This window comes from Peromyscus leucopus, chromosome X (assembly GCF_004664715.2).
Source record: "Peromyscus leucopus breed LL Stock chromosome X, UCI_PerLeu_2.1, whole genome shotgun sequence".
In the NCBI taxonomy this organism is placed as follows: domain Eukaryota; kingdom Metazoa; phylum Chordata; class Mammalia; order Rodentia; family Cricetidae; genus Peromyscus; species Peromyscus leucopus.
This window is the reverse complement of record NC_051083.1, coordinates 65,976,461-66,048,549: the sequence shown is the minus strand read 5'-3', so window position 1 is coordinate 66,048,549 and position 72,089 is coordinate 65,976,461. Positions and strand designations below refer to the sequence as shown.

The following is a 72,089-nucleotide window of genomic DNA, read 5'->3' as shown; positions in this document are numbered from 1 at the left end:
ATGACTGAAGTCAACATATTGTGGAGATATATGTACATATATGTTTATTTCTATTCATGATAGCTAAGACATATAACCACTCTAGATTTACATCAACAGATCATAGATAAAGAAAAACAGCACATGTACACAGAGAAATTTTTCAGCCATAAAGACAAAAGAATGACATTTACAGGAAAATGTATCCAACTAGAAATCACTACAAAATAATCCAGAAAGACAAATACTGCATGTTTTCTCACATACACAGAATCTAGATTTAAAGGTGTGTGTGTGGTTTTGTGTGTGTGTGTGTGTGTGTGTGTGTGTGTGTGTGTGAGAGAGAGAGAGAGAGAGAGAGAGAGAGAGAGAGAGAGAGAGAGAGAGAGAGATTAAAGTAGAAAGGAAAGCATGAGAGTAGAGGAAGAGATCTAAAAGGAAGAGAATATGAAAAAGAGAAGTTAATAGAAACCACGTGACATGAAAGCAGAAGGGAGTTCTACTGTGCAGAAAAAGATCAACAAAATCAGGGAAGAGGGGAATTGCAGAGCAGTGAGGAAAGGAGATGAGTAAGAACAAAGCAGGATATAAATAGTGATGTTTTGATGAATACCAATGCTTTGTATGCTAACTTAAAATGAATAGAAGATACCAATATTTACAACTACTAAGATGGCACATTTAATAAAAGAAAACCTCAGAATTGGTGGCCTCACTCATGAATTTCATCAGGTATTTAAATAACATAATCAACTTTCTCAATCTGTTCCAGATATTGGAAAGGAATAAATGCTTCCAACATCATTTTCACCACTAGAATTATTTCAATACCAAATTCAGACAAAGTCATATGTAATCAGGACTACAAATTAATCTCTCCAATGCACATACATGCAAAAATTCATAATAAAGTGCTAATAAACTGAATTCAGCACCAGATTAAAAGAATTACATACCATAATCAAGTAAGAATTAACACTTACATTCAAAAGAGTATACCATATACAAATTAACAAATGTGATTGTGGTGGATAATATTGTCAACTTGACAAGATGTAGGATCATCTATGAGACAACCCTCGGGGCATGACTGTGAGGTATTTCCTTAATTATCTTAATTAAGGTGGGAAGACCCAACCTAAGAGTGAGTGGTGCCATTCCTTGGGCTTAGTTCTTGACTTCAAAACAGAAGAAAACTGAATGAGCAGCACTGTTTATTTTTCTGTTTCCTGGCTGTGCACACAATGTGACTAGCTGTCTCATGCTGATGCTGTATGACATCCTTCCCATGATAGGCTGTAACCTCAAACTGTGAATCAAATCAAACTTTCCTTAAATTTCTTTCTCACAGTATTTTATCACAGCATCAGGAAAAGTAACTAACACAGTGATGCACCACAATAACAAAATAATGGACAAAACTTGCACAACCATCTTAGTCAGTAGTGGCCACCTGACAAAATTCAGTATCATATGGATAAAAATGCTCAACAAAACAGAATAAAATAGAAGCACTTGAACATAAAAGTATAATATGAAAAGGCTACACTGAACATCATTCTCAATGGTGAAACACAAAATTACCCTACTCAAGACCAAGAAGAAAGTGAAAGTACTCCATCTCACCACTTCCATGTGAAATATATGGGGAGGAGGCCTAGCCAGACAAATTGGGCTAATAAAATAAACAAACACCTCCCAAATTAGAAAGGGTGAAGAGATTATATTTGTTTGCAGATGATATCATATTATTTGTAGAAAATTGTAATTATTCTATAATAAAACAGCTAGAATAAAGTGGCTGTTGTCTCTTGGAGGCCTACTCTGTAACACAAATTTCTAAAGGTCTTATAATGAAAAAAACCCAGGGCCAGATATCGGGGTAAATGCTGAAAGATCAGAGAGACAAAGGAACAAGTCACTGCCACGTCTCACCTCAACTCCACAAATCCTCTGACTGAAATCCTCTGAGTTCTCACCCAAAAGGCTCCAGCCAAAAAAGCCTCTAGCCAAAAAGGACGCTTCTGCTGAAAAGCCTTTAGTTCCTGACTCCTCAAGCCTTATATACCTTTCTCCACCCAGCCATCACTTCCTGGGATTAAAGGTATGTTCTTCCTAGTACTGGGATCAAAAGTGTGTGCCACCACTGCCTGACTCTGTTTCTCTCCTAGACTGAATCCATCTCATACAATTCAGGGTGGCTTTCAACTCACAGAGACCCAGACAGATCTCTGCCTCCCAAGTGCCAGAAGTGCTAGGATTAAAGGTGTGTGCCACCACTGCCTGGCATCTATGTTTTTTTTAATAATTTATTTTATGTGCATTGGCATGAAGGTGTCAGATCCCCTGGAACTGGAGTTACAGACAGTTGTGAGCTGGGAATTGAACCCGGGTCCTCTGGACAAGCAGCCAATGCTCTTAACAACTGAGCCATCTCTCCAGCCCCTGGCATTTATGCTTAATCTAATGGCTTGTTCTGTTCTCTGATCTTCAGGCAAATTTATTAGGGTATACAATATATCACCACACTGTTCTTTTCTGAAGAGGAAATGGATGGGGAATGGATCTAGGAGAAGGGGAGATGTGAGGGAGCTGGGAGGAACGAAGGGAGGGGAAACTGTGGTCAGGGTGTACTGTATGAAAGAAATATCTATTTTCAATTAAAAAGAAAGAAAATCAGTAAAGTCACCTAGTACAAAAATCACTTTTTTCTAAAGTGACAACAATATGACAATATTTTTAAAAAATAAATTATTGTGACTAAGTTCAAACAAGGAAGAGGAATGGGTATATACTGAAAACCATCAAAGCTCTGCTAATGAAACTAAACAGAAATAAATAGAATGACATCTTACACTCAAGGATTTAAGGACTGAATACTGGTAACACATACGCAGTTCTCAAAGTAGTCTACATATTATGCTATTCTATCAAAATCCCCAAGAACTCATTCAGAAATATGAAATTCCACCCAAAATTGTATCCAGAACCACAAAAGGCCTGAAATATTCAAAACAATCTTGAAAAAGAAGAGACCTTGAGACATCACACTTTCTGACTTCCAAACAGGAATGTCCAGGTAAGATGGCAGACCAGAAGCTACCACCATATGATATAGTAAAGGAAAAAATCAGAAAGAGAAAAGGTAGACTCTATTCCAAAGACAGAAACAAAGTAAAAGCATCAGAGAGTCACCCAGAAAACTATAGAACATCTGAAATTTGCTGAGAAACGGAGTGGCAATGCAGAGAAAAATAAGTCACGTTAATCACAGTTCCACCTACACTTGTAGTCATGATAAGGAGTGGAAGAAGACTCATCTGTAAGGTAAGGCAGGTAGTTCTGGTAAGGAGACTGGCAGCCCATGCACAGAATAAACCTACAGCTCTTGAAAGCCTCATTCAGTTTCAGGTTCAAGGAAGACACTGATGTCTCTGTGGACAGTTCTGTATTGGATAAGTTCATATTCCCTTACTTGGAAAACTCTTGCAGAGTGCTGCTGTGGGATGGTCTGTATGTCAAATTGCTCTGATTGGTCAATAAATAAAACACTGATTGGCAGTGGCCAGGCAGGAAGTAGGTGGGACAAGGAGAGAGGAGAATTCTGGGAAGCAGAAGGCTGAGTCAGAGAGAAACTGACAGCTGCTGCCATGACAAGCCGCATGTGAAGACACCGGTAAGCCACCAGCCACGTGGCAAGGTATAGATTTATGGAAATGGATTAATTTAAGATATAAGAACAGTTAGCAAGAAGCCTGCCACGGCCATACAGTTTGTATGCAATATAATAAGTCTCTGTGTTTACTTGGTTGGGTCTGAGCGGCTGTGGGGCTGGCAGGTGACAAAGATTTGTCCTGACTGTGGGCAAGGCAGGAAAACTCTAGCTACAGAGCACCATCATGAAAAGCACCCTATTCATTAAAACTGAGCTACCTAGGGGGCTGGAGAGATGGCTCAGCAGAGGACCTGGGTTTGATTCCCAGCAATCACAATTTCTGTAACTCCAGTTCCAGGGGATCCAACACCCTCTTCTGGCCTCTGTGGTTCATAGGCATATATGCTGCAAAATACTCACAGACATAAAATAAGAATAAAGAAATCTTTTTATAAAAACCCTGAGAACAGGGAACAATCTCAAATCCTGGAGCAGAGATACTTGCACATTCAAGCTTTGTGCAGCACCATTGACCACAACCAAAATAGATGCCCAAAAGCAGATGAAGAATGAATAAAGGAAATGTAATAGGCACATGAAAAGAAAACGAACTGAGTTTTGTTCAGCCATAAAGAATGAAATCATGTCATTTTAAGAAAAATGGGTTGAACTGGAGATCCTCAGTTTAAGCAAAAATAAACCAGACTCAGAAAAGTAAATATTGCCCACTTCCTATCATATGCAGAATCAATAACAGAGGGTAACATTGGGGAAAGAAAGAAAAAAATTACATTTTCTCTCATACACAGAACATAGGGAGGAATGTTCCTCTATGTGTGCTTATGTAGGTGTGTACATATATGTAATATAAAAGCAGGGGAAGGAGACCAGCAGGAGGAGTAAGGGGGAACAGAAGATGATGAGGGGTGAATATATGTAAGATACAATGTTATATATAAGGAAATATCAAAATGAAACCCATTATCTTTTTCACATAGAGCATATATTACATGCATATGTATATGCACGTTCCCATGTATCGGGAAACATTTAAAAATGGAAAATGGGACTGGAAAGATGACTCAGTGGGTAAAGGCCCAACCTGAATTTGATCCCCAAGTATGTACAAGTGCAAGTGGAGGTTCAAGATTGAGGCCAGAATTCTCCCTTTTCCAACATATTCTTTGTGGCAAGGTCTCAATCAAACCCAGAGCTCAATGATAGGGGCTAGTATCCCTAGACAGGTTGCTCAGAGGATCCCGTGTCTCTGCCTTCTGAGGCTGGAATCATGGGTAGGCCAACCTCCCTCTCTATTTTCATGGGTTCTGGTGACCTGAATTATGGTCCTCTTATTTGTGCAGCAAGTGCTTTGACCACTGAACAATCTCCCTAGCCAGAAATCCATTATTTTTATGCTATCTAAACATGTAATTAAAACATGTAATAAAACTCTAGGAATCAAAATAATATTTTAATGATATGGACAATTGGAACATAACAAAAACAAAAAAAGAACCATGGGTATAATAGTTAATTGGTCTTCACTAAGAGAGTCAGACACACACAAGGGAAAAAATTAGCAACAACAAACTCGTTATAATAACTAGATATTCATATAAAAATGTGAAATTGAATCATCATTTTATATCACATGCAAAAATCAACAGAAATGTGTTAAAGACTTATATACAGGGTCTAGACTATGAAAATCCTGGTGGGCAAAACATAGAAAATTTGCATGGAATTGGCCTTGGTAATGATTTAATGATTATGACATCAAAATCTAGGCAATAAAAGATGTAAAAACTTTTTTACTATTTTTGAGTGCAAAAATAGTAAAACAGCAACTACTAAATGAGAGAAAATACTAGCAAACAATATATCTAATAGTAGGTTCATATTCAAAATACATGAAGAAATCCTAGAGCTCAGAAACAAAATAAACAGGGCTGCACAGATGGCTCAGCAGTCAAAAGCACTTGCTGCTCTTGCAGAGGACCTGGGTTCAGTTTTCAGCACCCCCTTTGTAGGTCACAACCATCTGTAACTCCAGTTCTGGGGGACGAAAAGATTTTAACAACACTAATTCAAAGTCAAAAAGAGATATCAACTCACACCTGTTCAAATGGCCATGGGGAGGGAGTAGAGAAGAATTTCTAAACCAAATCTTGAAGATTCCCAATTGCCAGCAGATGCTGCTAGAGCTGCATTTATTTATTTTGCATGATCACTAGAGAGGCTTCTGTTTGTCAAAATAGGAGTGGCCCTTTACTCTATTATGTAATTAAAATACATAATTCTCCCTTGCTCTACTTCCTCCTACCCCTCCTGCACCTGTTACCATGCCCAAATTCATAGTGTCTCTTCCTTTAATCATTGCTGTCACATATACATGTGCTAAGTCTGTACAGTGTTGCTTGCACGTACATATTTCTAGGGCTGACCACTGCATATCAGACAACTAATCAGACGGCTCATCCTTGAGGAAAACAAATTCTCCCTCTCTCAACAGTAGTTAATTGGATGTAGCTCTTCATCTAGGGGTGGGGCTCTATCAACTTTTATTTGAAAAATTGATCCACTGCTGCCCACTAAGTATTTTCTAAAAGACATGACAGCAATGGTATTAAAATGTGTCATGCTGACCTAAAGGACTTAGTTTGGGAAAAAATTTAATGGGATGACTAATGCTTTTGAAAGACAAGCTGCATTGCCATCTAAATTACAATTTCTGCAAGCCTAATATTGGAGGGTTCTGTTCCTTAGCCAAGGTCACACTTTTCTCTAGTATGTATGACCTCTTTTAAAAGACATAGATGGGGAATAAACACTTCCAAATACTTAGAATCAAAACAATAATCATTCATTTCTCTGGCTTTCACAGCTGAAGCTGGGTCATGGGAAATTCCCCAAAAGGAAAGCCCTCTGATGGCTCACATAGGATTGAGAAATCATTCAACTGGTTCTCAAACATCAGCTACTTCATGATGCTCCTATAGTCTCCAGTGGAGAATTTCCCTTGTGTGATGTGAAGAGTATGTTGATAAATCCTATTGGATTTATTCCAGAATCGTCTCAGTTTTGTAGCAATAACGAGAGCAGCATTTTTGAGAGCAATGGTAGTAACTAGTAACAGTAGAAGTGATGGAAGTGGGTAGAGCAGCACTAGTGCTAGAGTCTTGTGATTGCACACTCACTTTTCTATTAGCATCTGCTAATTTAATCTTCACATTTGCCTGTGCTGCATTTATTTAATTATATCAAGATGTGTTGCATTTGTTTCACCTTGCTTGCCTAAGGCACCTGATTGGTCTAAGAAAGAGGTGAATGGCCAATAGCTAGGCAGAAGAGGGCTAAGTGAAACTGGCAGGCAGAGAGAATAAATAGGAAGAGAAATCTAGGCTGAAGAGAAGATGAGAGGAGAAGATAGGAGGGGAGGGGAGGACAGGGTAGGAGAGGACAGTGGAGGGGAGGACAGGGGAAGGGAAGAGAGAAGAGAGAGGAGAGGAGAACAAAGAAAAGAGAAGAAAAAAGAAAAGAAGAGGGAGGAGAGAACGAGGGAGAAAGAGAGGGAGATGCCCAGGACCAGCTAGCCAGGCAGCTGCCAGCCAGCTAGACAAAGTAGGACATACAGAAAGAAAAAGTAAAAATCCCCAAGGCAAACCATAAAGAGAAACATATATATAGCTAGCAATAAAAGAGCACAAGATAAGGCTGAGCATTCATAACTAATAATAAGTCTCCATGTCGTGATTTGGGAGCTGGTTGGTGGCCCAAAAGAAAGCCTGGTACCCATGAGATTAGGGAAAATAATTCCCCAGCAGTAAAAAAGTTCAAAGGCAAAATTAGCTAACTATAAGAAGGGGAGTAAAAATTAAAATATGAATCCTTTAATAAGAAAGACAAACTAAGTCAGGTGTGGTGGTACGTGACTTTAATCCCAGCACCTGGGAGATAGAAGCAGGAAAATTTCTGAGTTTGAGGCCAGTATGGTCTGCATAGGCAAGTTCCAGACCAGCCAGGATACATAGTGAGACATTGTCTAAAACAATAAAACAAAGGAACAAATGGAACTGGAAAAAAATCATTCTGAGTGACGTAACTGAGACACAGAAAGACAAACATGGTACATAGTCATTCATAACTGATATTAGCTGTTAAGTAAAGGATAACCATGCTACAATCCACAGCTCCAGAGAGGCTAGGTAACAAATAGAGCTTAAGTGTCTGTGTGTGTGTGGGGGGGGGAACATATGAATCTCCCTGGGAAGGGAAAACCATCAACCAGGGAGCCTGAATGGGACTGACCTAGGCCCTCTACATATATGTTACACTTGTGTAGCTTGGTCTATTTGTGGGACTCCTAACAGTGGGAACAGGGGCTGTCCCTAATGCTTTGGCTGGCTTTGGGGAATCTAGTCCTCATACGGGATTCCCTTGCCCAGCCTTAACACAAGGGGAGGAGCTTAGTCCTTCCTCAACTTGATATGCAATGCTTTGTTGATATCCACGGGAGGTCTGCCCCTTTCTGAATAGAAACAGAGGAGTGCCTGAGCTCCACCAGGGCCCTAGCCGTGGATCTCTGCATCCAGTTCCCTCAGTCATTGGATGGGGTTTCTAGCATGACAATTAGGGTGTTTGGCCATCCCATCACCAGAGTAGGTCAGTTCGGGCTGTCTCTTGACCATTGCCAGCAGTCTATTGTGGGGGCATCTTTGTGGATTTCTGTGGGCCTCTCTACCACTTTGTTTCTTCCTTTTCTCGTGTGGTCTTCATTTACCATGGTCTCCTATTCCTTGTTCTCCCTCTCTGTTCTTGATCCAGCTGGGATCTCCCGCTCCCCCAAGCTCTCTTTCCCTCAACCCTTGCCCTTCATTACCCCACTCACATCCAGGCTGTTCATGTAGATCTCATGCATTTCTCCATCATTGGGCGATCCCCGTGTCTTTCTTGGGGACCTGTTTTCCAGGTAGCCTCCCTGGTAACGTGAGTAGCAGTCCAGTCATCCTTGTTCCACATCTAGTATCCTATGAGTGGGTACATACCATGTTTGTCTTTCTGAGTCTGGGTTACCTCACTCAGGACAATTTTTTCTAGATCCATCCATTTGCCTGCAAACCTCATGATGCCATTGTTTTTCTCTGCTAAGTAGTACTCCATTGTGTATATGTACCACATTTTATTTATCCATTCTTCAGTTGAAGGGCATCTAGGTTGTTTCCAGGTTCTGGCTATTACAAACAATGCTGATATGAACAAAGCTTAGCAAGTGCCCTTGTGGTATGATTGAGCATTCCTTGGGTTTATATGAGCGAGAATTGTTGAGACCAAGGCTGAATAAAGCACAGGGACAAATAGCCAAACGAATGGAAACACATGAACTATGAACCAAAGGCTGAAGGGCCCCCCAACTGGATCAGGCCCTCTGAATAGGTGAGACAGTTGATTGGCTTGATCTGTTTGGGAGGCATCCAGGCAGTGGTACCGGGTCCTGTGCTCATTGCATGAGTTGGCTGTTTGACACCTGGGGCTTATACAGGGACACTTGGCTCAGCCTGGGAGGAGGAGACTGGACATGCCTGGACTGAGTCTACCAGGTTGATCTCAATCCTCGGGGGAGTCTTTGCCCTGGAAGAGATGGAATGGGGGTAGGTTGGGGGAAAAAGGGAGGGGGGCAGGAGGGGGGAGAACAAGGGAATCCATGGCTGATATGTAGAATTAAATTATATTGTGAAATTAAATTAAATTTAATTTAAAAAAACTAAAGAAAAAGAAACAGAGGAGTGGATGTAGAGGAGGCAGGAGTGGAGGAGGGAATGGGAGGAGAAGAGGGAGGGAAACTGAGGTTGGGATGTAAAATTAATTAATTAATTAAAAAATAAGAAAATCCAAATGATGAAAGAGAGATGTTTTATGTTATTTCATTTATATAATATTCTCGTAAAAATATAAGTAGTCAAAATAAGGATTTCTGGGGACTTTGATGAGAAGTAGGGTTGATTTAAAAGGAGTAGCACATATTTTTCTATACAACACAATAACTATTGCTACTTATATTTCTTAAAGTTTCTAGAACCTTTGTATTTATTACTCTTAAAGTTTCTTTTTAATGTCTTGGGAAGTTGACATACCTCAAATTAATTTCATTAATCCAGTGTCACTGAAGAAAAAGCAAAGCATGACACATTGAAATTCTGAAGGACTATTTAATGGGTCTGAGAAGGTGAAATAGGTTCAAAATAGCTTCAGGATGATAAAATGTACTCTGGAAAGCTTATAGAAACATGTCAGTCCAATTCCTTTGCATCAAGTTGGTCAAACCCAAACCAGAAGCCATGAATTGAGATCATGATGGAATTGACTCAGAGTCAAACTGTGAGAGATACTGTCTAAGAATGAATCTAATAAAGGATGATCAATAAGTGGTCTTCAAGATAACTACAGTTTATTTGTGTTGATAAAAAAACATAAGTAGGATAAAATTCACAAATCAAAGAGAAAAATCTAAAAGCAAAGAGGAGCACTAATTACTAAATAAATTGAACTGGTCCCAGCCATTGTGGGCAGATGAACCGTGTATGCATCTCATTTGCAAAATTAGGATGAAGCATGCCTACTGAGGGGTTCAGAAGCTAGAATCTTAAGACTGTTTATTTCATTAAAGACTTTCAATGTCTTTGTTTTGGGATAGAACACTGTCCTCTGATTATCAAATACTAAATTGATTACGTGGGACAGAAGAAAATTGAATATGATTAAAAGACCTACATGAAAAAAAAAAACAGGTTTCAAAACTGTTCTGTGGGAATTACAGATAAAAATGTATTTTGCCAAAGGAGATTTATGTGAAAGAATTCATGAACTATATTTGCCACTTTATGTCAGAGGACTTCCTCTTTATGTCACTGCAAGTACCTTTGTCCTAATACATCCTTGGCAATGGGGTCTCCAAGGTACAGAAAGATCTGTGATTTCATAACAAAGAATGAACTTTCAGGAACACTGGGTAAGAGTAATAGACAGTTATCTAGCCAAGAGTAGCTCAGTAAACAGAAGTGTCAGAGCAGAAGACAAGGCAAATAACTTAGGAAAGTACTCTGAATCTACTTTGAAAATCATAGTGAACAACATTTATTTTATCATCTCTGCTTGATATAAAGAACAATGATTTCAGTAGAGAATTTCTCTCAGATAAAACCAGAAGCCTGTAATTACAGAGTTATAAATCCTATTACAACCTAATCCCATTCATAATACCACTGATAAAGCCAAAAGTCAAAGCAGAGGAAGAAACTTAACTCAGGTCCACATGACTAGTTACTGCCTTTTGGAAAATTAAAGTTATATTAAGCATATGGCCAATCTTAATTAGATAAAAGGTCAAAAATTATTTTCATTAAACGTTGAAAATATACCTAATCATAGAGATTTTCTGTCAAAAATAGACAGTTTCTCCAATGTTGAGAATAACTGGAGAGTCTTGGGCTCAAATCTAAAGCTTGAAACTCACCAGTGACAACTTGCTTAACTCTGATTTTCATCTAAGACCATGTTGTTCTTTTGCAGCTCTTTGTTGTCTTGTCTCTGAATTATTTCTAATTCTCAGTTAAGGTCCTATAGCACTTCTCTGCAACAGCTCAGTCTTCCTTAAGGTTAGAAAGAAATCATTTATGTCCAAATATGCTCTATAAACAGAGACGAAATTCCAAAGTGAGGTTCCTGCTCCATGTGGCTTCAGACTAGGGAAAAGATGCTATTTAAAGCTAACTCTTGGTGCTTCTGACTTATGCCCAGATATGTTTTACAACAAATAAAGCTTTGAGCAGAGGAACTGTGAGTCAGAAATCCAGTGTGAGTGAGTCACTTGGCTTAAAAAGTTTCCATTTGAAAACTAAAGCATAAGTAATCTCTAACACTCTTTTAATTTAACATATTCCTTTTCATTTATGTCTTTCTTCCATACCTTCCTCAGATGTCTACACAGTAAAATTCACCCTCGTAACTAAGCTACTCTATCTAAATATAAAGCATTCCTCCTTCAACATTACATATTCCATTTTCCTGCTTTATGTCTTCATAGGATACTCACAATCATTTCTATTTAGTCCACTGGAATATGGGCATGACAAACACAATTTTTTGTTTTGTTCTAATGGAATTAGCCTAGAACACACTGTTTCACATAGTAATAAATATTTGTTGAGTGAAAACTTGAAAGTTTTGAGCATCTTTGAATGTCAAAAATTGTAAAGGCTCCTAGCATATCATGTTTCTGACATCAAATAAAACTCCTGGCAATAGGTGTACATGCATCTTGTGGCCATTCAGTGTTGATATGTGAACTATATTTATATACACTATATTTTGAAAATCACAAGGTTCTGGATTTTACAAATGTATATATGTGCATGTGCATAACATGAAAGAAGAAAAGAGGCTACTTAGGAGAGGGCAAAAACAGGCAAGGGTAAAAGGAGGCTAGTGCAAGACGGGAAGGTGAGGAAAGGGGGGGTTACAGGAAGGAGACTATGGCCAAAGTACGTTATGTACTTTAAGAAAATGTCTATGAACCCTATCACTTTGCATTATGAATAATATGTGAATAAAAGATTTTTAGTATCATTTTCTAACACAGCCTTAGGCAAATATCAGCTTTATTTGATGCAAGCATTTTAACCATAAATTTCAACTTTCAAACATAACATGATACCAAAAGTAAACTCTTTATGATATTCAGCTTTATATTTAGTGTTCAAAAAATATTCTGCTAAAAGGAAAAGAGAAAATTGCTTCAGTTTACCTGTGAAAATCTTCCTGCTTGGCATTCACTATGATTGAACTTCCTAGTCTAATGTGGGGGCAGATAAGGGAAGGGGTAAGGTGATGGCAGTAAGCAGAATGGTATTTAAGGCCTGAGGACGAGGAAATGGAGCCTGGTTAAGCTTTTAGACTTTTGAGCAGCAGTTCAGCAAAGATCCATTCGGATGAGGACACAGAGGCTTCCAGTTTGAGGAAACGGAGATCAGCTGAGGAATTGTCAGGGTGAGGTAGCTGTGGCTTCTTCTGCTTCTCTGATCTTTCAGCATTCACCCCAATAACTGGCCTTGGGTTTGTTTTTATTAACAAGACCTTCTAACAATTCATGCAACAGTAAGGGGAGCTTCAGATCAGCATTTACCATGTAATCAAATTTCTGTTTTGTATCTGGGAAAAGCTACTAGTGCTTATTAAGGTAAAATTAACATATCCAACTATATATATTTAATACATACTAATGTATTTTAATTGAGTTCAGAAGAATAATGCTCTGTGTATCCACCTTAATCCTCTAACAAAACATTTTCCAATAATTAACTGTAATGTCAGGTTTTGAGAATTAGGCAGGAGAAAAGTAGAATTCAGAAACTAATTTGAAAGAAAATCTAGCATCTGCTACTAAATCTGTACTCAGATGAAATCAAGTTCAAATGAACAAGGGAAGCTAATTGAAAGAGAAAGGAGTTATAACTCATCATGCTTAGCTACCCTTCTTGTAAAAAGGGGACACTGAATGCTTAAATGATTGAGTTCAGGTAAAACAAATTCAAATCCATAACCAGTTTTATCAATGCTCAATATATAAATTTAAGTGGGAAATAAGTTTAAATGGAGCAACTGTTTGCCTTCAGTCTATCCCAAATTGGCACACCTATAAGTCTATGCTCACTCAGTATTACCAAAACGCTTCCTATGTTAAAATCACATACATTTGCTATTTTGCCTTTCTTTCCTACATCTTTTTCTCCAAATAATTCTTGGTGACCTCCCTTTCCATTGAAAAGAAAGAACCATTTAGCACTTGACTTTTTCTTGGCCCTACTTGTGATTCTTTTTAAGCTCTTAATTAAGCTTTCTCTGTGTCTAAGGTCTTTCTGACCTCTTGGCACTGGCCCCAACGTGGGGGCAAGCATTGAGTCATTTAGTATTCCTGGAAAAGTAGATTTCTTTGGTGGCCAAAGAATGGTAAGAGTCACCAGTAATCCTTAATTTTACCTCACAAGATTCAGTGAATGACACTTTTAAATTGGCTTTTCCATTTGGGGACAAAATACTCTAGCTCAGGGACTGCTTTAGCCAGGAAGCTATTCCAAAACTAGAGTAGTTTGCATTGACCAGAGTTCTTTTAAGATGCTGATGGAGCATTTCCAGTTCCTCTTTTTGATCTCTAAAGAGTGAAGTGCATAAAAGAGGAATCAATGTTGGTCTGCTGACTACAATTGATTCCTTTATTTCATCCCCATAGCCCCCACAACCACGACAATAATTAAAGAAAGAACAAGGCACAACAGGTTTTTCAGTCTTCACAGTCATGTTAGGGAAAGAACCAAGGAAGGAAATAAAGGTACTGGAAAAATCAGTGTCCAAGATGCCTGCTTTTATGCACCTTCTACTTTCAAATGAAATATGATCCTATTCCTCTTCCTAGAATTATTCCATGTTAAAACCTAGAGTACATATTCTATATAAATATATGTCTACCCTCTCACAGTCTTTTTCCTCCTTCCCAACCCCAAAATGTTCCTGTATTTAATTTCAAATCTAGTGATCCAAAGACAATTATAGAGATGTTTGTGCTTAAAACTTGGTCTTAGCTCTTTAATTTTTATGATGGGTCCTTTTATTTAAAACACAGATTAATCAACTACTCCGATTCACTCATAATGTATTGAAAACCAACAAAAGTGTATGCCTAGACAAAAAATGCCTATCAATAGATCTTGTTTAGTGTATCTGCTAAAGGCATCTGAAAAGTCAATCATCCAAGATAAGATTGATGTTAGGGAAACATAAATTCCCCTGAGCCATGCAAGAGATAGGTTAAAAAAATAAGTATTAGATCAAGGAGTTATAGTAAAAAGATTAATATCTCCAAAAAAAGCTAACATCAGACATACCTAGCTAGGGCATTAGTAACTTAGTAGAAAATGTATTTTTTCCTCTAATAAGCATTTATAGGTGTTTCTGGATATATATTAGCAAGTATCTGTTCAATTTAGATCAGGAACTGATGATAGACCAATTCTATGAGTTCAACTAAGTCTAACTTGGTGAATCAACGACTTTATTTGAATTACAGTCACATACAGGAGCACAGGTTGGGGTTACTTATGGGAGCCTAGGTGATGCAGGGGCATCACCACCACAAAATACACATCAGCATGTGTAATGACTCATGAAAGATGAATCCCAGGAACTCTCTGTCCAATTTGCACACAGTTCCTCCAGAAAGTCTCCTCTTCCTCTGTAATTCTTTACTATGCATGTCATTCAGGGAGGAGCTTTGTGAATCTTGTAAAGTCCTGAGCCCCTGGAGTCTTATGCATTTCATAAGCTTCCCGAGGTTTGCAAGTTCCTTTAGCTTCCTGAGGGAATATTTTAATTCAGAGGAACTAGCTACACAGTACTAGATTAAAGTATACGTACCCTATGTTGTTTAATTTTTTCATGTCCTACTACTTATATATACTTAGGATAGGTCCTAGATACAATTTACCTTGATCTCTGGCATTATTATTGTTCAAAAAATAAACCCAACAGCTGACAAATGGGATTGCCTACAATTAAAAAGTTTCTGCATAGCAAAGGAAACAATCACCAGAGTGAAGTGACAACCTACAGAATGGGAGAATAATCATCACCAATTATACATAAGATAGGAGATTAATATCTAGAATATATAAAGAAATACAAAAATTAAGTGTCAAGAAATACAAATCATCTAATCAGTAAATGGGTTCTCAAAAGAAGAAAAATAAATGGCCAATACATACATATTCAGAAAAAAATGTCCAAGATTTTGACCCATCATGGAAACTGTTTTGAGATTCTATCCCATACCTGTAGTGATATTTTATTTGTATGTTAATAAAGTTTGCCTGGAGATCAGAGGACATAGCCAACCATTTTTAAGTAAACATAGAAGTCAGGCAGTGGGAACACATGCCCTTAATCCAATTACGTGGCAGGTAGGGTGTCTGTGTGTTCAAGGACACACTAGGGAACAGCCAAGCGTGGTGACACATATCTTTAATACCAACCATAGAGACCTGGAGGTCTGTACAGACAGACAGTGACAAGGAAGTGAGGTAGCTGGGCTAAGAGCCAATGAGAGGGCAGAACAGCAAGGCAATAAAGGCATGGGTAAGACAGGAAGTAGCTCTCTTGGTGAGCTAGGGCTAGCTGGTATCTCACTGTTTCCTGATCTCTAAAGCTTTCACCCCTATATTTGGCTGTGTTTCTTATTTAATAAGACTGTCTACAAATTTGTCTACACATGCCAGTCAGAATGGCTAGGAAGAAAACAAAGGCTAGAAAATGGTGGCACTCACACCTTTAATCCTAGCATTCCAGAGATAGAAATCCCTCTGGATCTCTGTGAGTTCAAGGCCACATTGGAAATAGCCAAGCATGGTGACACACACCTTTAATCCCAGAAAGCCAGCCTTTAATCCCAGGGAGTGGTGGTAGAAAGCAGAAAGATATATAAGGCGTGAGGACCAGAAACTAGAAGTTTTTTGGCTGGTTAAGATTTTGGCTGGTTAAGCATTCAGGCTTTTGAGCAGTAATTCAGCTGAGACCCATTCCGGATGAGGACTCAGAGGCCTCCAGTCTGAGGAGACAAGACCAGCTGAGGATCCGGCGAGGTGAGATAGCTGTGGCTTGTTCTGTCTCTCTGATCTACCAGCATGGACCCCAATAACTCGCCTCAGGTTTGATTTTATTAATAAGTACCTTTAAGAATCCTGCAACATCTGGCGCCCAACGTTCGTGTTATGAATTCATGAAAAAGCTTTTTGCCTGTGGCCTTGTGAGTCCCAGCTCAGGCCCAAGCTACACTCAGCCGGTGGTGGTGGCTGTAGAACATTGGTTTAATGATGCAAAGATGTGTTGCATTTGTTTAACTCTGTGAAGCTGTGTTACTGTGCGTATCTAAAACACCTGATTGGTCTAATAAAGAACTGAATGGCCAATAGTGAGGCAGGATAGGCAGGGTTGGCAGGCAGAGAGAATAAATAGGAGGAGAAATTTGGGAGGAAAAGAAAGAGGAAAGAGCAAGAGAACAAGAGGAGGATGCTAGGGCTCAACCACATAGCCAGCTATGGAATAAGAGTGGTAGCACTCACCGGTAGGATTTGCTGAAGGAGACAGAGGCAGGAGGATCCCGAGTTTGAGGCCGGCCTAGGAGGCTTGGGAGAAGCTTTGGCCTGGACTGAGCCAAAAACAGTGGTGGGACCATGGAAGCAGTGGCTACTGCTCTACGTTGCCAGCTCCTTCTCATCATGTTGGTGACTGCAGTGATGCTGCTACCTGGAACAAAGGGTTTACCGCTGCTGATTCAGAGAAGAATTGCCAGGACCATCGTGTTACAAGAAAGCATCGGCAAAGGTCAGTTTGGAAAAGTTTGGCAAGACAAATGGTGGGGAAAAATTGCTGTGAAGATTTCCTGTACTAGGGAAGAATGTTCATGGTTCCGAGAGACAGACATTTATCAGACTATGATTGCTCCAAACCACAGAGGAGGCAAAAAAAAAAAAAAAAAAAAAAAAAAAAAAAAGTCTGCAGGAAACCATGGCCATGCCTAACAGTGACTTTGAAATCTTCAAAAAGATGACAGGATCCTACAACAATGATTCCACATGGACTATGATAAAGCCATTAAGCCGATTAACACCATGGAAAAATCGACTTTGGACTACAAACTGGTCAGGACAATTTCGAGAGGACTAGTTGAGATGATCCAGCCTGACAGACTACTCAAACAAGGACTTGAAACAAGCCCTGAACTTTCCTATTATCCAGAGACTGGACAAATGATACAGGACTTGATGATTAACCCCAAAATTTTCTTTTCAAGATTCCCTAAAGATATCTTCACCCCTAGAAAGCAAAAATAAAAAGAGAATATAGATATGAGATAGATCATCGAATCTACTCTGAGAAAAAAGATAAAGAAATAATAGGATAAATAGGTAGATCATTGAATCTACACTGAAGAAAAGGGGAAGATATAAAAATGACAAAAGGTAGACTACTGAGTGTATTATGAAAGAAAAAAGAATATGGATATGATAAGATAAAAAGGGAGATTATGGAATCTACTTTTAAAAAGGAACTACTTGTTTTAAATAAGATAAGTAATGAAAATTTTTTGGTCTGAGTTTATCAGATGTTACTGGACTGGACATTGTTAATATATATAATGGAGTTTTTTGTCTGGATCTGTCAAATGTTAATGGACTAGACACTGTTAATGTAATCTTGACTGTATATTGCATATACTTATTGAAGATAGTTTTTCTTATATTAGTTATAAGCTTTCTTTAATTTTAGACAAAAAGAGAGGAAATATGGTGGTATTGTGTTCCCCAAAATATTATGTACTCTAATAAATTTATCTGGGGTCAGAGAACAGACAGCCACTAGATACAAAGGCTAGAAAATGGTGGCACTCACACCTTTAATCCTAGCATTCCAGAGATAGAAATCCCTCTGGATCTCTATGAGTTCAAGGCCACATTGGAAATAGCCAAGCATGGTGACACACGCCTTTAATCCCAGAAAGCCAGCCTTTAATCCCAGGGAGTGGTGGTAGAAAGCAGAAAGATATATAAGGCGTGAGGACCAGAAACTAGAGGCATTTTGGCTGGTTAAGCATTTAGCTGGTTAACATTTTGGCCTGGTTAAGCCTCAGGCTTTTGAGCAGTAATTCAGCTGAGACCCATTCCGGATGAGGACTCAGAGGCCTCCAGTCTGAGGAGACAAGACCAGCTGAGGATCCGGCGAGGTAAGATAGCTGTGGCTTGTTCTGTCTCTCTGATCTACCAGCATGGACCCCAATAACTCGCATCAGGTTTGATTTTATTAATAAGAACTTTTAAGATTCATGCTACAGGTGCCCCCCAAACAGTTCGAGCCAAACAACCGTCTTCCGTGTCCAGAGGACCTAGTCCAGTTCCATGGGGGCTCCACAGCCACCAATCCACAGTTCATGGGTTTCCACTAGTGTGGTCCGTCATCTCTGCATATCCTCCCATCTTGATCTCAACACCTCTCACCTGCAGTATCTCTCCTCTCTCTCATCAATTGAATTCCTGGAACTCAGCCTGGTGCCTGGCCATGGATCTCTGTATCTGCCCCATCTGTCACTGGACAAAGGCTCTATGATGACAGCTAGGTTATTTGCTAGGCTGGTCACCAGAGTAGACTGGTCCAGTCACCCTCTGGACCACTGCCACAGACCAAGGTGGGGTCAACCTTGTGGATTCCTGAGAGCTTCCCCAACACCCTGCCTCTTCCTGTTCCCATGATGTCCTCATCTATCATGATATCTTCCTCCCTGCTCTCCCACTCTGTCCCTGTTCCAGCTTGATCCTCCCATTTCCCTATGTTCTCATCCCCCACTCCTCACCCTCTGCCACCCCCTACACCCAGTCCATTCATGTAGATCTCATCCACTTCTCCTTCACAGGGTCATCCATGTATCCCTCCTAGGGTCTTTTCCTGTTAGCTAGCCTCTCTGGAGTTGTGGGTTGCAGTCTGGCTATCCCTTCCCTCCCATTTAGTATCCACTTATGAGTGAGTACATACCATGTTTGTCCTTCTGAGTCTGGATTACCTCACTCAAGATGACATTTTCTAGATCCATCCATTTGCCTGCAAATGTCATGGTATTGTTTTTTACTGCTGAGTAGTACTCCATTGTGTATATGTGCCACATTTTCTTTTTCCATTCTTCAGTTGAGGGGCATCTAAGTTGTTTCCAGGTTCTTGCTATTACAAATAATGCTGATATGAACATAGTTGAGCATGTGTCCTTGTGGTAAGATTGAGCATTCCTTGGGTATATGCCCAAGAGTGTTATAACTGGGTCTTGAGGAAGAATTATTCCCAACTTTCTGAGAAACTGCCATACTGTTTTCCAAAGTGGCTGTACAAGTTTGCATTCCCACCAAAAGTGAAGGAGTGTTCCCCTTGTTCCACATCCTCTCCAGCATAAGCTGTCTTCAGTGTTTTTGATCTTAGCCATTCTGACAGGTGTAAGATGATATCTCAGAGTTGTTTTGATTTGCATTTCCTGATGACTAAGGATGTTGAGCAATTCCTTAAAATTCTTTCAGCCATTTGAGATTCTTCTGTTGAGAATTCTCTGTTAAGCTCTGTAGCCCATTTTTTTTCTGATTGAATTTCTTTTTTTAATTATTATTATTTTATTTTATTTTACAATATAATTTAATTCTACATATCAACCACTCCAGGAGTCCAATTGGCGAGAAAGAGGAGGGTTTATATGAGGGAGAATTGTTGAAACCAAGGTTGGATAAAGCACAGTGACAAATAGCCAGACGAATGGAAACACATGAACTATGAACCAATGCCTGAGGGGCCCCCAACTGGATCAGGCCTTCTGAATAGGTGAGACAGTTGATTGGCTTGATCTATTTGGGAGGCATCCAGGCAGTGGTACCAGGTCCTGTGCTCAGTGCATGAGTTGGCTGTTTGTAGCCCATTTTTTAATTGGATTGTTCAGTATTTTGATGTCTAGCTTTTTGAGTTCTTTATATATTTTGGATATCAGCCCTTTGTCAGATGTGGGGTTGGTGAAGATCTTTTCCCTTTCTGTAGGCTGTCGTTTGGTCTTATTGAACGTGTCCTTTGCTCTACAAAGGCTTCTCAGTTTCAGGAGGTCCCATTTATTAATTGTCCCTCTCTGAGGACTCACTGATCCTAGTGTACATTACTGTAACTATAGTCATCTTAGCCCTAGTGTTCTGTGCCACCAATTAGTTGACAGCATCCCAGACGCTACTATTCTATTGCATTTAGGAATTCCTTTAGGAGGGACAGTAGTTTCCACTATAATTTTTGTTTACAAAAAGAAACCACAAAGTTCTCCAAGAACATTAGCCATAGAGGATAGAGAATTCTTTTATTTAATATTTACATAACTAAAGTTTTGTCACTTGTGATGACAATAATTTACCCCCAAACCATAGACTTCTAACAAAACCACAGTGCCAAGCAAGATTTGGTTCAGGGGATTCCAAGACAGCCCTGCCAAAAATATGGGCTATAGTCTTTGCCCACTGTCTTCCAGAATAAAGATGGTAAGACCCTATTAGTGAAGAAATCACACACTTTAGAGACAGGACTTGGAGGAACCAAACTTGGTTCTGACCTGGAAGCCTCCTCTTTGAGGACTAGCTCTCATAGTATGGGAAAGAGCCATGCAAGCTGCTGAGAGAGAAAAGCAATCAGTAGTCCTATCCAGATGTAATTACTAAGAAGCACACCAACGACCAGCACAGAGAGATATTCCAAAGGGTGCAACAGTGGTGCTTATCGCCTGGGAGTAAGCACCAAGCACCTGACTGGACTTGAAGTCTGATTGATAGTCGGGAATTCATGCCTTACAGTCCACTTAGTCAACTGCCCATGGCTGGTGAGGCCATGGAAACTCAGGGAGAACCTACTACTGCTACTTTCTTAAACCACTAAATTTCAAACTAAATTTTAAACATTTATACTTATATCAACAGATAAGTGTAGTTTTCCCCCATCACCAAAGAAGCTTTTACTTATCAGCAGCAGCAACAGAGACCATTACAGAAAGTCCTAACAGGCCAAAATGCAGTTAACAATTAACCATCAAATTCCCCTCCCCAGTTAATGCATTTATAATGCAAACCCTATACCTAAAGCTCAAGGAAAGTAGCGGAAGAGGATTCAGAAAATTTGTAAGAGACAGAGGACCAGGAGATGGGCTACAAGACAGTATCTTCTTTAAAAATAATTCAAGAGAAAGAACACCAAAGTCCAGAGGGTAAGGAGAAGCGGATGGATCTGGAAGAAGTTTCAGGGAGGAGCAGAAGTGAATATAATCAAAATACAGTATATAAAATTCTCAAAGAAATAATAAAATATATTACTTTAAAAATGAATGTTGGCAATCTCTAATAAATCTTTTTTTTCACATTCAGGTAAAAGAGTGTATGCTGGTCACTCTAACATTCCAATCTCCATAAGCTTATTTGGCCTAACCTAATGCTATGTCCTCCTCTACCTTATCCTCCACCTTTAATATCTATTACTAAACATTTCACTCATGTTCCCATCTGTATACATTGGAAAATTCATACAGTTCTTTTGGATCTTAACAAACATCCTTATGCAACACACCTCATCTTTTAGTGCTTGCTGGGACTTGAGTCTAATTATATACCCAGAAATAACAGAAAGCTAGTTAGGAAGGCCCCAGGAAGAAACCTGAGTGGTGCAAGGCAGCCTTGATATGAGATTCCATACCAGTTTCTCTGGCAAAGTAGAGTTCTTCCTTTGATGACACTGCTTCTATTAACAAAAGGAACTTGGCTAACCTTAGGGGTTCAGTTCGTTAGCATGTGCCCATTTATTCCCATGTCAATTCTGAATATCCCCATTCCTTTCCAGCTAATGTCTTCACTTAACAAAGGTTAGAGTTCTATTTAAGTTGTAACTTGCTCAAGTGACAGTATTTAGATTCAATTTTTCATCATGTCAGCTCTGTCACTACAGGTAAAAGTCTTTCATGAAAGGTTTCAACGTTTTCGTGTCATTAATGCAGCACTTGAACTAGAAATTAAAAGCCTTTAACTCATTCCTTTCTTTTTCCACTTGGCAAAATTAGGAGCAATTGCTCGATCTCTGAAGCTCACTAAATTTATAAGGATACTCTAGGGTACACAGCCAGGTGTGATAGTACATGCCTGTTACCTCGAATCAGGACAATCAGTAGTCAAAGGCCAGTCTCAGCTACATAGTGAGTTCAAAGCTCCCCACCTCTCTCTCAAGTGTGTGTGTGTTCACCAGGAAATTTCATTGAGTGTAGTCAATAGTGATATTTTACACCTCTTGCCACATCATACTATGTACTATCAGAGCCCTTTTTACTACTAGAAATAGAGACATTAGTGCTCTTAAATCTAGTCACATTAGAGAAGATATTTCAAAATCCCAAAACTAATTCAGAAAACTTGTAAGAATCCGCTTCTCTGGAATGACTCTCAGTAGTAAAATTCAGCATTGGTCAGGGTTCTCCAAAATTAAAAATAAAAATAAACAGAACATATAAGGTATGACATTCTCTATTTTTTTATTTTGAGATTATAATATGATTACAGTATTTTTCCACTTTCCTCCCTCCAAACCCTCCCATAAACTCCTCCTTGCTCTCTTTCAATTCATGGTCTCTTTTTTCATCAATTGTAATTGTAGAAGAGAGGGTGAAAAGATTCTAAGAGCCAGGAGATAAGGGAGTTTGCTCTGAGACTCTCTCTCTTAGTAACGTCAGAAGCTACATCCATGAAGTCTTACCAACATGGCTGCCTTAACATGACCTGAACAAGGACAACACCAACAGACAGGCTAATATGGAGATGGAAAGCTCACAAGGCCTCAACCCTAGACATAGAACTACAGGCAACTAAGAAATGCTGAGAGCAGGAGAAATAGTCTTCCCAGGGAAGAGCACACCCATTAGTTACCCAACACCAAGTAGTCAGCCCTGAAAATGCACGTATAAGTGACATTATCCAGACCAAGCAAGTTGTATTTTCTCTTTCTTTTAAGTTAACTGTCTTACATGATTTTTCAGAGCTAGAAAGTTCAAACTCTGTGACAGTGGAACACAAAGCTGGAACATCAGGAACACAGATGCAGTGGTCTTGAGGCTGAAATATGCAGTACAGACAACAGCTTCGAACCTCATGTTACCAGTCTTCAGGCAATATTCCTTTCGCTGGAAAACCTGTGTTTTGTTCTCAAGGCCTTCAGCTGATTAGATGAGGTCCATTTTCACTACTGATGTTAGTCTTTTTCTTAATGGTAGCAAATTAAAAGTTAATTGTATCTATAAAATGTCTTTACAGGACCATTAAATATGAGTGTTTGACAAAACAATTGGGCACTGTATCTCATATTTTTAACTATCTATAACAGTCTCAGAAATACATTTTATAGAAAAGAAATATGTTGAAGATTCTTAAAAGAACTCCAATTGGGTAAATAATCAATTTCAGCAATGCTGTGGTGTCATAACAGAAATTCATCAATAGCCGAACTTGCCTATGAATGCCAATATAAGAGATATTGAGGCCTTTGATGCACTCAAGCTGATAAAGGAAACACTCAGTAATTACAGCAGCCCAGATGATCTTAGAAGCTACTCTGGCACATCTAACATTCCTTATGTGGCGTGTCTCTACTGGAAGAAAAGTAATCAGAAAAGCCTCAAGGCTAACACAGCTGAGTAAAAGGGAACTGGCATGGACGTTTGCAATTTGGAAGTTCTCCCTCAAGGCAAATTGAAAAGAAGCTGCCAATGTTTCATTCTTTATCACACCTTCTGTAATGGCAGAAAAAATGCTGCAGCCAACTAAGATGTCTGCCTGAGCTATGTTACTAATAAACACCACAGTGGATTTTCTGGATACAGAAGGAAATGTCAGTATCAGCATAACATACAGACTGGCAAGCAATCCCAGTAGAGTGATAATGGTGTTTGGAGAAGGTAGGACTAGATATTGGATGTATTTGAACACCAGGTACCTTCGGAGGTCTTTCATATGGTCTCGATGTTTTAAAATGTGAAGTTGGGCAGGATTCCTGTAGTAGGGTAGAGAAGAAAAATGATAGAAGATTATATGCAAAACAACTTAAAGCACTTGAAACTATAGTTCTGTGCAAGCAATTCAATGGTGTTATTATCTTTCCCATGGTTAAAACTAGTTTCATATTATGTCACACAGGCATACGAAATGACATTTTACTTTTGGTGGCAATTGATGGCAAAGAGAAAAATCTTTTTTTTCCCAGTGCTGGGTTTGGTGGCCCACATCTTTAATCGAAGCACTTAAGAGGCACAGAGGTCAGCAGATAACTGAGTTCAAGGATAGTCTAGTCTACATAGTGAATTCCAGGACAGCCAGTTCTGTGCTAGAGAGACCCTTTCTCAAAGAAAGCAAAACAAAAACCCTTTCTTCGATTTCAAAGCTTTCTACATATAAACTGATGTCTCAGTGTTTGATCTTTTCTTCTGATCACTTAGAGTTACCAAAGAATTAGAAGAAATGTCCCTGAGCAGATAGATTAATATATCAGAATCAGGAAAATTCTTGGAGCAGTTGTCTAGTGGGGAACAAACAGTATTCTTTTTGATTAGTGCACTAGAAATGAAATTAAGAGAATGAAAGAAAATGTGATATTTAAATGTTCTCCCCTCCTTTACACAGAAATACATTTTAAAGCTAACAACTGTTTCTTCTACAGCCCCCAAATTATTCTTCATATTGGTATCCTTTCCATTTAAAAGTAGCATGCCTAGAACATTCTTTCTGTTCATCTGAAATCTCCTCTATGTCTTCTGTCCTATCTACCATCATGGCACTAACGAGGAGCATTTTGTGAGGCAGGTTTTAAAACAACAGTGACATGATGAACCTCCTCATAAGGAAATCATTACACATTGATAGCATTTTCTAGTTAGGATTATCATTGCTGTGATGAAACAGCATGATCAAAGCAACTTGGGGAGGAAGGGATTTATATGGCTTACACTTCTATATCACAGCTCATCATCAAAGGAAGTCAGGGCAGGAACTCAAACAGGGCAGGAACCTGGAGGCAGAAACTGATGCAGAGGTCATGGAGGAGTGTTGCTTATTGGCTTGTTCCTCATGGCTTCCTCAACCTGCTTTCTTTTAGAACCCAGGATTACCAACCCGGTGATGACACCACCCCCAATGGACTGGGTCCTCTCCCCTCAATCACTAACTAAGAAAATGCCCCCACAGGCTTGCCTACAGCTTGATCTCATGGAGGCATTTTCTCATTTGAGGTTCCTTCCTCTCAGATGACTTTTGCTTGTAATGTAATCAAAAAATTACATTTTTGAAATGTAATTTGATGCGAAGTGTAAAGTAGGAGTATTTTCACTACAGAGAAAAACTACATAAAAGTCTGTCTCTGATAGTATCTCAAAATTCCAGAATGCAGTTTGATATGTGAGCTACTTAAAACTCTTTATTGTTCTCAAGACAGCATGACTAAGAGAAAATACACATGGGAGACACAATTTAAAATGTCTAAGGGTTCAGAAAGCCAATTTGAATAAGTCCCTAGCTGAAGGTTAATAATTAGCTTCAGACTATCAGGGCCATTAAGCTGTGTTGTCATACCTTTTGGATTTTCCAAGATATAGGCTTTTCAGTCAGATAATTCAAATTTTTGAAGTGGACCATCAGTTCAAAAGTGCTTATTTGCTCATGGAGTGTTCTGTTTGTTTTTAACACCATTAAACAAAGCTGAACAGCCACTTTGCAACTTTTAGTTGGAGTCCTGAAAACATCATCTCTAACAAACAAAGGAATTATGAGCCATGTGCCTGATGGACACTACTCAACCAAAACTGTAGCAAACCAAATTCAAAAACATGTTTAGAATCAGACATCATGATAACATAGGATTTGTTCCTGGGATGAAAGGATGACAGGTGGTTTCTTTTTATAATTTGCACTGCCTTATAAGCTGGGCATGGTGGCCCACGCCTTTAATTCCAGCACTTGGGAGGCAGAGGCAGGAGGATCTCTGTGAGTTCGAGGTCAGCCTGATCTACAGAGCAAATTCCAGAACAGCCAGGACCGTTAAACAGAGAAACCCTGTCTTGAAAAATAAAAAATAAAAAAGGAAAGAAAAAGTGATCCTAATTTTAGTGATAAAAAAGCCAAGGCTTTAATAGGCTCAATAACTTGACCAAATTCACATATGACTGAGAAATGAAGGAACTTCTAATACAGGCCTATCTAACCAGCAAATTTTTGTTCTTCACATCCTAACATGTTTTCAAAGATTCAACAAGAACTTACCTTTGGATCATTTTCATTAATGTATAATTACACATTAGGGTGTCAATACACAAAGAATTTTTCAAAAAAGTCAACCTTGGAGTATTTCTGCTTTCCCCGCCTTTAAAACCAATCTTTTAAATCCTTCATTATTAAAGTAACCTTGGGGTAATTTTACAAAGAACTACAGGCACCTAAGGACTGCTGAGACTGGGAAAAACAGTCTTCCCCAGGGAAGAGCACACCAATTGGTTATCCAATACCAAATGGTCAGCCCTGAAAACATATATATATATGTAAAATTATACAGATGGAGAAAGCTATGTTTAGAAATATAGATGTGTATACACACCTGCATGCAATAACAATTTTTTAAAGGCTGTGAATTTGAAAGAGAATGAGGAGGGGGATATGGAAATGTTTGGAGGGAAGAAAGGGAAGGCTGAAATGATGGAATTATATTTCAATTTTTAAAAAATTGGAAGGAAGGAAAAAGTATTATAGGTGATTGGCACAGGCATATCAAAAGACTTGGCTTTCAAGGTATTTACAAATGGAATAAAGAGAAAGGCACTGGGTACATTATGAAACACTGAAAGAGGAAAAAGAAATAATGAGGACAAAATAAATGCCCAAGGAAAATATCTTTTACATGTCATTTGTTCAAAATGATTTGAATCACAAAAAAACAAAAACAAAAACAAAAAACAACAAAAAAACATGTTCAGGGCAGGTCTTATATACTACCCCATGTGTCCTTTCCTATTTACTTCTTTCTCACTTTTAGAAGAAGACCAGATGCCTTATTCCAATCATCTTTAAGAGGGGGGGGGACTGGAAGATTCCCCCCTAGCCCCCCAAAAATCAATAGTCAATAGTCAACCAGGCTAATCTTAGTCTAGTCATCACATTTATGCCTTTGTTGATGAGAAAGGGGATTCTTTCATGAATAATTCTTAGAGGAAAGTGGGCCAGGGCAGGGAACTGAGTCAGAAAACTGCTGTTTAGAATTCTGTAGATGACCATATCTCCTTATCTGGGCCAGGAAATACCACTTCAAAGACCCTTGCATGAGTGAAGACGTGCAAATGTCAAGTTACATCACCTCTGAAGGATGTGAAACCCAACAACTCCCAGCCACACAGAAGTGTAACTATGTACTATGATTTCTATCAAAAGCAATCTGATTGTGTTTATCGCATTCATTGTGGTAATAGCTTCGTGCATATGTGCGTATGCTCAAACTTGTCACATTAAAGGTGATAATTTTGTAAGGTGTGTTTCATTAACTATTCTAAAAGAGAAATGTAAATGCATTTCAAACAAAAGAGCAACCTAAAATCTGATTGTGTGAATTAAAGTTGATGAATGGACTCTGTTTACATTGCCAAGCTTAATTATGGGTGTTCACAAAATACAAAGTGTTTTTTTTTTAAATTGGTAAAAGCCAAGTTAATTGCTTTATGAAGTCAGACTAGTCGAACTGAAAATAGAAAATAATACCAGCAGTAGTAGGATTGGCTATGCAGTTTCATTTCCTAATACAGCAAGACAGTCTCTAATCAGTACTGTTATGACACCAAAGATAAAAATATTTGATACAGATTTGTAGCCTGCCCTCCATCAGTTCAGAATCCAGTAGGAAGAACACAAACAGAAACGTGTGTATGTACATGCATACAAAAATCTGCTAACAGGCAGTAATACATAGTAAGAGTTAGGTCCTTAGTGAGTACACTGGGTATAACAATTTAAGGGGGAAAAAAAAGAAACCTCACGTTCACATCTGCTGGTAATTTGGCTACATTTTTTTCTTCATATCCAAACTGACATACATGTTTGTTGAGATTAGTTACAGACATGCTTAATGCTTCTAATTAGACATATTCAGAAATAGAGGTCATACTTACATGATGATGAAGAATCCAACCGGATACACTCCCCAAGGGGTTGGTGTAGGTAAACAGAACGGGGGTAAACGTTTGTTTATATCTCTCGTTTTCCGGGCTGCATTTCACTGGAAGCCATGGGTAAGCTGTTCATCTAATGCCTCTGCCAAGGAATTTGCTAAAGCAGATTTCACAGGAAATGTCTGAATCACTGCTCTTAATAGTTTTGTGTGTGTGTGTGTGTGTGTTTGTGTGTGTAATGTGGAAAAGTTGATACTTCTATTTTTGCAGTAACTTCTTATTTTCGCTTTGAAGATGTGAGGAATGCAGTCTTCATCAGTTGGAACACCACCTGAAGTTTTGAACAAGTTAAAGCTTGGCAATTTAAATCCTTTGTGAAAGAAGGCGGGATAACAAGTAAATAAACATCCACATGCAAGGGAAATAAAGTGGAACTTCATGAGTGAGTCAGATTCTTAAGGCTGCAATACCCTAAAATTCACAACTTCTCAGTGATTCCATAAGGGTTTATGCTAAGAAATGCAGTGGGTTTTTCTTCATTTTTATCACATTTTTTACTGAGTGTGGTGTGGGGGTGGGGAGGTGGGTGGAGAAACAAAGACTGAGAAACAGGACAGAGACAGACAAATAAGACAAGAGATACAAGGAGAGAAAAAGGAAGGAAGAAAAGAAGGGAGGTTCAGGGATTTTAATATGAATATTCAAGTAAAAGCAAATTCCAAATATTGCCAGCCTACAATGGAGCTTAAGTAACAATATTAGCTTGTATCTATGCAACACCAATAAAGCCAGAACTAGTATTCACATTTCTGTACTCTTAGCTGAAGACTATTTCCAGTAGAATAAAAAAAAAGTTTACATGTGAAACTGCAGGGATTGGAAACATGGCTCGACAGTTAAGAGCACATAGTGCTTTTGCAAAGGGAGTTTTACTCTTAGCAACCACATTGGATATTTCATAACTGTCTGTAACTCCAGTCCCAGGGGATCTAACACCTTCTTCTGGCTTTCCTGGGCACCCGTATTCATAGACACATACCCATACACATATACAAAAACTAATTTTTTTAATTTTTATAAGTTGTTTGCCTGCATGTATGTGGATGTGCCACATGTGTGCATTGCCCAGGGAGGCCAGAACAGGGCACCACGTTTCCCTGGAACTGGACTTAGAGATGGTTGTTAGCCTCCACGTGGGTTCTGGGAAACAAACCTGGTCCTCTGCAAGAGCAGCCAGTGCTCTTAAACTCTGAACCATCTCTCTAGCCCAAAATAAATCATTTTTTTTAAATGTGAGACTGCAAGGAGTTGAGGCAAAGTGGCCTCTGGTGACAAATATGAGAGACCATAGAATCAGAAACCCCAAAATGACATCACACTTTTAGGAACTCACAGTCATGGTCTTCCAGAATCCTTCCCTACTTCAAATATAGTTTGTAGTTTCTCAAAAGATGCTGCTACTTGTCTTATGGAAGATGAACATTTTTGTAGACAATCCAACATTTGCTGTTCAACAGAAAGTGGGGACTTGCCCTGACATTATAATACCGGTGGCACTACACACTCATACCTAACCAGGATTATCCCCCCAAGAACTGGCAAAGGAACTATATGCAGCTGGCAGCTCCCAACTGACATGTTTGTCCTTGATGATCTGCCACTGGAGAATGATAGACCAATAAACAGACCCCTAGTCTATTTCAATATATGAACTCTGGCACCAGCTCTTTTTCCCCTCTGCCAAAGCCAAAGTATATTCTCAACTTCATTGCTTCATTAGCAGAACAGAGCATCTGGTGGTGCAGAACAGTAGGGGGCTCCCATTTCATTTGAAAGGATACACACTGAAAAAAGAAACAAACTAAGCTAGGGCTATAGCTCAATGGTAGAACATTTAGTTAGAATGTATGAGACCTTAGCTTCAATTCTAGGTCTCTCTCTCTCTCTCTCTCTCTCTCTCTCTCTCTCTCTCTCTCTCTCTCTCTCTCTCTCACACACACACACACACACACACACACACACACACACACACACCCTCTCTAATATTAAACCTTGCATTATGCCTGATAAGCCTACAAATAGGTCAAAATTTCCCTGCTTAATTTCCCTATGCAAGCTTGCATAAGAATTAAGGGTTTCACCAAATGAAAAAAAAAAAAAAAAAAGAAAAAGCCTTTGGTACTCCAAAACAGAAAGGATTACCAGAAGTCTTCAGTAGTTTGGCTAATATCAAGTTCCCATATCTTTGAAAAGGACCATCCAAGACCATTTTATATATATATATAAAATCCTTCCTTCCCTTCTCTCTATTCACAAGGTTGCTGCTTTATTTTCAGCCTTTCATTTAGCCCTAACAAACATCATCATGCAGCATGAAATAATGCATACAAATATTTCATCATTCCTCCACACAAGTTTAGGGGTCCCAAAAAAGAACATTTAATTTCTATAGTTCATCACAGCACCTTAAACATAATAAGCTAAACTCTCATGGTTAGAATTTTGAGGTGTTTTGTTGTTAAATAGATAATGCCATTATCTGGCACTGCAGATATTTTCCCCAAGCCATTAAACAGCAGAAATCAAATTACAAGCATGTAATAACTCGTACTAACTCTCCAATAAACTCTAGCTGCACAACTCTAACTTTGAAAATCAATCCCTACCTGGTGAAATAATTTCATATCTAAACAAGACTGACAGAGAGAACACACACACACACACAGAGAGAGAGAGAGAGAGAGAGACTGACAGACAGACAGACACAGACAGAGAAATACAGAGAGACAGAAGATGGTTTTGTTGCCAAGAGAATATGCTGTGGGATGTTCTGTATGGCAAATGTGTTGCTCTGATTGGTTAGTAAATAAAACACTGATTGGCCAGTAGTCAGGCAGGAGGAAGTATAGGCGGGACAAGGAGGAGAAGAATTCTGGGAAGTGGAAGGCTGAGTTAGAGACACTGCCAGCCCCCACCATGACAAGCCACATGTGAAGATGCAGGTAAGCCACGAGCCATGTGGCAAGGTATAGATTTATAGAAATGGGTTAATTTAAGATATAAGAACAGTTAGCCAGAAGCCTGCCATGGCCATACAGTTTGTAAGCAATATAAGTCTCTGTGTTTACTTGGTTGGGTCTGAGCGGCTGTGGGACTGGCAGATGAGAGAGATTTGTCCTGACTGTGGGCAAGACAGGAAAATCTAGCTACAAGAATATCTGATCCAACTGTGTGACTGTCCTGGTAGTAAAGTACTAATGACTAAAAGCAGCAATAGGTAAAGAACCTCTGAGTCTTCCTTCTCCTACCATGTATACAATTCAAACACACTAAAAGTCCATATCAATCACAAAATGTCTTTTGGATCTTACATATCCTACTAATGTCTTAAGTGTACTACTGCCCCAACCCAGATTTGCATCATCTATGTATTTAATCTCATCATCAACATCCCCATTTAAGTCAACAATAAAAATACTGAATTAGAACAGGGACCAAGATAGACCTCCTTGACAGTTCACATTAAAGACGTGTTTCAGATAAACTAAAATTTAGTCTTTGAAGATAATAATCAGTTTTAAACCTCTGTGCCCATCCACACTCTGAATTTACTAGTTCACCCCCAAAGAAAATGTTTTCTATAAAAAAGCAGCCCCTCCTTACCAAAAATTAAAAAATTAATTAACTAAGGAAACAAACAGACAAAAAAACACCAGAGATGCTAAGAACAATGATTAGATATGAACTTGGGCAACTGAAGAAAAACAGAGTTTGAGTTTGGAAAGCTGTCTCAATCTAGCTGGCATGATTCAAGTAATAGTACCGTTGGCATTTTCAGTGGAAGGATGAATCATCCTTTAATCTTTTCAACTTCTCAAACTTCATAGAACAGAGAATGGTGATTATTGTGGATGGTGGGGGAGGAAAATGTAGAGAAATTGGTCAAAGGGAACAAACTTCATTTGGTATTAATACATTTTTTAATGTATGGACAGCATGGGGACTATATTTCATGATATTGTTATATATTCTTGAAATCTGCCTAGACTGTAGATCTTAGGGGTTCTCACTATTAAATACATAAAAACAAAACAAGAACTGTCTAACACAATATATCAGATGTAGGAAATATTTTTTGAACAAAGTAAACAATGTCTCCCTAAATCAAATCCTGACTTTCTAAGGCCTGCCCTCTTTATATCCTCACAGATACTAAATTTTCAATTGAAACTCATGAGAGCATCTATTACTATGACACCTTTCATCTAATAGATGATGAAAATAAGTTCTAGAAAATGCAAATAATTTTGCATAGGCCCTACAGAAAGCTATCATGTGAGTTGAACCTAGAAATTCCTTTCCTGACTTCTGGCAGAGTATCTTTCCACCATTATTCACAATCTCAGTAGAGGCTAAAAACTCTAGCTTGTCTTGGCCACAAAATTTTAACTACATGCTGTATTTTTCTTTGTGTGTGTATGTCTCTGTATGTATGCATATGTGTTTGTAGGAGCACATGCATATGTATGTGTACATGTGTGGGGGCCAAAAGTTGCATCAAATGTCATTCCTCAAGAATTCTTGACTTTATTTTTTGAGACAGAGTCTCTTGCTGAACCTGGAACTTAATGATTTGGCTAGACTGGCTGGCTACAGAACAAGCCCCAAGGATTTTCCTGTCTCTGCCTTCCCAGTGCTAGAATTACAGGCACATATTATTTCACCATCCTTTTTAAAATGGTACAGGAAGTTAAAATCAGGTCCTCATGTTTGCAGGACAAGCATTTTATTGATTGAACCATCTGTCCAGTGCCTACACACTGCTTTTGTATGTTTCTTGAAGCACTTCCAATTCTGTCAAGCTATGTTTTCTTTGACTTTAGCTCTCTTTTTCATTGGTGTTGAGATCTGGAAAAAAAGCCAAAAACCAAAAACCAAAAAAAAAAAAAAAAAAAAAAGCAATTGAGATCAGTGATATGACTTACTCAGCATTTGTGCCTTGTAACTCAAAACCTAATAGCTTACATGTGACAGAATTGCTGAGAAACATGCGGTCAGATTCAAAGACTGGATAAGAATAAACATTTCTATCTATCAGAGACAACATGAATAATATGAGATTGAGTGGTAAGATTGTAAGTGAGGAATAATTCCACACCACATGTTATTTTGAAAGAGAAATGCTTGTTTGAACCACCCTACAAGCATATTGGTATGTAAACATGTAATTCACCCCAGAGCAAAGCATTTCTAATAATTCTTAAATGCTTAATGAGTAAATTTAAACAATGATACAAGAATACCACAAAGACATTAAGCTATCATGAGAAATAAATTATCTACTGAAACAGAGGAACAAAAAGTGAGAATATGAACAAATGTGTATGTGAGAGAGGAAAGTGGGCATTTAAACCCTCCTAAGGGCTAGTCCTCTCCTGATCATTGTAAATGACTCTGCTGAAAGAAGAAAGGCAACTTGCACAAAAAGGAAGAGATGCAATCAACTTTCCAGCTGCACAGTTTCAGAGCAGAAACAGAAACAGCATGGAAAACCAAGACAACACATCTCCTCCACAAAGTATAACAATGACACCTAATGAAAATCAGCTGGAAGGACTTCCTGACAAAGAACTCAAAAGAGTGGCTATAAATATGTTCACACAATTCATAGATGACATGAATATACTCCAGGAGAACAAAAAAAGAGATAATGAAACAAGAATTTCAATCCAAGATGTGAAAATTGAATTCAACAAAGAAATAGAATTCCTGAAGAAAATACAAATAAAATGATGCTAAAAAGTGAAAAACTCAGTGAATCAAATAAAAATGTAAATGAAAAGCCTCACCAATAGAAAGGATCATACAAAAAATAAAAACAAAAAACAAAAAAAACAAACAAATGAAAAACCTGAAAGACAGGGCTGAAAGACAAGGTAGAAGTATATCACTCAGTAAAGGCCAATGAGGTTTTGGGTTTGTTTGTTTGTTTGTTTGTTTAATGAACACAATGTGAGAGAGTTCTGGAATATTATGAAAAGACTGAAACTTTGAATTAGTGACATTACCCTGATAACAAAAAAGATAAAAATCTAACTGAAAACAGAAACTATAGACAAATCTCCCTGATGAACATGGATGCAAAAATTCTCAATAAAATACAAACTGAATTCAAGGACACATCAACAAGATTGTCTACCACAATCAAGTCAGCTTTATCCCAGATATGCAGAAAGAGTATTAAAAGCTGCAGGAGAGAAAGGTCAAGTTGTTGTTTGTTAAGGCAGGCCCAAATGAAATCACTGTCTTGCAAACTGGAAGTATGTCCACTAAAATCAGGAATAAGATAAGGATGTCCATAGTCCCCACTCCTGTTCAACACCATGCTTGAAGTCTTAGCTACAGTAACAAGACAGCAGAAGGAAATAAGGGTAAATAGAAAAAGAAGTCAACATATATTTATGTGCAGATTATATGAATCTATATATCAAAGTCCCCAATGACTCCACCAGAAAATCCATACAGCTGATAAATATATTCAGCAAAGTAGCAAGACAAAGAATTAATACACAGAAATCTGTAGCCATCCTAAATACCAGTGGTTCTCAGCCTGTGGGTCACAACTCCCTTGGGGTCCCATATCAGATATCCTACATATAAGATATTTATATTACTATTCACAACAATAGCAAAATTACAGCTATAAAGTGGCAATGAAAATAATTTTATGGTTGGGGGTCACTACAACAGAGGTGAAGGTATTTGCTGCCAAGCATCAGGACCCTAGTTTGATCCCCAGACTTGACATTGTGGAAGTAGAGAACTGACCTCCTCACGTGCACTATGGCATATACTCCCCCATCCCTCAAACAAATGCATGCATGCATACATACACACATGCAAAAAAATTTAAGAGGAGATCCTGCCATTTGTCACATGGGTAGAAGACACCATACTCAGTGAAATAAGCCAAATACAAAGAAATTTACTTTATATGTGGGATCTTAAAAAATAATAGAGATGAAAAACAAAACAATGGTTTTCAGGGAGTAGGAAATGGGAAGGTGTAGTGCTGTGGGATGTCCTGTATGCTGTGAATATATGTTGCTATGATTGATTGATAAATAAAATGCTGATTTGACAGTAGCCAGGCAGGAAGTATAGTGTAGGCGGGACAAGAGAGAGGAGAATGCTGGGGAGAAGAAGGCTGAGTCGGGAGACGCTGCCAGCCGCCATGAGGAGAAGCATGATGTAAGATACCAGTAAGCCACAAGCCATGTGGCAAGGCATAGATTTATGGAAATGGGTTAATTTAAGATACAAGAACAGTTAGCAAGAAGCCTGCCATGGCCATACAGTTTGTAAGCAATATAAGTCTCTGTGTGCTTACTTGGGACATGCAAGTGGAAGAGATTTGTCCCGACTGCTGGCAGACCGGGACACAGAAAAACTTCAGCTACGGTGTAGGTCAAGTAATACAAAGTACCAAATTTGTACTATTAACCAATATAGATAGCTAATATATAATGAGAGAACTATACTTAATCATAGCTAGGATAGCCAGGATTTTTGCCAAATGAATAGGCTTTAGCTGTTCTTGTCATATACATATAAAATGGGTATCCACATAAGATAATTGATATATTGATTGGCTTCACAATACTAACCCACTTCACTATCTGTACATGTCCCATAATGTCATGCACAAGCCTTTAAAAACAGTAAAAATAATCTTTTTAAAAAGTATGTGTGTTGGGGAATAGAGGACTTACTGCTCTTGCAGAAGACCTAGGATCCATTCCCAGTACTGACATGGCTGCTCACAACTGTCCATAATTCCAGGTCTGGAAATCTGATACCCTCATCTAGTATCCTCAGTCACTGTGTGCACATGGCATGCAGACATACATGCAGAAAAATAAAACTCATACACACAAATAAAAGTAAATTGTAGCTAGCTGGGTGGCGGTGGTGCACACCTTTAATCCCAGCACTTGGGAGGCAGAGTTAGGAGGATCTCTGTGAGTTCGAGGCCAGCCTGATCTACAGAGCGAATTCCAGGACAGGCTCCAAAACAGCACAGAGAAACCCTGTCTCAGAAAAAAAAAGTAAATTGTAAAGAACAATTTAATTGAAAGGAGGAAAGGGAGATGATAAATGGTGTGATTATGTTTTAGTTAAATAGAATTATTTGTATTAAAAGTTTTAAAGTAAATTAGTGTGGCATCCTCTAACCGTTGTAGGAGAAAAGTGTAAGTAGTTTGATTTATTTATACTTATAATAGTACAACTTACAAGTTTTCAACATTATTATGGTGCAAAGGTGATGGACATTGTAGAGATCATACTTCAATAGTCTCATGCAATGCTGGCCAAGAGCAATGAGCAAAATATCCCAGTCAGCCATGACAGCTAATGGCAAATAATCGATACTCTACAGTGCAGTGTGTCACAAAGTCTGTTGTTCCCTAGGTTGGGTGTTATTAAACACATGTTTGATTTATGACATTTTTAACTTACAATCATTTCATCAGTATTTAGCCCTATTGTAATTCAAGGAGTGCATGGGATAGAGGGAATACATGAGAAACAGCACAAAGAGTCTAATCTAGCTGTCTATAATACATGGATAAAATGACACTTATTCTTCTCACTGTTTATACTTCCACATTTTTCTTACATTAGGCCTATTTCACATTTGTAGTATGAAAAACAGATTTTATTCCTGTCTGTGCAAAGTAATCTCTCCTTAGCCATATAAGGCCATAATTCCATCACTTTTGAGTAGGGCTTTCTACTTTCCCAGGACTTTCACTTAATAGCTTTGGATGATAAATAGTGTAAGCAACATAGGCAACTGAAGGGTCAGCCATGGAGTTTATATAACTTTCTTAGTTTATAACTAGAGACTTGATGGTGGAACTCAGGCCTGAACGCATGGCTTTTAGTTTTTGAAGCAAAGTGGCACTCCTTCCATGCCACACAGTCTCCTTAAAGTATGGCTCATCTCTGATTTTCAAATGGAGAAACTAGAAAGGTTTAAGGAATTTGGCTATGGCTATATCTAATAACATTTACTCTTGCCTCGAGAACATGAGAGACAGGATCACTTTGGCGACACAAAATAGTCACTGATGGATCTATACTGCCATTCTTTATTTCATATCTTGAAAAGTAGAGATTATGAAGACTCCCAAAGACCTCTAGAAATGCCTTATTTTAGGGTAATGAAATGAGGCCTTCCTAGATGGCAGTTGTGATCAATGGTGAATAAAGACATTCAAGGCAGATTGTCCTGAACCGTCTGATAGAAGAGGTAATTTAGAATGCTCTAGGCAAGGTCTTGTTTGCACTTTTTAAGAACCTCTTGTGTATTACAAAGTGACAATGTTTCACATCAGAATTATAAAAAAAGTCATTTATATTTTGTATGACAATTAGTGGTTTTGAGGTCAAATAATTATATGTAGTAACAATTTGCTATTTGAAAAATATGAAATACCCTTTAACTTTGTCCTAGAAGATTAGAAAGTCCACAGAGGAAAAGTAAGTTACCCATTCTGGGCCAGCTCTGCTGAGTTGATAATGCCTATTTGAAACAGTGTCTAGAGCAGTGGTTCTCAACCTTCCTAATGCTGGAACCCTTTAATACAGTTTCTTATGTTGTGGTGACCCCCAAACATAAACTTATTTTTGTTGCTACTTCATAACTGTTATGAGTTGTAATGTAAATATCTGATATGCAAGATATCTGATATGCGACTCCTATGAAAGGGTCTTTCAACCCCCAAAGGGGTCACAATGCACAGGTTGAGAACTGCTGGTCTAAAGTAAAACAACAGAGACTAGTGGGTTCAGTAAATCAAGGCTCTAAAACCATAATTCTTAAAGCTCAAAGAAAATATCTGGATGAAAGTGATTTTACCCAGAGTCACATAGATATATAGTTATTTAAATCTGGAAGAAAAGAACTTGAAGCATGTTTTGTACTATATTATATTGTATTCAGGCCATACTCACTGCAGAAACAATTTTCAGATTATTTGAATTTGACTTGTTCAGCAAACCTTCCACTATCAAGAACATTCACAGAACTGGGGAATGGAGGGGAGAATCGGATGTCCTGCTGTAAAGACATGGTACTCATTATCTCCTAAGAGTTCAAAACATTAGGATATAGATAAAATCTTCAAGACTAAAGCAAAAGGTATCTGCCTTTGCCCCTTCAGAAGTTTAAGTGGAAAATTTATAGGCTACATTTTCCTGTAGTCATGAGAAATCCTGTTCCCCATATTGAATTGCTCGGGCTCACTACATAGTTACCCAAATCTTCTCAGTTTTTTCAGAATCAATCTCAATTTATTCATCCTCCATAAAATATTCTGTGGCCACACAAGTTTCCAAGTATATTTCTGAGCCTTTCCAGATCTGGCTCAGATCGTTAAGAACGTCTTACTCTGAGCAAGTGATGGCTCAGCTGGGTAAAGGTGCTTGATGACCTGAGTTCTGTCTCCTGCACAAAGGACAAAACTGGCTCCCACAACTTGTCCTCTGATCTGTAATATGTGTTGAGAATCAATCTGTGACACGTGTCCCCCAAATACATGCACATGAACACAAACAATTAATTAAATAAATAAATAATAAAATAATGCTCTTCTCCAAAAGATACTTCTAAATTTATATATATATATATGCCCTCATTACTCCCCAAAATTAAATTCTTTAAGGCCCCAGTTCTCTGTTTCTAAACAGGAGCTGGCACAAAACAATACAGTGAGTTCCTAGGGGTATATTAATTGGATACTAAACTTCATAGACACAGAAAGTTATTGCAAAGAAAATAAAGTGTTTGCATGAATAAAGGACCCAAGTATCCCCAGAAACTATGAAATATTACTAAAATGCATATACTGTGATATAGTCAACAATAATTCATATAGCAAGTCTCCACTAGAGATACAAATAAACTCAAGTTTCTATGGATCAGCAGAAATTAATAATGTGAAAATGACTATATAAACAATGGTGGCCTATAGACTGAATCTAATTCCCATGAACTTTCCAGTGACATCTTTCAGAAAACTGAAAAAAAAATCCTAAAATTCATATAGAAATACCAAAGACCCTAAATAGCCAAAACAATCCTGAAAGAGCAATGCTGGAAGCATCAAAACCCCAGATTTCAAATTCTACTGCAGATTCATAATAAAGAACAGACACACTGACCAAGAGATTGCCATAGGAACCCATGAAACCACAAGCACCAAATTTTTACAGGTGCCAAAACAAATACTGAAGAGAAGATACCCTCAGCCAGTATGGTGATGCACACTTCTTATTCTTGCACTTGAGGGATGAAGCAGAAAAAAAGAGATAAAAGACAGGGAAAAGAAGGAGGAGGAAGAGAGGGGGAAGGAAAGAAGGAAGGGAGGGAGGAAAAGAAAGAGAGAGGGAAAGAATGAAAGAAGAAAAAAGAAGGAGTCGCTGCTAGAGAGATGGCTTAGTGGTTAAGAGCAGAGCATGTATTGTTCTCCAGGGCCCTGAGTTTGATTCTCAGCATCCTCACCCACATACCCACAAACATACAAACACACACACACAAACACACACACACACACACACACACACACACACACACACAAGAGAGAGAGAGAGAGAGAGAGAGAGAGAGAGAGAGAGAGAGAGAGAGAGAGAGAGAGAGAACAGGCAGCCTCATCATGTACATAAAAAATCTACTCAAAGTGGATCAAAGACCAATACTTAAAACTCTGAAATTATTACAGAAAACATTTCAAGAAACAGACACAGGCAACAGCTTTCTGAACAAGACTCTAATAACCTAGGATAATAACAGCAAGTATTGACAGATGGTGTTGCATGAAATTAAAACAAGATTTTACACAACAAAAGAAATAATCACAGTAAAGTAAAGACACAGCTGGATAGGGTGGTGTACGCCTGTAATCCCCTTACTCGGGAGGCAGAGACAGGCAGATTTTTGTGAATTCGAGGCCAGTCTGATCTACAGAGTGAGTGCCAGGACAGCCTAGGCTACATACTGTATTTTTTAAAAAATCCATTTTCAATAAAAGAAAAATACAAAAATGAAAAAAACAGACAAACTACAGACTGGAAGGAAATCTTTATCTGAGAGGATATTAATATATATAATATACACAGAACTCAAAGAAACTAAATGCCAAAAGAATAATCTAGTCCTAAGTGAGCAAATTATTTGAACAGCTATTTCTCAAAAGAATAACTATAATTGGCAGTAAATATACGAAAATTGCTTAACAGCTCGAATCATTAAGGACATTCAGTCAAAACTACACAGATTCTATCTGACCCACCATGGCCACTATCAAGAAAACAAATATTGGCTCAGATGTGAGGGTAAAGGAACCCTGTTAATTGTTAAAAATCAAAGACTAAATAATCTCAGTGCTACACAGAAGAAAACAAAGCAAAAGTATCTCAACAAGGCTTTTTTTCCCCAAAAAATGGTGTGCCAGAGCCCAAACTAGCAACACACCAGGGCCAATACAGCCCCGATCTTTTACCCTACCAATGTAGTAGCTGTTTTTCATCCCATTGGTGGGAGCTTGACTTCACAATCTGACGTGATTGGCTAATTTGTGTGAAGAGGGAGGGGAAGGTTCCAGAAACATGAGTCCTTATCAGCCTAATTACCTTTGGGAGAAAAAAAAAACATGGTCTTCAAAATACATTAGTGCAGATGTTATGGAAATCAGTATAAAGGTTTCACAAAAAATAAAAAGTAGAACTGCCATATAATCCACTATGCCACTCCTGGGTCTATATCTGAAGGAATCTAGGTCAATCTACCACAGAGATAATCTGTGTGACCCCTTTTATTGCAGCACTAGTTGAAGATGCACAGATGAAAAAGATGTGTCATAAAGGCACTAAGAAAAAGATATAGGCACTATGGGGTTTTACTACTCAGCCATAAAGAAAAATGAAATGTCATTTGCAGGAAAGGGGGTGGAACTGGAGATGATCATATTAAATGCAACAAGCCAGACTCAGAAAAATAAAAGTTGTACATTTTCTCTCACATGTGGAATCCAGATTGAACATTGTTATGTGTTTCTTTTAAAGACATGAAAGTAATGGAGGGACCATTTGGGAAGCAGAAAAGAAGCAGTGGGAAGAAGAAGTAGGACAAAGGAGCATAACGGGTGTGAAAATAATTAAAGTGTGTGTGTGTGTGTGTGTGTGTATATGTGTGTGTGTGTGTGTGTGTGTGTGTGTGTGAAAATGTCAAGGGAAAACATTAATTTTCTACAATTAATATATACTAATACAATTGGAGAAATAACAAAGCAAGTAATTTAAAATGAAAATATATTAATAAAAACTCTATAAATGGATAAGAATCCAATTTGTCTGGTACACATATTACAAAATAAGCACAATTTTTCTCTGGAGATTTTTTCTCTTATTTCTTCTCTTTCTTTTGATCACATGCAGCTTAGACTGGCATTGAACTCAATATGTAGCTGAGGGTAGCCTTGACCTTCCTATACTCCTACTACTACCTCCTGTGTGCTAGGATTGCAATCATATACCACCCCATGGGGCTTTTTATGCAGTGCTAGGGATCAAACCCAGGGCTTCGTGCATGCTAGGCAAGTACTTAACTAATTGAATTACATCCCCCATCTCAGGACAATGTATTTATTTTCTAACAAAGTCTATCTGTACCAGATGGTATTTTGGTATTTCTTTTGGGCCAGCTCCTAAATCATGATATAGAGACTATTAGTTATGAATGCTCGGCCTTTTCTTATGTCTTTTTTCAATCTGTTTCTCTTTATGTTTTGCCTCGGGACTATTTCTTTCCTGCTGTCTCCATGTCTGGCTGGCTGGAAGGTGCCTGGCTTCTGGTCCCAGGCACATCCCTCTCTTTCTCCATCATTCTCTTCTCTTTTTTTTCTCTCTAGATTCCTCCTCCTATTTAGTCTTTCTGCCCATCAGCCCCACCTATCCCTCTTCTGCCTAGCTATTGACTATTCAGATTTTTTTGTTGACTGTTCAGCTTTTTATTAGACCAATCAGGTGCCTTAGGCAGGCAAGGTGAAATAACAACACATCTTTACATAATTAAACAAGTGCACCATAAACAAATGTATCACCTTCATATAGTTAAAGTAATATTCCACAGCATAAACAAATGTAACACCTCTTTGCCTAGTTAACATAATATTCCACAACAACCCTCCCCCCCCCAGGAAGCTAGCCAGATGGCTGCAGAAAGCTCTGCTTTGGCACCAGGTCTCAATACATAATGTGGAGAATGATAAAGAAAGACATCTAATGTCAATCTCAGGCCTCCACATGCAGACACGTGTGCATGCACACACATGCATGTATATCCCTCACACATGCACACCTAAAGAATCCCTTACTTAATATTCCAGAGTTAAGACTCTAATTACTTGCTCTGTGGGGACTAACCCTATATTTGATGCTATTTCTTTACATTCTGTGTAGTATCTTCAGCCTCCAACAGTTCCAGTATTTTCTGACAGGGGAACTTTGTAATGGAAAATTCTGAATTTTAGATCTAAAACATTTTTCAACATTATGGTGTAATGAAAAATTTGCAAATCAAACCATGAGCCTATATGTTTTAGGCAAAGGTAAAATAAATAAAATCACAAGATAAAGATAAAGGCAAAATAGTACCAGCTCCTTGAAATTCATTGCTAGAAACCCTCAATGGCTTCCATCTCCCATTCTTCTGATTCAAGGACTCTGTACATTCATACATGTCTGTGTCTTTTAGACTTTTACCATTTCTTCATCTTCATTCTCTTGCACTTTCTTGCAACTAATATTCTTTACTCATCATTGTTCAATCTTTCTTCTTATTTCTACTCCTTCTTTCTTCTGGACGCAATCATGTTACCATTTAAACAGCTCTTGGATTTTTAGATATATTCCTTTTTGTCTTCCTCTTTGTCCTCTTCTTGCACTGAAATATGCTCCCTTGTGTTTCAAATTCTACATGTGGCTATTACTTATTCACCATCCCTACATGTGTTCCAACTCCAATTTCTCTCCCCTTACTTTTAATGTTTTCCCTTGTGGGCCTCCTTTTGGGGAATTTTTGTTCTTGCTCTTTGGAGTTTCTGTCTAGCTTCAGCTTCCCCAGACCTGCCTCCTGCTTGTTTCCCTCAAGCAATGGTATATATGATGCTTTTATTCTACAAGGAGAAAAGCAGGCATGAAGGAGGCAAAACCACTTATAACATTAATTAATCTTCCCTAGAGTGAAGGCAGATAAATGTTTGGGACATCTCTGGTTACCACCTTCTGCATCTTTTATGTATTCATCAATCTTCTGCCTGGATCCTTTCCCAGCAGCCACTGTTTTCCTACTGTTCCCGTCTTATAACTACTGACCTCTCTTACTTGGCATCATGGGCCCTTATCTCTGGATCTTGACTTGGCTTTTCTCTGTAGGAAGAATGATAATTAGTCCTGGAAAGCAGAGAAAAGGCATCAATCAACAAGGATAGAAGGAGAAATATGTCTAGGGACAATAGACTTTTTATCTAATAAATGTCATGGGGTAGGCATGCAAGAAACTGACCTTGCCTCAACTGTTGGCAGTATGCTGTCCAAATTTGACAAGCATGACACAAAAGAAAATGACTGCTGAACTTTGCCAAGACAAGGCAGGACAGCCCTTCAAAACTCCCACTTCACAGAAAAGTCTATCAGATATCCAAGACCTGTAGGCTGAAGACAGATGCCAAAATGTTAGAGAGGAACCTTTGGTGACTGTCCAGGCAGCCAGTTATTTCTGTCATTTCTATAGTTTTGGAAGTTGTTTACTCTGCACTCACTGCTTACTCAAGTAATATTTTAACCTTCTTGGATCTCTGATGGAGATTGAAGACTCGATAGTTATAATTTTCCTTGTCACCAAATTCAGAAAAGAAATTCACAAAAAAGATATAAAGTGTATAAGGATGAGAGACATAAAAGCTTAAATTGTTTATCTAAGAAAATATTTTGAGGTCTTAAAAATAGTTTTGTGTTGGTAATACAAGTTAGGATAGAAAGCGAATTAAGCACAAAACTTTGGACTCACCAAGATAGGATAGATAATGGAGTATTTTTCCCTTAATTTGCCAATTGCCAGTGGACTGGACATTGTGAATGTAATTCTTACCTGATAGTTGTTCTTATTCTATATAATTTTTCTGTGTCAGAGTTAAAACCTTCCCTTTTTATTTAGACAAAAGGGGGGAAATGTTGTATGATATTTTGATTGCATTCTGATGCTCCCGAGACTGACAATAAAGTTTGTTTTGAATCAGAGAGCAGAGCTAGCTACTAGCTGACCAAAATTAACCATAGAGGTTTTGGAGGACTGTGGAAAGATTGAGAGACAGGAAGTAGTGGGGTGGGGCTTAGAGAGAGTCTCGGCCCTTTTGGATGGAGAAATGAGAGAGATAGGTCATTGGTTGATTCTCCACCACTTCTCTGATCATTCAGGTTTTTACCCTGATATCTGACTCCTGAGTTTTTATTGGTAAAGAATAATTAGATAGCTGGGTGGTGGTGGCACATGCCTCTAATCCCATCACTCAGGAGGCAGAGCCAGGCAGATCTTTGTGAGTTCAAGGCCAGCCTGGTCTACAGAGCGAGATCCAGGACAGGCACAAAAACTACACAGAGAAACTCTGTCTCAAAAAATAAAAACAAAACAAAACAAAAGAATAGTTAGATAAACACTTCAGTATACACTCTCCAAAATGGGATAGCTAGATCATACAGTAGGTCTGGTTTTAGTTTTCCTGAAGACTATCTATACTTTTCTTCATGGTCATTATTATGTAGGAATAGTAAAGTCTTCTTTTTTCACTATACCTTCATCAAGATTTGTTACCTCTTTTGTTATTCTTCTAAAAGCTACTGTAACTAGGGTAAAATATCTCATTGTATTTTGATTTGCATTTCCCTGAAAGCTAATCATATTGATCATTTCTAATATATTAGCTGGCTTCTTCTGCTTCTTTTGAGATTTATCTATTCAAATCATTTTCCCTTCTTGATTTGGTTAGTTGTCGATATAGGGCTTTATGTGTACATGTGTGCCTTTTTAAGTGGGTATTAATTCCATTCTATGGATTGGCTCTGATTTTCTCTTAAGAAGCTTTTATATTTAATGCAATCTCATATGTTTCTTTTTAGTTTTTTTTCCTAAGCTTTTGCGATTATCTTTCTAAATGTGCTCATGTCATTGTCCTTAGGCATTTACTCTGTTTTCTTCTAGTTCTTCCATAGTTTCAGGTTATTGGGGTTTCTTAAATTTCGGTCTTTGATACATTTTAGTTGATTTTTATACAGGATGAGAGAGTCAGTCAAATTTCAACCTTCTACATGTTTGTCTCCCATTTTCCTAATGATATTTTTGAAGAAATATAGTAATCTCTCCATTGTTTGGGACATCTTTGTCAAGCATCACTTGATATATATATTTCCTTAAACTTAACATTACATAGTATCTACATGTCTGAATCATCACACTGTACTATAGAATCAAATACAAATATTACATCAAGCAAAACTTACAACAATTAATTCAATTCATAACAACTGAAATTGTCTTACAGTTTTAGAGGCTAAATGGAATTTTTTGAAATGGCACTGGTTCCTGTAAAGGTTTCAGGGTGGGGGGATATTCTTTCTTGCCTCTTCCAGCTTCTACTGCTGTCAGCTATTCCTGGATTTATACCATCTTTACTTTCTGCCCAAATGTCCCTATTTATGCAACAACAGCAATCCAGTCACATTGGATTGAGGGTCCACCTTACTCTAGTATGAAATCATCTTACCCAATTATATCCATAATTATCCTGTTAGAAACAAGGAATAATCTCAGTGTCACACAAAGGAATACCTAGTGAATCCAGCCCAGCAACACAACTTTTCTATTTGCAAAAAAAGAGCAAGAGAATGCACAGAGGATCCCAAGCTCACTTGGTTTATATTCTAATACAGGTAGTGACTGTGTCTTTTCCCCATTGGCCAGGGTCCAATCAAGTCTTTCCAATTAGCTGGTTTTGATAGAATCAGCACAAAGGAAATGAGAAAATGGTAGTTCCAACTGACCCTTGACAAAAAACAAAAATTCACAATCCTATTTCCAAATAAGGTCACACTTTGTTTGATACTAAGTATTACCTGATAGGTATCACCTTCAGTATACATTTTGAGGGGACACAATTAACTCATTGAGTGCAGTGTGAATAAATCATGACTTTGAAAACCCTGGAGTTATGATTCTAAAACTAGATGACAGTTTTTGAAAATCAAATACCTTAGAAATAAAAGTGTAATGCCAGGACTAAGACATGTTTACACATTAAAAAAAAAAACACCCTTTTCAGCATTCTGCATCAGAATAGAGAGCAACTTGAAGATCTTGGTGTGGTTACAAGTTTTCCTGTAGAGGAAGTAGGTGAGAGAGCATCATGGAGCCATTTGCATCTGTGAGTTTATGATTTAAAAGGCCAGAAATGGAAGCAAAAGCTCACTCTTCACAGGAAGCTTGAAAGTGTTTATAAAGGGTCACTACTAGTGAGGGAAACAAATATAGGTGTGATTCTACATTTTACTCTCAGAGTCTCTTAATGAAAGAGAGAGCCCAGATAGCAAACATAAGCCCTCTTCAGTATTGACATTAACTTGGACAGAATGGAACAGTTTTGGCAATAATGATAATAATAAAATTAATATTTTATTTTCCAGTTCTTAGTTGCAAAACAAGTATTTATTCTAAGACTCTATCCCTAATCTTTCTGAAGATTTGGTTCTACTTTCATGTACCTTGTAATCATTCTCAGAGAAAACGTTTGTACCATTCCAGACACAAGACATAAGTGGACAAGTAAATGCTCCTAACAATAAATTCCATTCGCAGAGAGTTCCCATACTAGTGCTGTTCATGCTTGCTGAATTGTGATTGAAACAAAAAAGTGAAATATAGAATGAACATTATTACAACCCTAAGAAGTAAACTAAGAAAGTGTTCTGGCTGTTCAAGTGAAAGACAGTTAATTTCCTGCTACAGTGGTTAGAGAGTGTCGGGATTATGTGAGTAAAATGACTAACCACTAAAACACTGTCTCATGTCCTATCCCTTTTAATGAATATAACATGCAAAAGAAGGCCCATTTTAAGAATATCTGCAACCAACTTATTAATGGCTTCTAATGAAGAGAGAAGGCAATTGCAAGTTGAAGATTCATGACAAGTGACAGATATCAAAACGAGTCAAATCTTCAAATAAAGCTTTATGCTAATATATTGATTTTTTAATAATCATGGAATTTCCAATGAAGAAGAAATGACTAAGAAGCAAGAAGAAAAAGAAATTTAAAAAGCCTTTTCTCTGGGCCTCCATCTACAGATTTGCATAAAGGTGAAGGTATTCGCTACTGTAATGCTTTTAATAGCATGTTACAGATCAAGTAATGTGATAGATTTAATAATTTGTAAATATCTTGAGCTGCTGAATATCTTTGTCAGAACAGTCAATCTAAGAGATGGGAATTTCTGTCCACGTCCTGGCACAGGGGAGTGCTGATAGCATTGAGATGTGTGTATTGTATTGAATGTCACCAGATTGCAGGTTTGATTTGGTTTCTCATTCTACAAGAGATGTCAAAAAGATGGTCCACAGATATGCTGCATTCTCATCTAAAAAGCCAAATGTCACCTTCTTCCACTCTCCAGGATTTCATTTGTTTAATTGTTCAACATTTACTACACCTAAGGTTTCTTATTATAATTAAGAAATAGACAGATCTAAATAGGCTAAAATTACACAAGTTTTCTGATTTTGTCCTTGCTTCTAAAAAGGCTTTACAAAGCAGATAGTGAGCTCTTTGAAAGTCTGTTGGTGGTGGTGGTGGTGTTGGTGGTGGTGGGTTTTCTTTTTTTTATTTTATAATTAATTTAACTTTACATATCAGCCACGGATTCCCCTGTCCTCTCTCCTCCCACCCCACCCCCACTGCCCTGGCCCCCGCCCCGATCCACCCCCCATTCCCACCATTCCCACCTCCTCCAAGGCAAGGTCTCCCCTGGGAATTCAGCTCGACCTGGTAGATTCAGTTGAGGCAGGTCCAGTCCCCTCCTCCCTTCACTTAGACTGAGCAAAGTGTCCCTGCATAGGCCCCAAGCTCCAAATAGCCAGTTCATGCACTAAGGACAGGTCCTGGTCCCACTGCCTGGGGGCCTCCCAAACAGTTCAAGCTAATCAACTGTCTCACTTATCCAGAGGGCATGATCCAGTTCCATGGGGGCTCCTCAGCTATTGGTTCATAGTTCATGTGTTTCAACTAATTTGGCTATTTGTCCCTGTGCTTTTTCCAATCATGGTCTCAACAATTCTCACTCATGCAATCCCTCCTCTCTCTCGCCCATTGGACTCCTAGAACTTCACCTGGGGCCTGGCCATGGATCTCTGCATCCGGTTCCCTCAGTCATTGGATGAGAGTTCTACCACGACAGTTAAGGTGTTTGGCCATCTTACCACCAGAGTAGGTCAGTTTGGGCTGTCTCTCAACCATTGCCAGCAGTCTATTGTGGGGGTATCTTTGTGGATTTCTGGGGACCTCTCTAGCACTTTGCTTCTTCCTATTCCCATGGAGTCTTCATTTATCATGGTATCTCTTTTCTTGTTCTCCCTCTCTGTTCTTGATCCAGCTGGGATCTCCCGCTCCCCTAAGCTCTCTTTCCCTCGACCCTTGCCCTTCATTACCCCCCCCTCATGTCCAGTTTGCTCATGTAGATTTCTCTGTCATTGGGTGATCCCTGTGTCTTTTTTAGGTTCCTCTTTTCTAGGTAGCCTCCCTAGAGTTGTGAGTAGCAGTCTAGTCATTCTTTGTTTTACATCTAGTATCCACCTATGAGTGAGTACATACCATGTTTGTCTTTCTGAGTCTGGGTTACCTCACTCAGGATGATTTTTTTCTAGATCCATCCATTTGCCTGGAAACCTCATGATATCATTGTTTTTCTCTGCTGAGTAGTACTCCATTGTGTATATGTGCCACATTTTATCTATCCATTCTTCAGTTGAAGGGCATCTAGGTTGTTTCCAGGTTCTGGATATTACAAATAATGCTGCTATGAACATAGCTGAGCATGTGCCATTGTGGTATGATTGAGCATTTCTTGGTTATTTTTTTTTTTTTTTTTTTTTTTTTTTTTTTTTTTTTTTTTTTGGCTTTTCTGTGTATTTGCGCTTTCCTAGACTGGTAGAGTGCTCGAACTAAGAGATCCGCCTGGCTCTGCTGAGTGCTATTAGGGGGAGAGGCTTGATTCCCAATTTTTTAAGAAAGCGCCATATTGATTTCCAGAGTGGCTGTACAAGCTTTCATCCCCACCAGCAGTGGAGGAGAGTTCCCCTTGCTCCACATCCTCTCCAGCATAAGCTGTCTTCAGTGTTTTTGATCTTAGCCATTCTGACAGGTGTAAGGTGGTATCTCAGAGTTGTTTTGATTTGCATTTCCCTGATGATTAGGGATGTTGAGCAATTCCTTAAATGTCTTTCAGCCATTTGAGCTTCCTCTGTTGAGAATTCTCTATTTACCTTTGTAGCCAATTTCTTAATTGAACTATTGGGCATTTTGATGTCTAATTTCTTGAGTTCTTTATATATTCTGGGTATCAGTCCTCTGTCAGATGTGGGGTTGGTGAAGACCTTTTCCCATTCTGTAGGCTGTCGTTTTGTCTTGTTGACTGTATCCTTTGCTCTACAAAAGCTTCTCAGTTTCAAGAGGTCCCATTGCTGCCGGGCGGTGGTGGTGCATGCCTTTAATCCCAGCACTCGGGAGGCAGAGGCAGGTGGATCTTTGTGAGTTCGAGGCCAGCCTGGTCTACAGTGCGAGATCCAGGAAAGGCGCAAAGCTACACAGACAAACCCTGTCTCGGGGGGAAAAAAAAAAGAGGTCCCATTGATTGATAGTTTCTCTCATTGTCTGTGCTATTGGTGTTATATTTAGGAAGTGATCTCCTGTGCCAATGTGGTTTTCTTTCTTTTATTTTTTTATTGGTGTTTTGGGACAGGGTCTCACTATGTAGCCCTGGATTTCCTGGAATTTGCTCTGTAGACCAGGCTGGCCTGGAACTCAGAAATCCACCTGCCTCTGACTCCCGAGTGCTGGGATTAAAGGCACGTGCCACCACCATTTGAGTGAAAAGGCAGCTTACACAGTAGGAAAAATGTTTTAACCAACTATACCTCTGATAGAGGGTTAATATCTTGAACACTGGTTCTCAGTCTGTGGGTCACAACCCCTAAAGGTCACCTAAGACCACTGGAAAACACATATTTTCTTATGGTCTTAGGAACTGAGACACTTCTCTATCAGTCTCCAGATAAATCTACCAACATGCAGATATGCCCACTTATGAATATCCAAGTACCCTTAGCTATATTAAAGAGTCACAGCAATAGAAAGTTTGGGAATCACTAATATAGAATATACAATGAACTAAAAAAATTAAAAATAGGGCCTGGAACTAAAGACAGTGTTCTCAAAAGATGAGATATAAATGGCTGAGAAACAGTTTTGAAAAATATTCAACATCCTTAACCATCAGCGACACTGTTTTAATTGGTTTTGTTTTCTTTAATATTTAGAAAGTTTGGGGCCTAGCTAAAAATATTTAATGTTGAAGATTTATCTATTTGATTAAAATTAGACTGAAATAAGATTTAATGAGAGATAGTAAGAAATAATTTCCATGTACTATCTCATTTTGTTCTCTTAATAATAATTCAGATTTCTCCATTAATTTGGTCATGATAACTACATACAGTTCTACTTTCTACTCGAATATTGCAGCATTGAAACTCCATCATAATTTAGACCAACAATAGTTATTATACTCACAAATGTTATTCAATGGCCATTATCCGCTAAAAATTAAGTCTGATAAATCTGAAAACTCAGGATCATGAATTTTTACCCCAATATCAATATCAAAATGATAATCCCTTATGTTATGCAATGAATTTATACCAACAATCTATTCCCCCAAAGGATTTCAAAGTGGCTATAATAATCTCTAATATTCCAAGGAAAATTTGCATGTAGGGTCTCATTTAATCTTTCATAGCACCAGTTACATGGAGTAGATATGACACCATAATTCATCATTTAAAAAAGTAAATTGTACCAAAGTTGTAAACTAACTTGCTCAGTGTTCCTCAGTTCATAAGTAGCAAGAGAAGTAAAGCCTTTTGGCTGTGTCTTGTCAACAGAGGGCTTCTTTCTGTGTACATTAAAGCTAAGAATAGACAAACAGTAGATTATACTACTTGAGTTTTACTGTTTGTAAATAGAAATAAAGAGTTCATTTGGAGCCTTTATTTTCATTATGAATATATACCACTTCATAAGTAAGATGCTAGCTAATATACAAATGACATCCTAAAGGTTTAAATCTCAAAATTATTAAAGTGATGTAAGAAAACACTCTAAGTTCATACACTCGACAAACACCTAAAAGCCTCTTGTACATGTGATTTGCTGTGCTAAGTTTGGAGGATAAATAAATCAGGAAGATATAATCCCTTAAGGAGCCCAAGTGAAGAGGCAGACAAACACTTTGCAACTGTTTTATTATGTTTACAACTAAGGATGAGATTGATTGGAAGCATGTGGCTAGACAGTGCAGACGAAGCAGAACATGAAGGATCTAGCTGAGCTACAAACTAAGACCTTTGAAACTACTCTGCAGAAAACGGTAACTTACTAAGAATTCCATGCATATTTTCAATTAATCCAATAAGAAGAGAAGTTTAAAAAATCATGTATAAATGTTAAGGCTACTATAAGAGACTGAATAAGAATTGGATGAGTCTTCATGAGGAAAGTAGCTAACTGGGGGTTAGAGGAAGCAAATAGTTTTGAGAAGAGATAGTTTGAGACAGAAGAAGGTAGAACTGAGATAAGCAGGGAATTACAAAAGAAAAACTAAAGGCAATTCCCTCAGGTTTCTGGTTTGCAGGATTTTAAGTTGGAGTAAACTTCTTTGACAGAGAAAATATAGGTAATGTGGTAAAGAGAAGAATCTGATAACTGAAAAAAAAAACTCCAGGAAACAATTATAGCAACATTATTTATGTTCACATTATTGTGTAACCCCACATTATTTCCAAATTTTTTCATCTCTCCCAATACAAATTGTATTCAGTAAACAACAACCCTTGTTCCCACCATTTCCCTGGTAGCTTCTAATCGACTTCTGCAGCCACAAAGTTGTCTACTATAGTTATTTCTCATACATAGAATCATAATATTTCAATCTGACTTATTTGAAGTAATATTTTAAGACCTGTTTATGGGATAAGTGAAATTGTACTTGATACCAGCCTGACAATCTGAGTTCAATACTCAGGCCCCACCAACATGTGGTGATCACACTTACCCACACCACACACACTATATATGGTATTTATTTGTTGTAACGTTAGAATTTTACTCATTTTTATGGCTTATGCAAGTTGCTCAGTCTGACATATATTATACTGTTATAAAATGTTGCTAAGAAAGAGGATGTTTGAGATCCTGTTTTCACTTATTTGGGGCATACCAATTCTGTGATTGTTGTTCATTTGTTTGCTTGTTTGTTTGCTTTAAGGAACCACAAAAATATTTCCAGAGTGGCTAAATGACTTTACATTGCCAGGAGTTTCTCTGTAGGACTAATTTTCACACCACATATTAATTATACAAAATGATGGATTTGGGGAATTTTGATACATGGATATAATATACTTTGATCATATTCATGCCATTGCCTTCTTTAGGCCTTCCCTCTAGTCCCCTCCCTAATAATACCTTTCAGCCTTTAAGTCTTTATTTACATCTTGATTCCACGTGTGAGAAAAAATGTGGAGTACTTATTTTTTCTGAGTTTTTATTATTTTACTCATTATGATGATTGCCTGTTGTGTCCATTTTCCTGAAAATTATATAATCTTACTCTTCTTCATGGCTGAATAAAACTTCATTGTGCTTATATACCACATTTTCCCTACTAGTCACTGATGGGCATCTATACTGGCAGCATATTTTAGCTATTGTGAAAAGTGCTGCAATAAATATGGGTGTGCAGAATGAAAGTTTATGCAACCAAAAAGAATAATAAAATCATGACAATTGAAGGAAAATAGATAAAATAGATAAAATTGGAAATTATTACCATAAGTGATAGAAGCTAAACTCAGAAAGACAAATATCATGTTTTTCTCTCCTATGTGGAACCTATATTTAAAATTATATATATGAAGGCTGGAGAGATGACTCAGTGGTTAAGAGTATATATTACTCTTGCAGAAGACCCAAGTTGGTTCCCAGGACCCATGTCAGGTGGCTCACAACTGCCTGTAAATCCACATCTAAGGGGAATCCAATGCCTTTGGCCTCTGTAGGTACCTGAACTCATGCACACACACATACACACAATCGTTTAAAATCATATGTGTATGTATGCTTATATATGTATGTTTGTAGGCCATGAAACTAGGGAGAGGATCATGAGGGGTGGTAAGAAATAGAGCAATGGGATACATGTAATAGTAAAGCAGAATAGGAACTAACTAGGGGAAGAATGGGAATCATCTAAGGGGCATAATAGTACAGGGGAGGATTTTTGGGGAGGGGAATGAATGAGAACAAAGTATAATAATAAATATGCATGAAGATGCCATGATAAAACCCATTTCTTTGCTTTTGTGGAGTTTTGTTTGTTTGGTTCTTGTTATTGTTGTTTAACATTTTAGTTTTAAGATTATATTTATTGGGGTTGTGCGCACGCTTTAATCCAGCACTCGGAGCAGAGCAGTGGATCGCTGTGAGTTCGAGCCACTGGCTACAAGTAGCTCCAAAAGCGCAAAGACACAAGAAACTGTTCGAAAAAAAAAAAAAAAAAGATTATAATTTATTTATAACACTGTTCCTTTCCCTTTCATCCCTCCAAATCCTCCCATATACCCATTCTCCTTCAAATTTATGGCCTTTTTTTTTTTTTACTAATTGTTATTGCATGCATCCTTGTTATTGCATTATATTTTTATGTACACATATTCCTAAATATAAGCTGTTGACTATATACAATATTACCTGTGTGTGTGTTTTCAGAGCTGACCATTTGGCATTGTACAATCAATTTGTGTGTTCTTCCCTAAGGAAGACTATCTCTCCTGTTCCCAGCTTTCCATGGATGCTTATAGTTCTTCGTGTTGGGATGAGGCCTCATGAACTTTTCTCTGTCCAGTTTAGCATGTTCTTTGGTGTCATCTGTGTTCAGCTCATGTTTGGTTTCACTGGTTCATTGGGTTGATAGTCATATTGGTTAGGCTTTATGGATACAGATTCTGGTGTTACTAAGAGACATAATATCACAGCAGACTCCCTCTTCCTCTGGCTTTTACAGTCTTTCCACCCCCTGTCCCATGGCGTTCCCTGAACTTTAGGTGTAAGAGTGTTTGTAGATGTTCCATTGGGACTTGGTTCCACAACTCTGTAGTTTGGTTGGTTGTGGTAATGATCTCCATCTATTTCATCCAGAAACTTTCCTTGATGGGGGTGGAGGACTACACTTAACTGTGGGAATAGGGGTAAATCATTATAGATTGTGTTGATTTAATAAATTAATGGTTGTAAATTTGCCTTTAATAATTATGATTTCATTAGCACTGAGCAGCTGGCTAAATTTCCAGTATCAAGCATCATACCTCTCTTTTTGCATTGGTCTAAAGTCCAATTAGAGCTGTTGGTTACCACCAAAGTATGTGTGCCAGTACTGCATCCTTAGTGTTATTGTGCCATGCTGGTTGTTGATGTGGAACATAGGTGTCATAGCTGTATAGGGCTTTTGGTTACTTTCCTCCTTTGGAAACTTGTATGATGCCTTCTAGTTCTCAGGGAAGGTACATGCAAGTCAGTTCCAGCCTAGGGGCCTCAGGGCCTTGTTCCTGAAGTGCATGGAATCTTCAGCAATAGGGATTTAACCTTCTATCTCTGGTCGGTAACCAAAGGCAGTAGAATAGGCTGTATGTGTACAGATATATCTATTGTATGCTGACCTTGAGTTCTTTTTTTGAATTTTATAGTTTTATTTTATTTTTTATGTGTACAAGTGGTTTTGCTGCATGTATATGTGTGCCTGATGTGTGCATATGCATTCCTTGAGGCTGCAGAGGCCAGAAGAGGCTATTGGATCCCCTGAAAGTAGAATTATGGATGATTGTGAACCACCATATGAATCTGAACTCAGGTCCTATGAAAGAGCAATAAGTGCTCTTAATCACTGAATCATCTCCAGCCCTAGCCCTTGATTTTTATAGGTGCATCCCCAGGAGAGGTGTAGTGGGATCATATAGTTTTGTTCTCAATTTTTTGAGAAACCTCCATAATAATTTATAAAGTGCATAGTCTAATGTATAAAACTAACATTGTAGATTTACTTTCTTTCCTGTATCCTCATCAACCTTTCTCAATTTTTTCTTTCTTTACAAATGCCACCTCACACCTACTTAAGGTGGTAATTTGACCTGAGTGTCTATGTACCCCTAAGATTCATATAATGAAATTTTATCCATAATGCGACAGTATTTTTTGAGACCGGGTCTCACTATGTGGCTCTGGCTGTCCTGAAACTCTCTGTGTAGACCAGGCTGGCCTCAAAATCACAGAGATCTGTCTGCCTCTGCAACCCAAATGCTGGAATTTAAGATGTGAACCATGATACAGAGTTCCAATGCAATAGTATTAAGAGATGGGCACTTAGGAGGTGATTGGGTCATAAAGGCATGGGCCCCAATCTCCTCCTAAGGAGGCATGAAGGCAAAATCTGTATGAATGGGATTAGAACCCATTTATTTATTTATTTATTTATTTATTTATTTATTCATCTATTTATTTATTTATTTTACAATCTGATCCTCCCAGTCCCTTCCCCACCCCACCCCACCCTGTCCTCATCCCTAATCCATATCTTCTCCGTTTCTGTTCAAGGAATGGCAGGCCTGCCATGGATATCAACAAAATATGCCATATCAAGTTGTAGTAGGACTAAGCATTTTAAGAGGCTACAGGAAGTTTACCTAGTGTGTATAACATGTGAAGCACCATATGTGAGGAACGGGCCTTCACCAGACACTGACGCCATGGTGTCTTTATCTTGGACTTCACAGCCTCCGGAATGATGAGAAAGTAATTTGCACATGTTACAAATTACCCAGATTTAAGTATTTAAGTATCTGTTATTGCAATGCAGATGAACAAAGGCAGATGGTGTGTGTGTGTGTGTATGCAACAAGTTTTGTTGAAGGTATATAGAAATTGGTTTCTTCCTTCATGTCTGGTGGAAACACAACAAACTGTTCAAAATAGTTTGTAGGGGTGGAGAGAGAGCTCAGTGGTTAAGAGTGCTCACTACTCTTGTAGAAGACCTGAGTTCAATCCCTTTCACCACATTAGGCACAACAGACTATACCTCCATCTTCAAGGGGATTCAACACCTTTTTTTGGCCTCCACAGCTGACTGTATCCCCTTGAATGTACTTCCACACAGACACACATACATGTAATTTTTTAAAAACCAATTTTTTTCTTTCTCTTTTCTGACATATGTCCTCATTATCTCACTATGTTGTACTGGCTAGAGTGGAACTCTACATGTAAACCAGGTTGGCCTCAAATTCACAGAGATCCACCTCTAGAGTATTGAGATTAAGGGTGTGCACAATCACCCCTGACTAAATAAATCTTTTCTTAAAAAGCATAAAATTACCCAGGAATTCCACTCCAAGGTATTCCCAAAGTACAGTACATGTTTTTAGTTAAAATAAAATTTATGTAATAAAAATGAAGCTATACAATTAAATATAAACTAAAACTCAAAATTATAACCATAAGTATACTCCAGAAAATCAGCTTTAGGGGGTGGTCATTGAGGCAACTTGATGTTCTCATAGTAGGCTGGTAAATGGTACAAACTATTTGAAGAAAGAACAAAAAAGAACTGAAGCAGAAAACCAAGATAAATGGTGTAGGGGCTGTATAACATCTTTTCACCTCTCATTTTGTAACCCATGTAATGAAGAAATGAGATTAAGTCTGGAATTTAAAACATCCAGCTAGTATCCTCAGCTGTTCCACAAAGAGTGTCACTCTGAATCATTGTCAGACTAAATCAATTCCCTGTCTTGTTCTTACATAAGTAAATAAGAGCTAATAGCAATTACCTAGTCACAGTGTTGTTAAAAGAATCAAGTTAGGTTATATTCATTTCAGCCACTGTAAATTTCAAATGTGCAATGCAAATATAAAGGATTTTTCTTATCACACAGGACATCTGTTACTAGGGAGTTTGTAAAATATCCCCATGATGTTTTCATTCAACTCAATGCATGAAAATCTATATTTATACTTTAATAGAATGTCAAGAAATATGATGATGTCACTGTTGCCTCAATAAGAGAATTTCTAACCAAATATATAATGGCACATTATGATGTGTTTTAAATGTCCAAGAAGCAAAGGAGTAATTCAACATATGGTGTTAGGTGCCAAATGGCAAAAATGGAGCTGTTTCCTTCAGCTTAGCAACACAGTGTTATTCTACTTGGTTTCTAGGACACACATACTTTAGGTCTGAATGCTTAAGAGTCCAATTAGCACATGGAATTTAACTAGAGACATATGACCAACTGATCTGGCAATACATTTTCAGTTTTTCCTCCACACAATAATCTGAATGAGGATATTTAATACCATGGATAAAAATATTTAATACAATGTAAACCTCTTTATATTTTCTTTGCTCTTTGGCCCCATTTTTTAGAGAGCCAAAATTGAAAAATTTCAAGTATGCCTTTCTGACCAATGCCCAGTTCTTTGGCATCATCTCTCCCCACACTGTCTCATCCCCTGCCACCAAGAACTCATCTGCTTCCCAGTGCCCCCATGACACTTCTATTTATATAATGCTTTGAGTGGAGGATGCAGTATGCTGGCAGGCTGACATAGGATCAAAGTCAGTTAAAGCAGGGATCTTTTTAGGGTCAGGAAGATAACAGGACTGTGTGAAAGGAGCCTTTTAAAGAAATTTGGCTGCTTGACTGAAGAATTCAGGTGTGAATTTGTAAATTTCTGTTGTAATTTCACTTCGAATTTTGTTTCAATTAAATTAGAAAAATAGAACTTAGTTCATTTTATAAGAGAGACAAACTGGGGATTGAAGACACAGAAATATTTTAATGTCCAAGTTCAAGTACATTTGTCACACATTTACTGATAGTTCCAGTTATACTGAGCCAAAAGCTTTGTGAGCAAATGAACCATTTCTACACATAAAATAACTAATGTGATTTTAATACTACCCCATCAAGCATTTCTGGAATTACTTTGCTACTTCTGGATCTCCCTCTATCTGTTCATGCAAGAGTGGGCACTGTGAACTCTAAAGTGATATTTATATCTGATGCCCTCACTTGTTCACACTGCCCAGTTCCCAGATTGAAGGAAGCAAGCATATGTGCCAAGAGCTCTCAACAAGTACTGGATAACATTTCTTCACAGAAGAAAAATAGAGAGACAACTGCCTTTGAAAAGTAATTTCTAGAAACCCAATATAACAGGTGGTGCCTGTCTTTGAGCTAGGCATGGAGGTGGAGGCTGTGTTGACCTGAGTAGCTCTTGGAACTGGCAACTCCAGCTGAAAATGGAATGGGGTGGAGAATGAGAAGGGATGTGCAAGCTTAAGCAAGAAGGCAAAGACAGCACATTTATAGGAAACCACAGTGTGTTCCTATATAGATTTAACATGTATAGTTAAGGGAAGACCATTGACTTTTTTGATCTTGCAAGATGACCTCGTAATACAAACTATTTGAAGTAGCAAAGGCCTTGGAGAAATCCACACTAAGGAAGTGGATTTTGAACAAGATGGTGTCAAGAACACAAAGACTTCCTGGCAAATAGAGAATCTGGAAGATGAAAGAGAAATGTAGCACCAACACATTATCATAAAAAGCACTGGAATACAACCAAGACCATTATCTAGAAAGCATGATAATTATCATTTATTCATCTCTAGCTAAATTCAATAAACTAGTCAATTCTAGTACTAATGCTCATGGTTAATAATAGCTTCTTATTAATAAATAGCTATAATTATTAACAACAGTACTTACCTCATAAGTTTAATACAATAAATAATACTAATAATATATCTTCAAATGCATAGTGTATTAATTCAAGTAAGTTTATGTTTAAAGTGGTAGAATTAAAAAGTCTAAACAAATGCACATGCTATTGCATAAAGGAGGAGTCTTCAGAAGCCCTCATCTATGGAAGATGAGCAGATACCTCTGGAAAACATATCATAATTATACTACCCATTTTCTGTAACTTTAGTTTTCATAGTGAGGTGAGTCTGGGAAAATAAGCTTGGAAAAAAAATCAAAAGTGCTCCAAGAGAAACTAACTTCTGGAATAATAAAGACCCTACAAAACCAGTTCCTCTATAAAAGCAAAAAAAGAACACTTGAAAAAAGTGTCAAATGTAACTATTCAGAATTTGGGAAATTTCCTAAAGACTTAAAGCAATCTAAGGGAGCAATAAAATAATACTACTAAGAACAGCATGCATTGGGTAGCCTGTTTACATGCCCCTCTTCCTAACTTTGAAGAAACCCTGAAGAACCAAGAACCCATGGTTGACATGGAAGCCTGCAGCCTAACAGGCAACAAAAGGTATGGGATGGATTTTTAAGATCAGGAATGTCATGTCTTCACAAAATAGCCACTCTGCAATCTATTTAGAGGTGCTATAGGAACTCAAAATTCCTGCAAACCAGAATTTGTTTGGAGTGAATCACTTTTTCATGAGGGCATTTACTGAAGCCGATTGTGGCAAATATCTAACATTGTAGCTGGTTGATTCAGTGATAACATTTGGAGCAGAGAGGAAACAGAATAAAGTACTTTTAATGAAAGGTAGGTTTGAAAAACTGGTGATAGGGAATTAGCACAAGACGTCAACCAATCAATATCATTTGGTGCTTTCTCCACACTGGTATACCAGGTTGAATAGCTCTTTATGCTCCCTTCAGGAAATAAATCAGGTACGGGACCATGGTGCTTGCTACTAGTATAAGAAAATGCAATATCCCATTGAAGAAAAAGAAAAAAAAAAAAAACAAAGAGTTGCCTATATCTTCCCTTCCCCAACTACCAGCAACTGTTGGCACAGAAAGGAGCACCTCTTGCTTTTGAGGAGAGAATTATGATAGGCTTGGAATCCAGTATCATTCCAGGCACAGTGAAACACAGTGTTGGGTAATGCCCATGAATCCTATGAAGAGATCATCACCTGTGAACTGAGCCACTGTAACTAGCCAAGATCAAGTGTTTGGCTCCAATAACGAATGACAGACCAAGAAGCAGGACTCCATATGAAGTTCAGTATTATTCTTTCCAGGTCTGTGAAGAATTGTGTTGGTATTTTGATGGGGATTGCATTGAATCTGTAGATTGCTTTTGGTAAAATTGCCATTTTTACTATGTTAGTCCTGCCTATCCATGAACATGGGAGATCTTTCCATTTTCTGAAATCTTCTTCAATTTCTTTTTTCAGGGACTTAAAGTTCTTGTCATATAGGTCCTTCACTTGCTTGGTTAGTGTTACCCCAAGGTATTTTATGTCATTTGTGGCTATTGTAAAGGGTGATGTATCTCTGATTTCCTTCTCAGCCTCTTTGTCCATTGTATATAGGAGGGCTACTGATTTTTTTGAGTTGATCTTATATCCTGCTATGTTGCTGAAGGTGTTTATAAGCTGTACCAGTTCCTTGGTGGAATCTTTGGGGTCACTCAAGTATACTATCATGTCATCTGCAAATAGGGAAAGCTTGACTTTTTCCTTTCCAATTTGTATCCCCTTAATCTCCCAGGATAGCCAAAAGAATCCTGTACAATAAAACAACCTCTGGAGGCATCACAATCCCTGACTTCAAGCTCTACTATAGAGCTACAGTAATAAAAACAGCCTGGTACTGGCATAAAAACCAACATGTGGACCAATGGAATCGAATTGAAGACCCTGACATTAATCCGCACACCTATTAACATATAATTTTTGACAAAGAAGTCAAGTGTACAATGGAAAAAGAAAGCATCTTCAACAAATGGTGCTGGCATAACTGGATATCAACGTGTAGAAGGCTACAAATAAATCCATATCTGTCACCGTGCACAAAACTTAAGTCCAAGTAGATCAAGGACCTCAACATAAATCCAGCTACTCTGAACCTGCTAGAAGAGAAAGTAGGAAGTAGTCTTAAACGCATTGGCATAAGAGATCACTTCCTAAATATAACACCAGTAGCACAGACACTGAGAGAAACAATCAATCAATGGGACCTCTTGAAACTGAGAAGCTTTTGTAAAGCAAAGGATACAGTCAACAAGGCAAAGCGACAGCCTACAGAATGGGAAAAAATCTTCACCAACCCCACATCTGACAGAGGACTGATATCCAGAATATATAAGGAACTCAAGAAATTAGACATCAAAATGCCCAACAGTCCAATTAAGAAATGGGCTATAGAACTAAACAGAGAATTCTCAACAGAGGAAACTCAAATGGCTGAAAGACATTTAAGGAATTGCTCAACATCCCTAATCATCAGGAAAATGCAAATCAAAACAACTCTGAGATACCACCTTACACCTGTCAGAATGGCTAAGATCAAAAACACTGAAGACAGCTTATGCTGGGGAGGATGTGGAGCAAGGGGAACTCTCCTCCACTGCTGGTGGGAATGTAAGCTTGTACAGCCAGCCACTCTGGAAATCAATATGGCGCTTTCTTAGAAAATTAGGAATCAATCTCCCCCAAGACCCAGCTATACCACTCTTGGGCATATACCCAAGGAATGTTCAATCATACCACAAGAGCACTTGCTCAGCTATGTTTATATCAGCATTGTTTGTAATATCCAGAACTTGGAAACAACCTAGATGCCCTTCAACTGAAGAATGGATAAATAAAATGTGGTACATATACACCATGGAATACTACTCAGCAGAGAAAAACAATGACATCATGAGGTTTCCAGGCAAATGGATGGATCTAGAAAAAAATCATCCTGAGTGAGGTTACCCAGACTCAGAAAGACAAACATGGTATGTACTCACTCATAGGAGGATACTAGATGTGGAACAAGGATGACTCACATAACTAGGGAGGCTACCTGGAAAACAGGACCCCAAGAAAGACACGGGGATCACCCAATGATGGAGAAATGGATGAGATCTACATGAACAACCTGGACATGAGTGGGAGTAATGAAGGAAAGAGAGCCTGTGGGAGCAGGAGATCCCAGATGGATCAAGAACAGAGAGGGAGAACAAGGAATAGGAGACCATGGTAAATGAAGACCACATGAGAATAGGAAGAAGCAAAGAGCTAGAGAGGACCACAGAAATCCACAAAGATACCCCCATAATAGACTGCTGGCAATGGTCGAGAGACAGCCTGAACTGACCTACTCTGGTGATGGGATGGCCAAACACCCTAATTGTCGTGCTAGAAACCCCATCCAATGACTGAGGAATCTGGATGCAGAGATCCACAGCTAGGCCCCGGGTAGAGTTCCAGGAGTCCAATTAGCGAGAAAGAGAAGGGTTTATATGACCGAGAATTGTTGAGACCAATGGGACCTGGTCCTGTGCTCATTGCATGAGTTGGCTGTTTGAAACCTGGGGCTTATGCAGGGTCGCTTGGCTAGGCCTGGGAGGAGGGGACTGGACCTGCCTGGACTGAGTCTACCAGGTTCATCTCAGTCCTCAGGGGAGTCTTTGCCCTGGAGGAAGTGGGAATTGGGGGTGGAATGGGGTGAAGGGGAGGGAGGCGGGAGGGGGGAGAACAAGGGAATCCATGGCTGATATATAGAACTGAATTGTATTGTAAAATAAAATTAAAAAAGAAGCAGGACTCCTCCCACTTAAGGGCAGAGCACAAAATATAGTGCAGGCCTCTTTCTCTGAGCACAGTGCCAGGCTGCCATGGTGACAATAAGCAACGACCAAAACCTGAACTTACCACATATAGGCCAGAACTCAGATAGACCTGTCAGACAGGCTCCAGCAGGAGGAGGAGGAGACCTATGTACTTTGGACTAGAACCAAGTTTCAGCCGTATCAGTTCCAGCCTCAGAATGAGCTGCCCTCTTCGTAACACTGTACAAGGTCCTGTAGCTGTGAGACTCAGGTGCGACACAGCTCAGCACAGCTAGCATAACACGTATCTGGTTGCAATGTTCTTGATCCATTAGTCCAATTCAACTATAGAAAGCCCATAGCAGCAAGAAGATTGGTCTAAATTTAGTCTTACTCTGGTTGGGGGCAAGAAAGGGCTGCAGGCCCAGACCACGACATAGTTTGGTGGCCAAAGGTGTAACTTGTAAGCCTACAGCTGATTCACCCTTGATGACTCTGCGGGCAAAAATCTGTATTATCTGACCACAGAACAAAGCACCTGGCTGATCCCAGCTCTGCAGAGAGGCTTCTGGGGCTCCTCTTTCTATTTTATTCACTTATTCTGAATAATACAATAGTGTAGTTGGAACAAATGTGATCACAGATTTCCCTCTAGTACTGAACCGATAAAAATAATCCCAAATGAAACTCATAACATATCAGGGCCAGGGTATCATCCAGTGCTGAAAAGATGAAAGTGACTATAGTCACAGAAAATAAGGAGAATCTTTGTAAAGAAGGGCACAAATTCAGCTTATGAATACTAGAATAAATAAATACCTGATCTTCAACTGTCCAGATGACAACCCATGCTGGCAAACATGAAAAGATTTCAAGAAACTGTGACTCCACCTAATAAAACAACATAAGGTACAAGGCACTATTAGATCATAATCAGTATGGGAAAACTTCCAGAGAATTTTGAGCAGCCATTTCAAAGAAATTCAATGGGTTTCCAGAAAACATGACCATTTTATTACTTTACCAAAAAAAATTCACAGAAAGACAGAAGAAAGTTCAAAAAATAAATGTAAACTCCTTAGGTTGAAAAATAGATTCATATAAATTAAAGTACCCTCTGCCCTCAAAGCTCAGGTGTAGATGAATTTCTAAATGGTTTTATTAAATAAAAAACATGGAGCCAAATATAGGGGTGAAAGCCTTAGATCAGGGAAATAGGGAAAGCCACCAGGCAACCTTACCTCACCAACTCTGCAGCTTCTAAATGCGAGTTACTTGCTGTCTACCCACACCTTTATTGCCTTGCTGTTCTGCCCTCTCATTGGCTCTTAGCCCAGCAACCTTATTTCCTCTTCCTACACAGCTTTGTCACTTTCTGTCTATCTGTACCTCCAGGCCTCTATGGTTGGTACTGGGATTAAAGGTATGTGTCACCATGCTTGGCTCTGTTCCCTAGTGTAGCCTTGAACACACAGAGATCTTGTCTGCTAAGGGATTAAGGGTGTATGCTGCTTGGCTTCTTGTTTACTTAAAATGCCTGGCCTTTTCCCCTTGATCTTCAGGCAAGCTTTATTTATTAACATTCAAATAAAATATCACCACATTTCCCCTTTTTTGTCTAATTAAATACAATAAAATTTTAAAACGTTCATTCCAACTGGAGAGAGAGGAAGGAGAAAGGCAGAGATGGGAGATGCTGTTAGCTGCTGCCAGGAGAAGCAAGATGCAAAGTACCCATAAGCCACAAGCCATGTGGAAAAGTATATATTTGTAGAAATAGGTTAATTTAGGATATAAGAACAAGAAGCCTGAGCCATTAGGCCACATAGTTTGAAAATAATGTAAGCCTCTGTGTGTTTATTTGGGTCTGAGTGGCTGTGGACTGGGCAGGACACAGAAAAACTTCAGCTACACTCAGAGATCTATGTGGGAGTGGAGGTAGAAGATTCTAAGAGCCCGAGGCAATGGATGGCTCCAAGGAAACACTGTCCTCCTTACACGACAGGACTGATTGATATACATAGAACTTAAAGAGACTGTGACAGCATGCACAAGAACTGTGCAAGTTCAAATCAATCAGATCACTTGTACCCTGATATTACAAACTACTCTGTTGCTCTCACATCTCCTATGCCAGCAATGGTTTCCTTTAACTTTCCTGCTTTCTACAGTTACTCCAATGTATGTACTCACAAGAACATGCAACATTTGTCTTTCTGAATCGGGGTTATCTCCATCAGTATGATTGTTTTTTCTAGCTCCATCCATATACCTGCAAATTCATTATTTTATATTTCTTTACAGCTGAATAAAATTCCACAGTGTATGTGTCACATTTTCATTGTGCCTTTGTCAGTTGAAGGACATTTACGCTGTTTCATTTCCTAGCAATTGTAAATAGGGCAGCAGTGAACCTGACTGAGTGAGTTATCTGTGGAGTAGGATGTCAAGTCCTTTGGGCATATACCAAGGAGTGGTGTAGCTTGGTCATATGGTAGGTTTATGTTTAGCTTTTTGAGAATTTACCAAACTGATTTCCAGAGTGGCTGCTCTAGTTTGCACTCCTCCAGCATTTCTTGTCAATTGTTCTGTTGGTCTTTGCCATTCTGAATGGAATGAGGGAAAATCTCAGAGTTGGTTTCATTTGTGATTCCCTAATTTCTAGAGATAATGAACATTTTTTAAACTGTTTCTTACTCCTTTCTTTTTCTTTTTCTTTTTTTTTTTTTTTTTTTGTTGTTGTTGTTTTTCGAGACAGGGTTTCTCTGTGTAGCTTTGCGCCTTTCCTGGAACTCACTTGGTAGCCCAGGTTGGCCTCGAACTCACAAAGATCTGCCTGCCTCTGCCTCCCGAGTGCTGGGATTAAAGGCGTGCGCCACCACCGCCCGGCTCTTTTTCTTCTTTTGAGAACTCCTGAGGCCCATTTTTTAAAGGGTCATTTGTTTTTTAGATTCTTTGGGTTTTATTTTTTTAATTGTTTATATATTCTGGGTATTAAGCCTCTGTCAAATGTATAGCTGGCAAAGATTCTCTTCTATTCTGTGAGCTTCCTCTTCACCCGGTTGGTTGACTTTTTTTTTTTTTAAGCTATGTAGAAACTTTTTCGTTTTAGGAAGCCTCACTTCTCAATTGTTGGCCTTAATTCTTGAACAAATAGAATTCTATTCATAATGTGTTTTCCTACACCTTTATCATGTATGGTACTGCCTATATTTTCTTTTTATTATATCTTTATTATTTGAAACAATTTTTAATTTAAATATATTTTGACTATATTTTTTCCCTCCACCAAGTCCTTCCAGACCCTCTCCCCCTCCCAACCCACCCAACTTTAAGTTCTTTTTTTTAACAAACAAAGAAAAACCCAATATAACCACCACCACCCCAAAAAAACAAAAAACAAAATAAAACTATACCCAAGACAAAATCCCTGTAACCAAATAAAAGCACATGCAAAAAAATCTGTGGAGGCCATCATATGTTAGTCAACTACTGCTGAACATGAGGCCTGTCTTATAGTATTTGATATGCCTAGTATCACTCTATTGGAGAAAACTGATTTTTCCCTCTCCCAACAGGTACAAGTGACAGTTCAGTTGTTAACCATTACTCTAGTAGCTGGTTTTCATTCATTCATTCATTTTTTTAAAATATTACAAAAGAAAATGTAATAAGATAAAACAAAAACTTTTACAAAAAGTTGGACAAGACAAACCAACAGAAGGAAAAGAGCCCAAGTGAGGGGATAAGAATCAGAGACCTACTCATTCACACACTCCAGAATCCCATAAAAACACTAAACTGGCTGGATACTATATATACACAGAAGACTGGTGAAGATCCATTCAGGCCCTGTGCATGCTGCTTCAGTCTTCATGTGAGGGAAGCTTTGCTCATGTGGATTTAGAGGGCCTGGTTTTCTTGGTGTCTTCCATCCCACCCGCTCTGGTTCTTAGAGTCTCTTTGCCTCCTTCTTTTTGGGGTTCCCTGAGACCTGGGAGGAGGGATTTGATGAAAACATCCCCTTTAGGGCTGAGTCTTTCAGGGTCTCTCACTCTCTATGTAATATCTGGCTATGGGTCTCTATATTTGTTCCCATCTGCTGCAGGAGGAAGCTTTTCTGATGATGGCTGAGCAAGGGGCTGATCTATGAGTATAGCAGAATGCCATTAGGGGTCATTTTATTATTACATGTTTAGACAAGTATTTGTGGTGATATTTTATTTGTTCTTTAACAAATAAAATTTATCTGGGGATCAGAGGACAGAGCCAGCTACTAAATTAGACATGGAGGTCAGGCAGTGGTGGCACACACCTTTAATCCTAGCATTCAGGAGGCAGAGATTCATTCAGATCTTTGTGAGTTCAAGGCCACACTGGGAACAGAGTCAGGCATGGTGGCCATGCCTTTAATCCCAGCACTAGTTAACCATAGGGGTCTGGAGGTCTGTACAGACAGACAGGAAGTGATAGAGCTGAAGAGAAAGAGGAAGTGATGTAGCTGGGTGGAGAGAGGAAGTAAGATTGCAGGACACAGAAAGGTATATAGGCATGAGTATACAGGAAGTAGCTCTCTCTTGGGCTGAGAATTTCCTAGAAGTAAGAACTTGTGGCTGTGACTTATTCTATTCCTCTGATCTCTCAGTTTTCACCCCAATATCTGGCTCCGGGTTTTTTTTTTTTATTAATAAATCCATTTAATAATTCGTGTTACATGTATTATTTGATTTTACCCTAGGTCCCTGGGCCATCTGGTCTCAGGTTCTTGGTCACATAAACAGTTGTCAGGTGTGGGTTTCATCTTGTGGAGCGGGCCTTAATCAGACATTGGTTTGTTACTCCCACAAGCTTTGTGCCACCATTGCCCTAGCATAACCTGCAGGTACTGTCTATATTTGCTTTTAGAAATTTCACTAAAATCCCAGTACAGAGAAGAGAAGTGGCCACAAATTCCCACCCCTAACCCAGAAGCTGTTTGCAATTGATAGCTACTAGAAAAGGGAAAAATGTTTTCTTCAATGAAGTGACACTCGGTATATCAACCACACTTCAGGGAAGGCGTCATGCTCAAGAGTAATCAATCAGTCAACACAAAATACATTCCATATTTTTTTTGTATGTCTGTGATTTTTTAATATGGAGCAAAAAGTACAAAGTTGGCTAAATTTGAGGTCTTAGAGGAGTTGGGGGAGGAGAAAGAATATAACCAAAATGTATTGGATGAAAAAGATTTTAAATCATTTTTTAAATTAAAGAATGACAGAAGGCATGAATAGCTGGACAGATCAAAAACAAATTTACTAGAAAATTCCAATAAATGGTATTTTAAAATACACCAAGGTAGTTTTATGTGAGATTTTTTCTCCTAGAAATCTGAGAAGATATATCCATGAAAGTTACCAACATAGCTGCCTAAACATGACCTGAACAAGGAGAATGCCAATAGAGGTGCTAGAGTGGAAAGGGGAAAGCTCACAGGACCTCTACCCTAGATAAGTAACTGTAAGCAATCAAGAAACACTGAGAGCAGAAGAAATAGTCTTCTCCAGGGAAGAGTACACCAATTGATTATCTAGTACCAAATGGTCAGCCCTGAATCTATATACAAGTAACATTATACAGACTGAGCAGATTGTGTTTATATGTTTAGAAATATATACATATGAAAGAGAGCAAGGTGGGTACATGAGAAGGATTGGAGGGAGGACAGGGAAGAGAAAATGATACAATTATGATTTTACAACATAAAAACTAAAAATAAATAAATATAAAATGTACCAAGGAGCAAAAAGAAAAAAGAATGAAGAGAGACAAAGTTCATGCAAACTTTGAGACCACATAAAAAGAGCAAATATTTGGGGTTTTAGAGTTCAAGATCTTAATATTGCCAAAGATGGATTAATCTTAATCAAACACAACAGAACAGAAATTTTCCCAAACCTAAAGAGGGATGCAAATATCCAAGTGTAGAAGGGTCAAAGGTCATGTCAATCAAGCCCTGGGAGTTTATAGATAAAGAAAAGATTCTCAAGGAAGAAGGAGCATTGAAGCAGCACATAAAGGCAGCTTAATTCCCAGGACAAGCAGACTTCTCAAGCATTCTAACACAATACAAAAAGATACAGATTTGATGTGTGCTAAAGAATGACAGAGAAATGCCCAAAGCCTTTTTTTCTATAATTAAACTACTACATTTCTATAAGAGCAGAAAACTTTATATACACTAACAGAGAAATTCATAACATACAATAATCCTGAATCTGAGCCAAAGTGTTTCAGTGTTGCTGGTGCTGGCACAATGTGATGGTACAAGTAGTATAAAGTGCAATGTTGTGTGTTTAGAACCAAGGCTACAGTGAAGTTGTGCGGTACAACACAGGTGAATGCTACCCAAAGCACCACAGGTTGGTGCACATTCAGAAACTTTTTAGTGTTGCCAAATTTTCACAACCTCCACATTCAATTGTATAACCACAGTTTAAGAAGCTGTGCCTTAATCATCTCTGGAAACATCCTAACATAAACACACAGAGGTGTGTGGACTCCTAATTTCCCAGCCATCTCTCAATCCAATCTAGTTGACAACTGAGATTAATCATCACATGAGTTACAAAATCAATGTAGTGAGGAGTTCTTTATGAACAATTAGTTACTATGAATGACAATAGATTGAGTTCTCAAATTAAGAGACAGAATGACTAAACAATTTTTTAAAAATTAACAAAACCGAATTACATGGTACTTAAAAGAAACTTCAGGCAGGTAGATGGCTGGAATCACTGGGAAATAAACTAGGGGATAGTTGGAGAGAAGTCATACTCTGAAGTGGGTGACTGTAGAAAAATCCTGAAGTTTCATTAGCAAAGAAAGAAAGAAAACTTTAGAAAATGGGACAGAGGGTCTGCTCAGGGGCTCAGTCCCAAGTAAGGAGCACTCAGCTCCAAGTGTGGAATGAGTGCAGCTTCAAAGGGTGAGAGCCATGGCTGAAGACAAAGAGAGGGTCTCAGAAAATACACACTGTGCTTTAAGTACCAAAAAATCTAGAGAGGAGGGATAGAAGTAGTGCGAGCAAGAGACAAAAGCTGCATGAAGGATGAAGACCAAGAGTGGGACGGGGAATGAATACTCAGAAACACAGTTAACAGTGGTCTCACTACTGAACATATTTGCAGTCAAACCAGATAGAAATCCTGCGGCCAGCATACCACATAGGTGCTGAAAAATCCTCGCTTCTTAGCAATTGACTGGATCAGTGGCAGAAAGTATTTTTAAAAACATTTCTAGCCCGGGCTACAGAGTGAGCTCCAGGAAAGGCGCAAAGCTACACAGAGAAACCCTGTCTCGAAAAACCAAAAAAGAAAAAAAAAAAAAATTTCTGCTGAGGCAACAGCTAAGTGGGGCCAGAGGCAAATCCTTCCCTGCATGACATAACCTACACTGAGAACCCAGGGCAAGGGTTGGGGGACTATAGTCTGAGAGGTAGCCTAGAGAATCCCTCTGGCTAGGGGCAAAGGAAAACTGAGTCAGAACCAGGTATTCTATATAACAGAAATCTGGTCTGTGGCCAACAGGAGTGAGACTCCTCAGCTTCCCAACAGAGGAATAAGCAGTGGCAAGTGCTAAAAGGAGGTGCCAGGGTCTAAGTCATGCCAATGGAAACCTTTCCAAGAGCCCTATCTAATACCTAGTAACAGAACAACTGCCCGGAGTAATAACAACCACGGCCAGACCCAAAATCCACACTCTGGTTACAAGGTAAATAAGACATGAAGTAAAATATCACATAGGATCTGCTCTCAATAGAAGACAGCAGCATATATAACCATAAAAGGAAAGCCAAGGTAGCATAGAGACAGACTCCATGTCTACCCAGCTATCTGACAACAAGAGAGACTCTTCACCCTATTCTGTTTCCTTCAACTTTTTATAGTTCCTTTACTTAATATCCAATTGGGGGGAGGCATTGCTCTGCCCTGCTGTCTCTTTCCTCTTCCCTCTTTGAAACAGGCTTTCCCATAGGGCACAGATTGGCCTGAGGCTTGGCCACTCCCTGCCTCAACCTGAGTGCATAGATTATTGAAAGAGATGGCTATTTGGTTACAGGAGGAATATAAAACACCAAACATCCTCCATCTTGTGTAGTCAGAAGTTTTTCTGTGTCCCACCTGGCCCGCAGTTGGGACAAATTTCTCACCCACAGTCCTGCAGCCTTTTATAAAATAATCACACAGAGGCTTAATATTAATCATAACAGCTTGGCCATTTGCTCAAGCTTATTATTGGCAAGCTCTTACACTTAAATTAACCTATAATTCTTATTTTTGTTTAGCCATGTGGCTTGGTACCTTTTATCAGTTCTGCCTTCATGTCTTGCTTCCTCTGTGTCTGGCTGGCAACTCCTGACTCAGCCTCCCTCTTCCCAGAATTCTCCTTGTCTGCTTATCCTGCCTATACTTCCTGCCTGGATACTGGACAATCAGCATTTTATTTATCAACCAATCAGAACAACACATTCACAGCATACAGAGTAGCATCACCCATCAATCTA

At 38.5% G+C, this 72,089-nt stretch overlaps 1 protein-coding gene across 1 annotated transcript; it reads right to left on the bottom strand.

The window, feature by feature from the left end:
* Positions 1-22,842: 22,842 nt before the first annotated feature.
* LOC114704873 (P2Y purinoceptor 6-like) lies at positions 22,843-64,432 on the bottom strand. Its single transcript, XM_028886377.2, has 3 exons — positions 64,361-64,432; positions 28,461-28,791; positions 22,843-24,313 (listed from the first exon to the last, which is right to left on the bottom strand). Coding segments are annotated over exons 2-3 (666 nt in total). The 5' UTR covers positions 28,463-28,791; positions 64,361-64,432; the 3' UTR covers positions 22,843-23,649.
* Between the last annotated feature and the right edge of the window lie 7,657 nt (positions 64,433-72,089).